The 72089-nt window shown below is 34.9% G+C and overlaps 2 protein-coding genes and 1 non-coding gene across 3 annotated transcripts; 2 read left to right on the top strand and 1 right to left on the bottom strand.

The window, feature by feature from the left end:
* Positions 1–45713: 45713 nt before the first annotated feature.
* LOC131593800 (small nucleolar RNA R71) lies at positions 45714–45820 on the bottom strand. Its single transcript, XR_009281180.1, has one exon. It is a non-coding gene; the product is annotated as a small nucleolar RNA R71 (small nucleolar RNA).
* A 16075-nt stretch (positions 45821–61895) lies between these two features.
* LOC131658584 (uncharacterized) lies at positions 61896–62333 on the top strand. The gene has a single exon (XM_058927863.1). It carries the CDS (start codon positions 61896–61898, stop codon positions 62331–62333), a length of 438 nt encoding a protein of 145 aa, XP_058783846.1.
* Positions 62334–62512: 179 nt separating this feature from the next.
* Positions 62513–64074, top strand: LOC131658583 (uncharacterized). The gene is made up of 4 exons (XM_058927862.1): positions 62513–62799; positions 62883–63138; positions 63190–63463; positions 63599–64074. Exons 1-4 carry the CDS (start codon positions 62513–62515, stop codon positions 64072–64074), a joined length of 1293 nt encoding a protein of 430 aa, XP_058783845.1.
* The last annotated feature ends 8015 nt before the right edge of the window (positions 64075–72089 follow it).

Raw genomic sequence — 72089 nt, 5'->3', positions numbered from 1 at the left:
TTCCATCACGAACCGAAATCATCACATTTTGTTCCGAACTCAAAACTGTCGCTTTTTCTGCACTGCTGCAGCTGCTGTCCCGTGACTTGCAGCTGCTGTCCAGCACCTCTGTCATGCCTTCGCACTCATCGGTAATCATCATTAAGAGTGTGGCTTCATCATCCACCTCTTGCCTAGCAACCTTGGCTTCATCCCCTTTAGTTTCAAGCTGTTTAGCACCACACTTTGCTTGAAAATGCCCAAGTTTCTTGCATTTCCAGCATTGTATTTTGCTCATGTCTCTTTTTTTTCCACCTCTCGCGTTGCTCCGATCACCATAACCGTTTGAGTTGCTGCTCTCACCCTTTTGTCCCTTCGAATGTTTAGGTTCACCATCGCCTTGCTTCCCTTTCGAAGGCCATTTCCCTTTCGAACCTTTACTCTTTTCATTGAAACGAACTTGCAAAGCTAACTCCGCCTTTGCCTTATCGCTTCCTCTCTCGTCCATTCTTTGTTCATGTGCTTCTAGGGAACTTTGAAGCTCATCCTTGCTCAGCGATGTAAGGTCCTTCGACTCTTCAATAGCAACCACAATGTTGTCGAATCTTGACGTCAACGAATGTAAGATTTTTGACACAACATTCTGCTCTAAGATCGTTTCCCCACACGACTTGATTTGATTCACTAAGCGCGTAATGCGCGTCACATAATCATTGATCGTTTCCTTCTCTTCCATTTGCGTTAACTCGAATTGCCTCTTGTGAGTTTGTAACCTCACAATCTTCGCCTTCGCAGCCCCAGCATATGCTTTCTCAAGAATTAACCAAGCTTGCTTCGCGGACTCGCAATCACCGAGACCTTTTCGAAATTATCACCATTGACACAAGAGTGTATCAAGAAGAGAGCTTTGTAATCTTTCTTCTTTTCTTCCCTGAAAGTGGCTTGATGTGCAACTGTAGGTTCAGCCCCAAGAGGTGTGACACCATTGTTGACGATATCGAGAACTTCTTGATATCCAAACAAGACCTTCATTTGTTTAGACCACTTGTCGTAATTCTTCGAATCAAGAATCGGTAAATTGGATGGGATTCGATCATTGGTACTCATTGTTGCAGCGGAATCGGATCAGAACCAGTGCTCTTGATGCCAAATGTTGGAACATACAAATCAAATTAAGGTATCTTTAATGGGGAAAATGATGAATTGAAGAAGATGAAGATTAGAGAATGAAGAGAAATAATAGAGAGAGAGTAATTGAGGGTGAGATAGTGAATTGGCATTAACCACAAAATAGGAGTAGTGAGCTCCTTATATAGTACAAGTTACAAGTGATTGGAATGAATTAAAAACACCCTAAAACAAACAGAAAAACAGTTGGGCTTCAGTGTAACCGGTTACGGCAAACAGCGTAACCGGTTACGCAAACGCAACATCTACAGTGAATCTGTTTCACGGGTTCGTAACCGGTTACGGTAACAGGCGTAACCGGTTACGCCAACTGAAGTGCTAAAAACAGTAGTTTCAACAACTTTGGTGGTTCAAAAAAGAAATGCATTAATTATAGACTCAACTAAAAATAAATCGATTTCCTCAAAAATTTCACAAACTCCTTAGTCCAAACTGAACCGGACATTATCTAAATTGAGAAGGCATAGTTAGTATTTATTTATAAATTAATCAATCAATTTAAAACTTAATCAAGATGCGTAAGTACACTGCATGATTCCTTAACTAATTAAAAATTAGAATTATCATATATTTTCACTAAAAGAAACACTCAAGCAACAGCAAATGCATAAAACATACCATTATTTTTTTAACCGATATATGAACAAAATACTAAATCCAAATAAAGAGTTTTTTTATCACCTGCATTGCTTTCAATGAATTACACTGATATATGTAATAAATTTCTAAGTTGTAAACATTATAAGTCTACTCTTTAATCTTGGTCATCTAATGCTTCAATCCCAACTAATTTAACTTTAAAACACTTTTTAAGTCTACTCTCGATCAAGGAATGACTTAATCTCAACTAATACGACTTACTAAACTCTAAACATCTAAGTCAACTATTGAATCAATCTTAACATATTCAACTTAAAAATTACGTTTTAAAGTTTTCTTTCGGTTAGCTACTAATTCAATCTCAACTAATTTGACTTACTAACACTCCAAAAGTTTAAACTCGATCAATTAATGGTTTAGTTTCAAATAATTCAATCAATGTAAATGTGGCTCTCAATCCTTGAAGTTGCATTTAACTTGATGTTATAATTGAAGTAATTTTCATTATGGCCCATATACCATCACTACCTCAATTGCTCATATTAATTTATTAATAAATTTGTGGTTTTAATATTTGATTTATGATCTGTCAAAAAAAATTATTTGATTGATGTTGAAAGAATATAATTTACACGGTGGACCACTTTAATAGTAGTCCTTAACTAAAAAAAAAAAAGAAAGCAAAAGAAAAGAAACTCCACTTCTTAAAAGTGATATTGTACTCACCTAAGAAAATACTACACATATGAAAACACATTTTATAGACAAAACCATCCAATACACTTAATGTTATAATATTGCTCACAAAATAAAAAACATAACACACATTTCATAGAGAAAAATATGCTTAGGAATGGAGCAAGCAAACATATAATATATTTCACCAAGAAAAGGTATAAAGTAAGTAAGGGTTAAATATACGATCCTTTAGGCGAATTTTAATTTTTTTTCCATTTTTAGAAGCCACTTGATAAGCGAATTTCATTTTTGAACATCAAATCCTCCCATGGCATACCAATTTCACTCCACCATAAACACCACTCCTACCACACCCTCATTTCGATCCTTTCCATGAGAAATTTTTACACCTTATTATTCCAACACTCATGTTTCATCATCATCTCCAAATTTATATGTAAATCATGGATATTCACCACCTACACCTTATAACCCATATCCATCTCATTCACATGTTTCCTCGACCTATTACAACAATTTTTACGAACAAGCACCCATTTCCCCCACAGCAACATCACGCACACACCCTAACTCCACCAACATCAATTTCCATACTTTTCAAAACCAATCAAACGACCCTCACACACCTACCCCTTACCAATATCACATCCACCCTTCGCCCACCCAAATTTCAGTCAATAATCCTTACCAGTATCACACCCATCCTTCACCCACTCCAATTCCGGAACAAAATCAACCATTCACTCAACAACAAACTCAAACTTATCCAAATGATTTTCAAGAGCTTTTCCAAAAGTTGCATCTAGCTGAAGAAAAATATAAAGATGAAAAGAGAGCTATTGATGAGAAATATCAAGCTACTATTCTTTCTATCAAGAAAAAATCTCAAGAAATTTCTGTTAAACAAAAAAAATTGAGAGAAAAATATTCTGTTCAAAGAGCTACAACACATCATTCAGAAAAAGAAGAAATAAAAAAATATTCAGATTTACAAAGTTCATGTCCGGCCACATTTCCGACAACGATTCCGGCATCATTTCCGGCAGCTGCTCCGACAATGAATCCGGCGAAAACTATGGAGTCACTTCTGACATCATCTCAGGTTTCATATCAGCCACCATCACTGGAGTTTGAAATGAAAAAAAATGTGTATGTTCAATCTACGGCAACAATTCTGGCAGAATATACAGCGTCACTTACGGTGATAATTTTGAAGAAGTTTTCGGTGTCAAATTTACCACAAAATCTGCTATTACAACCACCATCTCTAATCAATATTTTTTCTCTGCCATCATCTCCACCAGATACACCACATTCACCACTAAACAAAATTTCAGTTCCATTATCCCCAACACTACCGCTGCCACCTCCGAAACCACCTGATCCAAGTTTATTAATGGTGTCTCAATTTATATTTTACATTTTTCTTTTCAAAAGAAAGAAAAAGCTGGAAGTGAAAGAGGAAAGAGGAAAGAGAAGGAGAAAGAAAAAGAAAAAAAAAAGAAAGAACAAGAAAGAAAGAGAAAAAGAAAGAGAAAGTGACGTGAAAAGAGGGGAAAGTGGTGAGGTGTGTGGGTTAGGTGCATTAATGTGTGTATTGAATTTGTGGTTGGAGTTATATATAAGGTTTTGAATGAAATTTTGAAGATAATTATGGGGAACAAAATGGGGCCTACGAGAAAGATAAGGTCTTTCCAAAAATCTGTTCGGACTAACCAATTTTGCTCAACCACAGGACACCTCAACAACGAACCTTATAAAAAAAATTTTAAGTGTTAATTTTAGAACCTTGAGGACAAGGTTCAAGTGGACCCCGCGGCAATGATAGAGAGTATAATTTAGTATTTAAGTTTATTTAGAATTTACATTAATAATTTTATTTGTATTGTTATTTGGGCCTTTATTAATATTTGGGCTTTGTAGTTTCTTATCCACTAATAACATTATATATTGTAGTCTCATTGAGACATTAGGGTATCAAATAAGAAATGAAAAAGTCTTTATTTTATTAGTTTATTTACTTGTCTCTTTTATTGTTCTTCCCCTTTCCTAGTTTAAACCCTAGTTTAGAACCTTGATAGGAATTGCTTCCTATCACCACTATTCCATGTTATGGAGACAATGGGACACATGGAGACAATGGGACTTGAACACTCGTCCTCCCTATTGTATGCATGATGAGGGCACTACCAACAGGCGAAAATATTTGTGTTATTTAGTTTTGAACTGAAATGTTAATGATATGAAAACGGAATAAATGAAAAACGTTAAAAAAGCAAATGTTAATGATATGAAAATAGAATAAATGAAAAACGTTAAAAAAATCTCCATTAATGTTTGAATCCAAGTAACTTCAAAGATATTTCAAACACCCAACCACTAAGCTAAACTGTTACATGTAATTTATTTCAGAACTAAAATCGCATCATGTATTCCATATTTCATATTTTTATTATATTTATAATTATAATATTAAATAAATAATATTATTAAATATTACATAATATTTATATTTATTAAATAATTTATTAAATATTTATAGTTATATTTAATAAAACATTAATAAATTATTTATTTATGAATTTAGATGCAATTTTTTTAATGTAATTAAAAATTAAAAAGACGGCTTGATGAGTCTACAAAGGGAAAATAAAGGTGGTCCAAGGTCGCGGTCGGCAAGGGGGCAAAGTTTGAAAGTTAACTCAACAGAAAACCTAGGGCCGATAAGGTGAAGGAGGATCGACAAGAAAAGGCGAAGCAGTGTTGAAAGTTTATTTGGAGTACTTTTTAATTATCGTTTCCACAAGAATTGATGAGATATTACTGTCGTTCTATAGTTTATAGTGTCGTGAGCTAGTGTTTACTTTGGGTTTTGTTTTGTCAAAGTTTATTCACAAATTTTTAATAGCAAAGATTAAATTTTAAAAAGTTTTAAGGTTTTAAAAACGTATTAAGACTTAATTTCATCAACCTAATTTGTATGTCTCCCTATAATCATGCATATGAACTCATTACTAATCAATATTATCACGTATTGTTCGTCTATATCGTCCGTGTCCGAAACGGTATAGCAAGTTTTACCGTATTGTTCAACCAACAATTTCTCCACCGATTAAACAACACAAATAACATTTATAAACCGATACAAAGTGAATATCAAACACTAATTCCATGTCTAGACTTAGTCTTTGATAGATGCTAAATTTAGGCCAAGATACAAAATTTGTATTTCACAAACATTTAAACCATAGATATCCAAGAAAAGCAAACATTACCATCTATATTTATTAATAACTTGTTCATACACAATAATCAAAAGGAAAGCATACAAAGGAAAGGAAGATTACATCTTGTCTTGATACAAAAGAGGATTTAGCTACCCATCACCATGATAGCTTGCACAAGAAGTAAGATGCAAAGCTTAATAAGCACTAATCTTCAATGGGTCAAAGATTCAAGCTTGTAAACTTTTTTTTGAGTAATAAATGGATAAAAACTCAGTTTCTCTCAAAAGGGCGGTTTAAGATCCACGGAAATGGATTAGGTCCTCATAAAATATCTAAAAACTGCTTTTATACAAGTTCCTAAAAGTGCAATCTCGCTAAGCAAGCTCGCGAAACTAATAAAATCAACTCAGTGGACTTTGTTAAGCGATATGGGACTCGCTAAGCGAGCTTGCGAAGGTTTCGCTACTTCCAAGGGGTTCAAAAAGAGGTCATAGCCCGCTACAATTTGCGCTTAGCGAGCTTGATAGTGAAAATTTTCATTTTTCTGGTTTTTTGTTGATCCAAAGCCTCTTTTTAGCTTCATCCAAGTTCCTATTAATGCCAAAAGTCAAGAATCCTACAAATTTAAACATAAAATTTAGCTACACACATATTTACATATTACAACACAAACTTACTATATTTGAGCTACTTTTAATGCAAACTTGAATAAATACTAGAGTTTGAGTTGTTAAGAACCACAAAATTATCCATAAATATATACACAATTTGATCCCTTACAACTCTCCCCAACAAACAAAAAGCAATAATAAACTTCAAGGAACAAACAACTTCCAACAATCCACAAGATCAAATAGCCAACTCAAAGAACAAATGGATGTTTCAAATTCCAAAAGTACAAAAAGATCAAAGCTTACCATTACTATAACAATACCATGATCAAGAAGCTAGTCCTATACACATATTTTATGTCAAAATTTCGAAAAGCAAAACCAAGTTAAAAAAATGAATCACAACTTACACACTTGAGGAACCTAACACTCACACAACAATGACGCTAACATCCATAATTAATTATGCAATCATATAAGCACTTGAATTAAAAACATAAAGGAATGAATCACATAGGACTTTTAGGGTTGTAGCTTGGCTTGGTTAACAATGAAGTGTCATTTCTCAAGGCCATTGAAACTAATGTGTCAAAACCTAAGAGAGCATTCAATTCTTTTCAAAATTACTACACCACAACCTCACCAACCAATTTCAATCTTTTCTTGCTCAAGAGGTTAACCTTTTTCGAATTTAAGGCAAGCTTGTTATTGTTATTCACAAAGCTCCTTGCTTTAGTTCCTTTTTCTTCTTTTTCTTTTTTTATTTTATCTTCTTCTTTAACCACTTGAGCAACCTACTTATTATTATTTCTCTTTATTATTTTTTTCTTTTCTACCCAACTTGAATGTTGCCATCATATAATTAGAATGCTCCCTAAACTAAGGCAAAAGTAAATCAATCCCAACCATATTTCATGGTAAACGGTTCAAGGTTGAAAGAAAATCATCAAGATCCACTCAAAAATCGGTAATAAATTACAAAGCACAAACAAGAAATTTTTCAGCCCATGTGAATCTTGGTAAAATGGATTTAAGTAGTTAGAAAATACTCACACACTCACCCGGTAGGTCACTTTTGGTCGAGAAGTTATACTCAAAATGCGGAACAAAATGCCTTGTTTGTATAATTTTCACATTACATCATCACCTCCCCATTTGTTCGTGATTTTTCTCTATACCAAAGAAATATTGACATCTAATTAGTACAATTAAGAGCATCAAAATCATGGTATCTTAAAGAAAACGGTAAACATGTACCTTATTTGTACAATTTTCACATTATATCATCACCTCCCCATTTGTTTGTGACTTTTCTCTATTTTTTTCAACAATGAAGCTTAATCATATGTTCCTTCAAGTTAATCACTTAGATAAACTTGATTTAAATACTTATGTACAAAAATTTAAACAAACTTATAAATAAAAAGTTACTTTAAACATGCATTAATTAAACAAACACCAAAATGGTGCTAACATATTCAAACGACAAATATGCCTTAACAAGTACACAAAACCTCATCCTAAAATGGATGGAACAAACAAAATCCAAAACATAATACTAAACATCAATAAAATAAGAAATACATAAACCCATCATCATCAAACTCTAAAGATTCTATCATCACCGTCAACATCCTCTTCATGCTAATCCTAATCTTCATTAGCAAAAACAACCTCCTCCTCCTCCTCCTCCTGAAAAAATGGTTTGTCCCCAGACTAGTTAGTATAATCAATGAACTCCTCATGAGAGGGAAGGTAGGCACATGCAAAGGATCACACTGATGAAGATATAATCTCTGCATAGAATCATGAAGGAACATGGAGGCCCAATGTTGAGCCTCCATCATATCCCTCGTGTACCTACAAGTAGTCTCCTGATCAAAAGTTACGGGCCCAACCGAAGGAGCAGTTGCCTCAGGCTAGGGAGCTCTAGTACCATCTAAACTCAGAATACAATAATGAGTCATATAATCATCATTGACCACACTCTTTATGGTCTCATGAACAACTGGAGGAATCTCCACTCCAGCCCTCCTACACAAACCCATGATCAACCTTGGAAAGGTAAGAGAAGAGGGAAATTTTCCACCTAACCGATGACCACTCAGGGACACAGAGCGCATCTCTTGAGAGATTACTTCCGCAACATCAACTTCTAAACCCTCAAGGATAAAATAAAAAAGGAAATCAAGGTCAAGAGTGAGATCATAAGTCTGAACCTTAGGCCTTATGTTATAAAGGATCAAGGTTGTGAGCAGCTATGCCTTAGTGTTCATGTCCGCTATCTTCAACTTGGTTGGTTGGTTCGAAGCATTCAATTGAAATCCCTTATTAAGAAGGCACAAAGAAAGACCCATCTCTGTAAAATCCCACTCCCCTTTGGAAACTTTTATTTGGAAAACACACTTTTCACCCGGAGGGAGTTCAAGCAGATTTCCCAAGTACTCTTTAATGTCATCCCTTGAAAAGCAAACAGCTTTACCCTGCACAAAGGTTTTGAAAGTAAAATGCATACCTTCCGAAGGCACGACATTTGCGTAGAACTCTCTCACAACATCATAATTAAGCAAAGTTAGGGGAGGCATTACAATTTCCCATTGGCGGTTATTGAGGTTCTGCGTGATGGCTCGATAGGTGCCTTGAGGATTAAGTGCAAAGATCTTTTCAGCCCAACCTAGCCTTCTGCCCTGGCCCATGAAATCTTACATTTTCGAATTGAACACCACGAGCAGGAGCTTGCCTCAAAACACCATAAGAACTCCCAACATTTCTTACTCTCTTGCTACTACCTACACGAGAACTCATTTGTACACAACAAAAATCAAGCAAAACAGAGGCAATCCACAACAAATTAGCATAAACAATTCCACTAAATTCACCAAAATACCTCTAAAATACCTACGAACAACAAGGCATTAAAACAGAAAGAATATAAAAAAACAAGTTGCGGGCCATCTCGCTAAGCGAGATTCTAGCTCGCTTAGCAAACTCATGAAAACCAGTCTTCCTGTTCTGCGAAAACAGAACCCAAATCTTGCAACTTCCTCTTAAAAACCTAATTTCTACTACTACCTAAATCACAATGGGTCATTGTAGCAGGGAAAATCTGAGATCAGAGCCATAGGATTGACTCGACTCAATATTTCAGTGAAAGTCGCCACCGCGCTTTATTGTTTCCAAAGGAAAAGGGAAAAGAACGAAAAAACCCAAAGTTTGTTTTTTAAAAGAAAAAGAAGAGATCTTAGGTACGGGTGTTGATTATACAAGGGGAAGGTTTTAAGCACCCCTCATATCTGTGGTACTCCACAGGAACCTTTTTGAAAATCTGTGTCGTGTGTGTGCTAAAAAAAAGAGTTTGTTTATTTTTAAAATAAGCTCGGCAAGACATTAAGCCTTGTGCCTACATACCTCCTCGGTGCAATGGAGAAGTCAGAGCTAATGTAGTTCCGCTTAAAGTGAAAAAGTTTTAAAAACGAATAAACACTTTATCGTCGTCGGAGAGAAATACTCAGCCATTGATCTTGAGCATGAGAACAAATGAGTTCTTTGCTTCGCAAATGAAAGAAGGGCTCCAACTCGGATAGAAGTCGACGAGTATGCCACTATCTCTCTCACGCGAAAAAGATCTCATTATATCAATCAATTTCAAAATCGTGGGGTATCGCCACTCGTTTCAACAATTAGTCGTGTCTAAACTTTTTGAAGAAAAAGGCCACTAAGGGCAAAAGATATTTTTTAAAGAAAGGTTTTTGAAAAGGTTGCAAACATAAGAAGGTTTTGGAAAAAGAAAGAAGATTTTGAAAATTAAAGAAGGGGAGGAGATGAAGAGGCTATCCTATTGCGTAAAATAAAAGCTAAGGAAAGAAACGGTCTAACCGAAATAATAAGCCAACACTTGACATTATGAGTCAAGGTAGATTTCCCATCCTTTGGACTTATCAATACCAAACCAATGCATTACCACTTGGGGATCCAGATGAACTTATTATCTTTAGCACCACTTTGCATTAAGCACATTAAAATTCTGACGGAAATCGGGCAGAGTAACGGCTGTTTTCGGGTAAAATCCTTATATCAATGCCTTGGAATTAGCCATCAAGGACTTTCAAGGAAATACCTGCATGCACAAATAGACAACAATCCAATGCCAGACAGACATAATAACAGCAGAGTAATAACGGAATAAGGGTCCAGAGGTACTAAGTCCATAAGTCCAAATCTCCATAATGCTCGGGATAGTAACCAATAGTCCGAAAGAGAGCCTTAAGAGTTTTTTAGATTTTTGTTATTTATTAGTGTTTTAGCATAAGAATAAAGTATGGTCCAAGTGGACAAAAGAAAAATAGCGGAAGCTTAAACATACGTCCAAATGGACAAAGAGAAAATAGCGGAATATAAACGTCCAAATGGACAAAGAGAAAATAGTGGAATGTAAATATGATGAAATGATAAAATAAAGCGATAAGGCGAGAAATATAAAGAGCGGTATAATAAATTGCGGAAATTAAAGTTAGTTGTTAGATGTTAAAGATAACCATCTTGAAATTTGTCAAGTATGTTATCAAAGTTAGTAAGAAAGATCGATGGTGAGTGAAGGATATTCTCGAATTTAAATTCAATGGAAATTTATCAGAAGCTTGATAAAATCATAGCGACTACACGATAAACCTCCATAAGTCTTAAATCAACCGCATACAATTCTCTTCCATGTTTGATCCTTTTTTATTCGGGACACGAAATATTGTGCTATGTTAAGCAGATCGCCAAGTGATTTATGTAGAAATCACCCTACAACGAGGTCGGTCAAAAATTTATGTGCTAATGCATGCGAGAGGAACGATATGTAGATCGCTCTCCGAAAGCAATACCGCACGAAAAGAAAAATAGGGAGCGATCTCGTCTTTACCAAGAATCCATAAGAATTCTCAAGGTGTCAAAGACTTTCATCGATCAAAACAAAAAGAAATAAAAGATGGAACCACATTCAAAAGCTCCTTTCATCTATAATTTCAATCACTTAATATTGCGGATTTGGATTCTCATCCTATCGACGCCCTAAGTCCATTGAAATTAGAGAGAAATTAGACCTCTAACTTGTGATTCAAAGAAAATATCAAAAGAATGGAGTAGAAGATGAGTTAGAACCAAAAACAAGTCAAAAAAGGCAAAAAAACACATTTTGCTCAGATGTAAATCGATTTGCACAGAGTGTAAATCGATTTGCATAACTCTGTTTTCAAATCTGCGCAGTTTTTTAGTTATGTAAATCGATTTGCACCAGATGTAAATCGATTTGCACAACACAGTTTTTCAAAAAAAACAGCTGTCATACCCCAAAATTTGCCCACCCTTTTTGAAAATTCAAAACCATTTCAAAAAATTGGATTTTATAAAAATCTTGGGTTCATTTACATTAACATCCTGAGTTTTATAAATATTCAATTTAAAGTCATTTTTTAAAATATAGTAGTTTACTCTTAAAATTGCTTATATTTTAATAAATAGAAAATGCTGGCCGATGCTTCATACACTTTCAATTGGCTTTTTATTTCAAGAAAAATAACATAGCACAATTGGTTAGGAAGTAAGTCTTGCAGACAATTGCACCTGGACGTATCTGGACACAAGTACGTCCAGATTCTTAATCTTGGGGACCAAGAAGGTCCATGGGCCTTTGGGGTTTGATCTTTTCCTTTTTAGGATTGTTTTGACCTAATTTCCAGTCTATAAAAGGGCATCTCTACACTCTCTTTTTTTCATCAACGATTTCCTGAAACTTTCTTCCTTCAACAATTTTCTAATAGTTTTTTTCAAATTTCACTCACATTTTTTAAGCTTTTTACACAAACACTTTTTAACCTTGTTTTGGCCAATGATGATACCTGAGGCCTCTTTTTTTCAAAATAATTTTCACACTGTTCTTGGCTGATGATTAACATATGAGGCCCCATCTATTCTTTCAATTTCTTTAAATTTTTAAGTTATTTGTTTTTAGGCCACGTGATGATTATCTGATGGTAATATGTATATGAAATTATATGTTCACGCCCATAATTTTTCCCAGGCCATTTTTTCTATTCATCCATAATTTAACTTACATACATACTTTCCAAGTTTCATACGTACAACAACAATTTTCACATTGTCTATCCATTCACAGATACACATGTACAATTGTAAATTGTTTATGTTTGAATAATTTTGTTATCTGCTTTTGGGGTTTGTCTAAATCTTATCTCTAAGTAAAATATTTTTGTTGTCATTATCCCTTTTACAAAATAATTCCCTTTTTCTATCATTCTTCTTCGCGGCGTTAACTCTAGCTTTGACTTTGTTTCTACTAATGTTAACAAAGCTGAAGAAACAAAAACTCAAAACAAAATCAACACATAACCATAACACCATCCATCATCAATCAATTTTACCAGCCATTCTCAAATCTCATTAACATGTTTTTTTACTTAAAGAATCGAAAATCAGGCTCAATAACATCACAATATGTTATCAAAATCTTTATTCACTTGTATGAATCAATAATGTTACAATAATAACAAAAGGCCCATATTAACCATACAACTTGTATAGTCCTATTCTTTTCTTTTGACACTCAAGATACATCAAGATCACTCAAAAAACTATTCTTTTCTCTTGTCCCCGGTCAGGATACATCAAGATCAATCATTCAAATGGCTATCATCCCCAAGCAGAAGTCAAAAATCCCTAGCTGAGCATCCTCGAGCACGAAGCGGCAATTCCTACTAAAAAGGAAGACCTGTACTCTGTATTCTCCACAACAGACAGGGATTTATTTTCCTCACCAGACGCTACTACAATCTACTATCATCATTAATAACATTTTGCATTCATACATCATACGCCTCGTGGCACATACATAACATACATACGCCTCATGGCATAAGCATAACACTCTCATTCATTTCAAAAAATAAACATTACAATACATGCATCACGACATTGCATAAAATTAATGTTGCTTTTTCAGTCTATTCCTACAAATCAAATGAACATTATCTTCTAGATATAGTGCAGAGATAATCAAGTCAACGGTTTAATTCTGACACTCATTCAAGACAGAGATTTAGTTCTGACACTTAATTTTGGATATCTTTCAAAGATAGTTCAGAGATAATCAAGACCACGATTTAGTTCTGATACTTAGTGTGGACCTCCGTTTTTTATCCCGGGTCATACCTCTGTTCTGTAGAGATACGTGAACTGACTCTTTTTTATCGCTTAATGCTTTCGCATTTTTGAAAATTCACAGAGTCGCCACCGACCTTTTATTTTATCCAATTAAGGAAAGGTTTATAAAAGAAACAGAAAAAAGACCTTTAAGAAATTCTGGGTAAGGGGGTAGGTTATACAAAGGGAAGGTGTTAGCACCCTTTGTATCCATGGTTATCCATGGGCTCTTAAGTTTGCTTAGCTCACTTGTTTTTCGATCACTTTTCAATTGCTTTAGAATGCTCATATGTGGTTTCAAATACTTTTGTAAATTGAATTTTGTAATGATCCGTGTGTGGATGTATACAAAATGCTTGTTTATCTTTCGAAAGATGTTTTGAAAAGAACGTTAACTTTGTAATAATCCGTGTTTGGATGTATAAAAAGTATTGTCTTTTTTGAAAGTTTTGTTTTGAAAAACAACAGTGTATGAGAATTTTGTTTGTTTTGATTTGAGCAAGCAAACTAGGAGGTCTACCCTGAGTTGTAAGGTCTTTATCCTATTTCCTTTAAAAATCTATCCTTTCACCGGATATAAACAAAAGGTTCGATTTTGTACTCAAAACAATGGAATTTTGACTTTGATTTTGAAAAGAATGAGAAGGGATTACCTTAAAAGGTGCAAGTGTGATTGTGTTTGGATTCAGATATTTTATCTTTGAAGTTAGTGATCTAACGGTTCAATTTTATCTTTGACATACACGCAGTTTATATTTTGCTGGAAATTAAAATGCGGAAATGTAAAGTGCGGAAAGTAAATCTACGCTATTACATCGATTGTGCAGGAAATGTAAACTAGCCTATTTACATGAATTTGACATCCTATACATTTATCTAGGAATTTAAATTGCAAGGAAAATAAAAAGGCATGTTTTTGAATTTTTTATGATTGTTTTTAATTATAATTAATGCATGATTAATTAAATTAAAATGAAGGAAAAAGATGAAAATAGATTTAAACCTAGAAATTAAGTTTAAAATATGTACAAAATATTTGTCAATTAATTTTAAAACAAAACTAATTTTTTTTGGAATTTTTGGAAATTGATTTGAAATTGATTTAAGCTAATTAAGCATAATTATACAAATAATTATACAAATAATTAAAACTTAAAGAGAAAATTATTCAAAATATGTACAAAATTAGTCTATAATATATAAACAATATTTTATATAAAGAACAATTTTTTTAATGATTTTTTGATTGGTTAGAATAATTAAAAAGCAAATATATAAATATATACTAATTAATTATGCAAAATATTGAAATTATGAAGAAAAATAAAATATTTTTATTTCAGAAAATAAAATATTATTTTAGAAACTTAAAATTATTTTTTGTGTATTTTTTGGATTTTTAAAACTATTTTTAATTAATTTAACAAAGAAATTAAAATAAAAATAGAAAATAAAAGGATACTGATCAGGTGTGGAAATTAAATAAGGTCCATGGGATAGGTCCTCATTCTGATGCGTTGGATGGATAATAAATGAAATCTGATGGCTCAGATTGTGAGGGTCCACCAATTATGACGCGCCTGCAAACACTGAAACCAAGGGTTAAGTTTAAAAAAACGCGCGCTTGCTGTCCAATGAGGTGAGGACACCTCATCATCTTCAACCTCTCGCCAGGACTTTTAATAGCGCTTTCTTATCAAAAGCGCTGTAATAGATGAAGCTTAAACCTGGAAAATAACGAATAGGGGTTAGACATAAAAGAAATTTGGCGCGACCTATCCATTCAACTCGTCTGATCCATACGAACTCAATGGTACCACTTAGAACCTCTAATTTTGCCTATTTCAGAAAGCCCTAAATTTTAGGTTATGAACCCTAAAATGGTAACTTCGTGTGTAAGCGTCTAAAACTTAATTAAAGTTCCAGAAATGATCTACACACCACACCAAGTCCAAATATATGTCTACATCGTGCTAGATATGCTTGTGTTATGAGATACAAGTCAGTTTTAGTTTGGACAAATCGTGACCTCTGTAGCTCGATTCAGTGATGTTTAAGACTTGCAATTGATTGGAATAGTTTCAGTGAAGCTCAGAGATGATGTTTGAATGCTTAGTTTGTATTGAAATTGACTGAAATTAAAAATTCGAATTTGAATTTTCTTTGAAATTTTTTCAAGTGGTTACAAGTGTATTATGAGTAAGGCTTTGTTTCTGAACTTGTCTCTTTTGTTACTGAAGTAAGGTAGCCTATATATAAGCATTGAGTGCTTAGAATTGAAGCTATGAAGCATCTAGTTGCCTTTGTGGAATTCTTGAATTTTTTATATTAAAAAGCTTTGAATTATTGACCAAGTCTTCTTGTCTTCAATGCACTTGCCTTGCTCTTCAATTTTCTGCAGAAAGATGAAGATTCCTTGGGTGAGTCATGCTTGGAAATTAAGCTACCCATTATCCATCCATTTTCCTTTTAATTTTAATCTTAAAATAAGATAAAATTATGCCAAAAAAAATGGATAAAAATGACATGGGCCTTGTCTTGGTCGTGGGAGGCCCATTATATTATGGAAATGATGTTTGAACCATGAAAACTTGGCCCCATTTGGAAAAAATGCATTTTTGAGCAATGTTGGTTTCATGCATTTTCCCAAAATTTAGCCAACTTCAACAAGGTGTAAATCCCTCAATTTTTGTCATATGAAGGAGATCTTGCACTTTTTGGAAACCTCAAAGAGTCCTCTAACCAATGCCTTTGGTCTCATGTCAAAATGATTTTTGATGCTCCTTGTGTGTCCTTTTGAAAAAAGTGTCTTTTTGTTGACTTTGAAAATGACCTGTAATGTCTTTGATCATATTTTTCAAATGGTGAATCCAATGACCATGGGATCAATGGAATTTGAAAGATAATTGAATTTCCTTCAAAATGAGCTTTGGTTTGAATTTTTTGGATGAAGGATGAGAGAGTTATGACCAGTCAAAGTTGAGTTGACTTTTCAGGTAAAAACCCTAATTTTGAATCTTAGGGTTTTGTTGATTTTTGATCTTTCCTTGATGAATTATGATCATCCAATGATCAAATGATGAATCCTTTGACAAAATATGGACTTTGACAAAAAATTTCATTTTTGACTGTCTGTTGACTTTTTTGGTCAAACGGGTCGTCTGTTGACTGTTTGAGCTGCTGACGGTGCGTCTGAGTGAATTGAAGTTTGAAAATTTGTATGATGGTACTTTGAGATATATGGATGTGCATGAAATCCATTTGAGCTCTCAAAAACTTGTTTCTCCTGTAAAAACAAGAAAACCCTAGTCAGGGACTGTTTTTGTAGGAGACAGTTAAGCGTACCTGATTTTTGTGCAGTGTTGAGTCTCTGCTAATCGCGTGATATTCAGAAGACTTCTAGAACAAAAATCTTGGAATTTTGAATTGTGAAAGATTGATTTGATTGATGGTACAAAACACTGAGAATTGTACTGCCAGCAGTTTGGCTGTCAACTGACCGTTCAGGTATTGACGTAGCAGTTAGAGTGAAAAATCAACAGTCAAAGTTAATTTTCTTTTTTGTTGTTTTTTGTTTTTGTTTTATGTGAAAAATGAAAGTTATTTACATGACTTGTTAAAAACACAGACATAATAAATAACTAATATTTACTGTATGCGGGCAAAATTACCGATAATAACCTTGAAAATCATTTAATGCCCAGAAAAATGAATATTTGACTGGCAGAAAACACATAAAATATTATCTGAGTAATTAAGCAATATTATGACAAATAGTACAACATTTAATACTGACAGTACAAATATTACATACTATATTGAACAGTACGACGAATAAACGGTACATTTAAGAAATAAGAAATACGGCAAATTTTAAGAATGACGATTGATAACCCATGCTACAAATAGTAACATGTAGATGATTGGGAGCATAAGCATCCCAGGTCCACAGTGTTCCGGGCTATGTAGACAGAAGAAAGACATGATCACCGTAGCAATGGTGATGACCATAAGAAAACACGTTTCCCACCGCTTCGCCATTTTGTCGGGGAAGAAGAAAGGATGGATTATGAAGTGGAAATTTGAGAGATGAATTAGAATTTGATGTGAGATTTTATGGAAGAAAATGGGAGGTATTTATAGAATGGAAAGGAGGATAGAGACGTTGGGGAATGATGTGATTCCGTACAAAAGGAAAATTTGAGTGGAAGTAAGATTTGAAAGAAAGTGGAGATAGTGTTGGGAAAAAGAGATATTTGATTTTTGAAAAAGAGATTTGAAAAGATTTTTGAAAATAATGGAATATAATACAAAAATTAGTGGGAAACAAAAGATAATAATAATCTACTTGTTACCAGTACAGTCTGAGTTTCCTGATTCTGCGCCTGCAAAAAGATTTAACTCTGTACCAATTGTGTCAGTACTATTTATCTGTAAATAAATAAATAGCATGTGTGAAGTAATAAATAGTATTTGGCGTTTGCGTAAGAATAAATTCAACTGCAAGCCAAATTACTGTATAAGAAAAATTCTAAAAACTAAGTATTTCATATATCAGGATATTTGTTGAAATAAAAATCCATGATTATATGAGACTCTTAATTTCCAGATTGGAGTTTTCTTGAAAAAGATGCGGGCAAATTTTGGGGTATAACACTTAGTTCCGAGTATTCTTCAGAGATAGTTCAGAGATAATCAAGACAATGATTTAATTCTGATACTTAGCTCCGGGTATTCTCCAGAGATAGTTCAGAGATAATTAAGACAGAGATTTAGTTCTAATACTTAGTTCCGGATATTCTCCAGAGATAGTTCAGAGCTAATCATCTTCTTAAGATCTAATTCAGTTACTACGAACGGTGCTGACACGATCAACATTCAAAGATCTAATTCTATCATCACGAATGGTGTAGACACGATCATCCTTCCAAGGTCTAATTCAGTTACTACGAATGGTGCTGACACGATCAACATTCAAAGATCTAATTCTATCATCACAAACGGTGTAGACATGATCATCCTTCCAAGGTCTAATTCAATTACTACAAACGGTGCTGACACGATCAACATTCAAAGATCTAATTCTATCATCACGAACGGTGTAGACACGATCATCTTTCCAAGGTCTAATTCAGTTACTACGAACGGTACTGACACAATCAACATTCAAAGATCTAATTCCATCATCATGAACGGTGTAGACACGATCATCCTTCCAAGGTCTAATTCAGTTACTACGAACGGTGCTGACACAATCAACATTCAAAGATCTGATTCTATCATCACGAATGGTGTAGACACGATCATCCTTCCAAGGTCTAATTCAGTTACTACGAACGGTGCTGACACGATCAACATTCGAAGATCTAATTCTATCATCACAAACGGTGTAGACACGATCATCCTTCCAAGGTCTAATTCAATTACTACGAACGGTGCTGACACGATCAACATTCAAAGATCTAATTCTATCATCACGAACGGTGTAGACACGATCATCTTTCCAAGGTCTAATTCAGTTACTACGAACGGTACTGACACGATCAACATTCAAAGATCTAATTCCATCATCATGAACGGTGTAGACACGATCATCCTTCCAAGGTCTAATTCAGTTACTACGAACGGTGCTGACACAATCAACATTCAAAGATCTGATTCTATCATCACGAACGGTGTAGACACGATCATCCTTCCAAGATCTAATTCAGTTACTACGAACGGTGCTGATACAACCAACATTCAAAAGATCTGATTCTATCACCACGAACGGCATAGACACGATCATCTTTCCAAGATCTAATTCAGTTACTACGAATGATGTTGACACGATCAACCTCCAACAAACACTTCTCAATACATCTGAGCTTAGATACAGCCTAACGTACGGCTCAATCTAGTACTTCTCAATACAAAGGATCCAATCTAACGTACGACTCATCCTAGGATACAACCCGACGTATGGTGTATTCTGAAAACAATCATCACAGGGAACCTGGTCTAACGTACGACCTATCCTACAGCCTCACGTACGACTTTTCCAGACATTTATCAATGCAATTGGATCCAGTCTAACGTACGACCCATCCTTCAGCCTAACGTACGGCTCTCCAGACATCTATCGATGCAATCAGACCCGGTCTAACATACGACCCGTCCTTCAGTCTAATATTCGGCTTATCCAGACATCTATCGATGCAATTGGACCTAGTCTAACGTATGACTCGTCCTAAAGTTCAGCCTAACACACGACTTTCCAGACATTTATCAATGCAATTGGACCCAGTCTAACGTATGACTCGTCCTAAAGTTCAGCCTAACGCACGGCTTTCCAGACATTTATCAATGCAATTGGATCGGGTCTAACGTACGACCCATCCTTCAGCCTAACGTACGGCTCTCCAGACATCTATCGATGCAATCAGACCCGGTCTAATGTACGACCCGTCCTTCAGCCTAATATCCGACTTATCCAGACATCTATCGATGCAATTGGACCTAGTCTAACGTATGACTCGCCCTAAAGTACAGCCTAACGTACGACTTACTTTAACACTTAACAATACAACGGATTCAGTCTAATGTACGACTCGTTCTGACATTCTCCATCAGATATGGTCTAATGTATGATTCGTTCTAACATTCTCCTTCATATATGGTCTAACGAAGGACTCGTTCTGACATCATCCTTCAGATATGGTCTAATGTATGACTCGTTCTGGTATTCTCCTTCAGGTTACTCACTCTTTCAAAGATATCTTCAGACATGGTCTAGTGAATGAGCAATTTTGACATTCTCACTTGGATGAGATCTTTAAGCCCATCTCCGACAATACTTTGCCAACACCTGGATGGCATCTTTAAGCCCACCTCCGACATAAGTTCCTGAATCAGTAAGGGCAAATTTCTGGGTATTCTAGTGTTCAATCCTCTTCCACCTTCAGATCATGATAGGCAGACGTGCCAATCTACTATTCAAGTTTAAGAAGATTGAACAGGGGCAGCTGTCATACCCCAAAATTTGCCCACCCTTTTTGAAAATTCAAAACCATTTCAAAAAATTGGATTTTATAAAAATCTTGGGTTCATTTACATTAACATCCTGAGTTTTATAAATATTCAATTTAAAGTCTATTTTTAAAATATTGTAGTTTACTCTTAAAATTGCTTATATTTTAATAAATAGAAAATGCTGGCCGATGCTTCATACACTTTCAATTGGCTTTTTATTTCAAGAAAATTAACATAGCACAATTGGTTAGGAAGTAAGTCTTGCAGACAATTGCACCGGGACGTATCTGGACACAAGTACGTCCAGATTCTTAATCTTAGGGACCAAGAAGGTCCATGGGCCTTTGGGGTTGGATCTTTTCCTTTTTAGGATTGTATTGACCTAATTTCCAGTCTATAAAAGGGCATCTCTACACTCTCTTTTTTCATCAACGATTTCCTGAAACTTTCTTCCTTCAACAATTTTCTAATAGTTTTTTTCAAATTTCACTCACATTTTTTAAGCTTTTTACACAAACACTTTTTAACCTTGTTTTGGCCAATGATGATACCTGAGGCCTCTTTTTTTCAAAATAATTTTCACACTGTTCTTGGCTGATGATTAACATATGAGGCCCCATCTATTCTTTCAATTTCTTTAAATTTTTAAGTTATTTGTTTTTAGGCCACGTGATGATTATCTGATGGTAATATGTATATGAAATTATATGTTCACGCCCATAATTTTTCCCAGGCCATTTTTTCTATTCATCCATAATTTAACTTACATACATACTTTCCAAGTTTCATACGTACAACAACAATTTTCACATTGTCTATCCATTCACAGATACACATGTACAATTGTAAATTGTTTATGTTTGAATAATTTTGTTATCTGCTTTTGGGGTTTGTCTAAATCTTATCTCTAAGTAAAATATTTTTGTTGTCATTATCCCTTTTACAGAATAATTCCTTTTTCTATCATTCTTCTTCGCGGCGTTAACTCTAGCTTTGACTTTGTTTCTACTAATGTTAACAAAGCTGAAGAAACAAAAACTCAAAACAAAATCAACACATAACCATAACACCATCCATCATCAATCAATTTTACCAGCCATTCTCAAATCTCATTAACATGTTTTTTTACTTAAAGAATCGAAAATCAGACTCAATAACATCACAATATGTTATCAAAATCTTTATTCACTTGTATGAATCAATAATGTTACAATAATAACAAAAGGCCCATATTAACCATACAACTTGTATAGTCCTATTCTTTTCTTTTGACACTCAAGACACATCAAGATCACTCAAAAAACTATTCTTTTCTCTTGTCCCCGGTCAGGATACATCAAGATCAATCATTCAAATGGCTATCATCCCCAAGCAGAAGTCAAAAATCCCCAGCTGAGCATCCTCGAGCATGAAGCGGCAGTTCCTACTAAAAAGGAAGACCTGTACTCTGTATTCCCCACAACAGACAGGGATTTATTTTCCTCACCAGACGCTACTACAATCTACTATCATCATTAATAAAATTTTGCATTCATACACCATACGCCTCGTGGCACATACATAACATACATATGCCTCATGGCATATGCATAACACTCTCATTCATTTCAAAAAATAAACATTACAATACATGCATCACGACATTGCATAAAATTAATGTTGCTTTTTCAGTCCATTCCTACAAATCAAATGAACATTATCTTCTAGATATAGTGCAGAGATAATCAAGTCAACGGTATAATTCTGACACTCATTCAAGACAGAGATTTAGTTCTGACACTTAATTTTGGATATCATCCAAAGATAGTTCAGAGATAATCAAGACCACGATTTAGTTCTGATACTTAGTTCCGAGTATTCTTCAGAGATAGTTCAGAGATAATCAAGACAATGATTTAATTCTGATACTTAGCTCCAGGTATTCTCCAGAGATAGTTCAGAGATAATTAAGACAGAGATTTAGTTCTGATACTTAGTTCCGGATATTCTCCAAAGATAGTTAAGAGATAATCATCTTCTTAAGATCTAATTCAGTTACTACGAACGGTGCTGACACGATCAACATTCAAAGATCTAATTCTATCATCACGAATGGTGTAGACACGATCATCCTTCCAAGGTCTAATTCAGTTACTACGAACGGTGCTGACACGATCAACATTCGAAGATCTAATTCTATCATCACAAACGGTGTAGACACGATCATCCTTCCAAGGTCTAATTCAATTACTACGAACGGTGCTGACACGATCAACATTCAAAGATCTAATTCTATCATCACGAACGGTGTAGACACGATCATCTTTCCAAGGTCTAATTCAGTTACTACGAACGGTACTGACACGATCAACATTCAAAGATCTAATTCCATCATCATGAACGGTGTAGACACGATCATCCTTCCAAGGTCTAATTCAGTTACTACGAACGGTGCTGACACAATCAACATTCAAAGATCTGATTCTATCATCACGAACGGTGTAGACACGATCATCCTTCCAAGATCTAATTCAGTTACTACGAACGGTGCTGATACAACCAACATTCAAAAGATCTGATTCTATCACCACGAACGGCATAGACACGATCATCTTTCCAAGATCTAATTCAGTTACTACGAATGGTGTTGACACGATCAACCTCCAACAAACACTTCTCAATACATCTGAGCTTAGATACAGCCTAACGTACGGCTCAATCTAGTACTTCTCAATACAAAGGATCCAATCTAACGTACGACTCATCCTAGGATACAACCCGACGTATGGTGTATTCTGACAACAATCATCACAGGGAACCTGGTCTAACGTACAACCTATCCTACAGCCTCACGTACGGCTTTTCCAGACATTTATCAATGCAATTGGATCCAGTCTAACGTACGACCCATCCTTCAGCCTAACGTACGGCTCTCCAGACATCTATCGATGCAATCAGACCCGGTCTAACATACGACCCGTCCTTCAGCCTAATATTCGGCTTATCCAGACATCTATCGATGCAATTGGACCTAGTCTAACGTATGACTCGTCCTAAAGTTCAGCCTAATGCACGACTTTCCAGACATTTATCAATGCAATTGGACCCAGTCTAACGTATGACTCGTCCTAAAGTTCAGCCTAACGCACGGCTTTCCAGACATTTATCAATGCAATTGGATCGGGTCTAACGTACGACCCATCCTTCAGCCTAACGTACGGCTCTCCAGACATCTATCGATGCAATCAGACCCGGTCTAACGTACGACCCGTCCTTCAGCCTAATACCGGCTTATCCAGACATCTATCGATGCAATTGGACCTAGTCTAACGTATGACTCGTCCTAAAGTACAACCTAACATACGACTTACTTTAACACTTAACAGTACAACGAATTTAGTCTAATGTACGACTCGTTCTGACATTCTCCATCAGATATGGTCTAATGTATGATTCGTTCTAACATTCTCCTTCAGATATGGTCTAACGAAGGACTCGTTCTGACATCATCCTTTAGATATGGTCTAATGTATGACTCGTTCTGGTATTCTCCTTCAGGTTACTCACTCTTTCAAAGATATCTTCAGACATGGTCTAGTGAATGAGCAATTTTGACATTCTCACCTAGATGACATCTTTAAGCCCATCTCCGACAATATTTTGCCAACACCTGGATGGCATCTTTAAGCCCACCTCCGACATAAGTTCCTGAATCAGTAAGGGCAAATTTCTAGGTATTCTTGTGTTCAATCCTCTTCCACCTTCAGATCATGATAGGCAGACGTGCCAATCTACTATTCAGGTTTAAGAAGATTGAACAGGGGCAGCTGGCATACCCCAAAATTTGCCCACCTGTAATACGGTGAACTGACTTTTTATCGATCGAAATGTCGCGGTTAAGCAAGAGTCGCCACCGACTTTTATTTTATCCAAACAAAATCAGAAAGGCAAAAAGAAACAAAAAAAAACCTTTTAAAGAAAATCTGAGTTCGGGGGGTAATTTATGCAAAGGGAAGGTGTAAGGCACCCTTTGCATCCATGGTTTTCCATGGGCTCTTAATTGCTTTGCTTGCTCGTTTGTTTTTTTAGAAGAAGTAGATGAAAGAAAAAAGTGGACTTTAGCTCGTAAATGAGCGTAGCCAGTTTTCGAAGAATTGTGAGAAAGAATATTAAAGATGAGCATTGCAAGGCAATTAGGGGCAATTACCTTAAACTCAGATAATAGGTCTCTTTTTAGCCTTTCAGAATGAAAGGGTCTATCCTTGCCATAAGAGGGCAGGAAGCCTTTCGTTTGGAGGTTGAAGGGTCATCGAAGCATCCTTTGCCATAAGACTGTCCCATGCCATAGAGGGGCAGGTAGTCTAAGGCAAGGATCAGAATAAGCCATTTCGTAGGCAGCCAGAAGATACCTCAGCCTTTTTCCGTAGGCAACTTCCGAGGGTCGAGGTCATATTTGTGTATCGAAGGCAGCATCATTTAGGGTCGCATGACCTTTAGTTATCGAGGCAGCATGGCTGAGGTATCCTCATATTCGAGGGACACGGCTTATTCTGCAAAAACACAAAGGCAACAGGCAACAGGCAACAAGGCAACAAGGCAACCGAGAGGTTACCCCAAAAGAGTGTGTGTGTGCCACAATCACGTGGTTCAGTTCAATTATTTATCTTGTAAATTTAGTGATTCTATGTTCAATTCAAAGGTTGCACTCCCTAGGATTACTAACCACGCATTTAAACAATATAATCAAAACAGATATGGGGGAGGGAAATTGTAACCAGCGGATCCCTTAATCAGGGTTTGACATAAGTAATAATAAAACAGGAAAACAAGGTTTAGGGTTACCACAAACTTGTAGCTTTGGCAATCGACAAACCCTGAAAAGGAAAAAGACAAGACAGAAAACATATAGTGAGTGCATTATCAAATTCGAGGGCAAACCTCATTAACTACAAAAGAAAATAGGATAATAAATTAAAAATAGAATAGGGGGAAAGTACTTAGCTTGGCATTTGCCTGACAGGGTTGAGGGCAAAGGTTTGCCAGAAGCATCGACTCTGACCATTAGGAATGAGCAAAGAAACAAATAAGGCGTGAGTGTATTATCAGATTCGAGGGCAAAGGGATTAACCCTAAAAATAAAGAATAAATAAATATAAAAATAATAGTTAAAAAAGTGAGGGTACTTAGCTCTAATTTGATCTGATATGGTTGATAGGGTGCCTTTTAAGGTTAACCCTGAAAAGAAACAAGGCAGGAAAGGATGAAGGCGAAACAAACCCTAATTTAAAATATAAATCAAATATAATTTAAATTAAATTAAATTGAGTACTTAACTTCGTATTTTGGGTCAGGCGCGTAGTCGGAAGGCATTAGAAGAGTCGACCTAAAAAACATGAAAGAGAAATTTATCAGTGTAGGGCAGATTCTCGTAAACCCTAATTAGGGTTCGAATTTAAATAAGAAAACACAAACGATTTAATTAATTATTGGTCTCACGACCTAATTAATTAAATCGGTATCAGAAAATTAAATCGAGCGCAGAAATATTTTTTATGAATTTTTATAGCTTAAATATGAATTATTATGAATTAAATATAATTATTATGAATTAAATCTAATTTACATAATTTAAATAAATACATGAGAAAATAAAATAATTATTAATTATATAAACAATTATATAAATAAATAAGAAAAAATTTAATAAAATATAATATAATAAATGTTATGTATTAATATAAGTAAAGAAAATAAGTATTATAAATATTTAAATAAATAAATAAATAAGAAAAAATATAATAAAATAAAAAGATATTTTTATTGAAAAGAAAGAGAGATAAAAAACAAAATCAAATTGATATATATATATAATAAGAAAAATAGAGGTTATGTAATAAAATATATAAAAAAAATTAAAAAATACTTAACTTTCATCCGGTGTGGCTGCGCGCAGGATGCACATGATAGACTGGCATGTTCCCAGACGTCGGATGCAGCAGCTTAGAGATCTAACGGTTTGCATCGTGAGAGAGCATCATACGCCCAGACGTGAGAAACACTGGATCGCTAGTTGGCTGACGCGCGCGAGGATTCGAATGGTCCAATCACACGACGACACGAGGTCGTCTTCTTCCCTGGGCCGTCGTGTTAGCCTAACATTTAGCTACGGTTTTCTGAACCGTCACTAGAGCACCTGCAACTAACCAAAATCGCATACAAGCACAAAAACTAAAATCTAAAGCCATATTCGTGATCACCTCCTTCATACGAACATGCCTGCATTAATACCATCATCTAATTCTCTCTAAATCCAGAATTCCCAAATTCAAAGCATAAACCCTAAAACGGCAATTAGTCTAAAACACGCATGGAAATCCAATTAAACTTCCAGAAACCTTCAACACGTTGCCATGAACAATAATATGCAATTAAATAACACTAATGATGCATGAAAAGAGCAATTCGAATCAATTTGCAGATGAACAAACCGTGGGACATTACCTCGTGTTCTTGAGGTTCTGAATCTTGATTTCGATCGCAAATGCTTCCTTAGAGATCCAGGGACGGTTTGCAATCAACAAATATCCTTGAATTGGCTTGTAACTTCGATTTTGGTTTTGAAATTTTCTTGATTTCTTGAACTCGGGTGAAGCTTTCTCTGGCTGCAGAACGTGAACCCTTGTGCTATGGCCTTGTTCAGAATATATAGAGGAGGATTAGGTTAACAAAATATGATCAAATCCTTATTGAATCTTTGATTGAATGTGGAGAAAATTGGATTGGAAATATGCCATGAAATCTTTCTAATTTTGCCTTAATTGAATCAATCTCTTCCCAATTTTAATATGCACGAAATTATATGGGTTTTGGGATATTATTGACAATTGAATTGACCCAAATTGATTCTATAAACCAAATCTTTGATTTTCTATTGAATTACTTAATTTTAATCATTTTTTAAATGAATAAAAATTAATAATAAATCAAATAGATCACACAATTTCGTGGCCATAGGTTTATGGGCTCTCAATGTCATGAGGAACAAGTTTGGATCTTAACAATATAGGCCCATTAGCAAGAAATTCAAAATTCCTCCACACTTTTCCCTCCAAAATAGTCCAACTTTGACAAGATGTATCTCCCTCAATTTTTGAGGTATGGAGGTGTTCTAGGACTTTTTAGAAACCTCAGAGAGTCCTCTAACCAGTGCCTTTGGTCTCATATCAAAATCATTTTCCATGTTCATTTTATGTTCTTTTGAAAAAAGTGTCTTTTTGTTGACTTTTGAGAAGGACCTATAATGTATGAAGCCATATCTCTTAGATTATTGACCTATGAGCTTTGATTCTTGGACCATTGGATAGAGGAATGAATTCCCTTCAAAATGAGCTTTGGTGGGAATTTTTCTGATGAAGTATGAATATTTGGTGAATTTTCAAAGTTTGGTTGACTTTTTTAGTTCATGCCCAAAATAGTAACTCTTGACTTTTGACTTCTCTGATCTTTCCTTGCATCATCATGATCAACCCTTGCTCAAATGTTGATTTTAGGGTCATGAGGATGTTGTTGACCAAATATCTTGAATTTTGACTGTATATTGACTTGAAATGACTGTTTTGCCCTTGGGAGTCGACTGTTGACCTAATCAGGATTTGAGGGACTAAATTTGCTCTGTTTGACTTGAAACTTTATATGGAGATGCTTTGGGATGTTAGTGACCCTATGGAACCATCTTGAGCCATTGATTCAATGATTTCCCATTGAATTAATCAAACCCTAGTTCAGAGCTTTTGTATAGGAGAGTGTGTTTTGGAGCTTTGTCTTTTGTTTTGATTTTATGTGTGGAAAATAACATGGGCAAATTTTAGGGTATGACAGCTGCCCCTGTTCAATTATCTTAAACCTGAAGATGTAGAGTGGTCTGTATGTCAGTCGGTATCTGAAGGTGGAAGGTGATTGAACACTAGAATACCAAGAAATTTGCCCTATTTGCAGTAGGGACTTTTGTCGGAGATGGGCTTGTAGATGCCATCTGGTAGTTGTTGGAGTATGGATTGTTGCAAAATTTCTGCTTTTGTTGTCTTCTTTTTTTTTGAATGTTGAGGAACCGTCAAAGGTGTCGACTCAAATCTGTGTTGGTTTATTTAAGGAACCGTCAAAGGTATCGACTTAAATTTGAAGCATATTGTTGAGGCACCGTCAAAGGTATCGACTCAGATATGCAGACAGATTGTATAAGGAACCGTCAAAGGTGTCGACTTATATCTGAAATGGGTTGTTAAGGAACCGTCAAAGGTGTCGACTTAACTCTTGATGTGGGTTGTTAAGGAACCGTCAAAGGTATCGACTTAACTCTGAAGCATATCATTGAGGCACCGTCAAAGGTATCGACTCAGATATGTAGATAGATTGTATAAGGAACCGTCAAAGGTGTCGACTTATATCTGAAATGTGTTGTTAAGGAACCGTCAAAGGTGTCGACTTAACTCTTGATATATTAAGGAACCGTCAAAGGTGTCGACTTAATACTTGAGAATAGATTGTTAAGGAACCGTCAAAGGTGTCGACTTAACTCTTGCAGATAGAGATAGTAATATCCTGAAAAATAGAGGTTAGTTTTCTTATGTCATGATGCATGCGTTTATGTGATGAGTATCTCAAAATAAATGAGAAACTTCGTATGTTATGGATTTATTATATAGTGATGTATGCGATGTATGAATATGTTTGTGTCATATGGTATGCAAATATGATTTATGTTGTCTTATTCGAGGGAATAAATCTCCAGGTCTCTGTGATTTTGATGTTTGATTTCGTCTTGAGAGATGCTCAGCTGGGGATTTATAACTTCTGCTTGGGGATGATCAATAACTTGATGTACCCTGATTGGGTAAAGGGAAAGTAGAGGTGTGAACTATGTTGGGGAGCCATGCCTTTGTTGTTGGAAGACATCTTCTTAGTGATTGCTCTGTGGGGATATGATCTTGTGAACCCGACTCTGTAGGGAGACATGATTGTCTTGAAAGTTGCCCCCAGTATTATGGTAACTACCATTCCTGGATTTGATTTAGAATATACCACTGAGTTTTGATCAAGATGTCAAACTGGACTTGCATAGATCTTCCTCCGGTTAGTAGGAACTTTGGAAAGATTCGCCTCGCGAAGACTTTGGGCGACATGCCCCTAGTAATCATAGGTCCAAGACAACGTCCCATGTTGATTGGGGAGTAGCTTTAGATATACTTGGATGTATGCCCCTGATTGTTCGAGCATCCATGAGAGATTCTCGGAATCTTGACTTGATTGCCCCAGATTGATTGGGCAAAACATGTCATGCCCCTTGTATACGTAAGAGACATGGCTTCTTGGAGTGATTTTGTTTGTCGGGATAACTTTCAGTCATTAGCCATACCCCGTGCAAATTTATTCTGATGCTAACATTTGAAATTACGTAGCAGAATATGTTTAATAATGAATTCATGAGATGCAATGCATACGTTTGTCTTGAAAAAAAAACATTAAAACAAGAGATGTAAAAGCGTGATATTTGTAAAACATGCTATTTTTTGTAGAAGCGAAATATCCACTCAGCATTTTAGTAAACCTTAAGGAGTCAGGATACCTTTTTGGTGACAGTATGCTTTCGAACTAGCCATGCTTCAGTTAGGACTTTCAAGGGTTGTAACGTGGCTTGGTTCACGGTTTTAAGAAACAAAAGATAAAGGCTCAAAGTTTATTTATACCCATCCCCTTCTTTGTGATGTTCTTCATTACTAAGCTCAGTTGGTTCGACTTATGCATTCAGGTTCCAAGAGACTTTTGGATTTGCGCCTTTGATAATGTTGATGGTCCGCAAACAAAGAGAACTTTTGAGATGGCAGTCACTTCTTCCTTTTGGTAGTCACAACTTTGAGTTGTTCAAGAATTTATTGACTTCTCTCTTTTTTTTTTCCTCATCTTTTTGATATCCCTAACTTTTGCCTGAACTGTCTATTTTGAGCTTACAGTCAGCGAGATGCCTTGATTTTTTTGCCTAAGTCACCTTTTTGATTTTTGACTTAGCAGGCTTTTCTTTGTATATATGTTTTTTCATTTTTTTTCTTTTTGAAAGATATTGACTGCCTTGTTTGATGATTGATGAACCATCATTGTCTTTTGATTGACGTCTCCAACACTTCTTTGATGTGTATGGTTGAACCTTTGTTGAAAGGTGTACTGAATGATTCTCTTAAAATAGAATGCACAGCCAAATTAACTGAGAACTACCCTGCCCCAGGTTATGATCAAGGGTTTTAATTAGTACAAGAAAGAAAACTTCTACTTCTTAGGCTCAAAGGGGTTAACGAGGGATTAACATCCTTATATCTCCACTGTTTAGGAATTGAAACAATGCCTGTACATCGTCAGCATAGTCTGTTCAAAAGCATACTATATGAGGTTGCGGTATCGTTCTCGTCATCCTCCCTTAAAAGGCTTACAGCTTAGCAGGAGTTGAGTATCACAAAACATATGCAGAGTAACGACATAATTTAAAAAGAGTGATAGCGAAATAATTTATTCAAGACAAACATATGCAATGCACTGATGATGATTATTAAGACAAATAATGTCTATCATAAGTCGAATGTTTAAACAAACAGATTAGAAATTGCAAATGAAAGTAAAGCTAATGATTTAAAAGTTCATCCACTCTGACATTAATCAGTTTTGTCATGACTAGGCGTGGAAACGGTGATCACCACAGGAGTCTTAGGAAGATTGAACTCAACTTCGCCAGCATCGATCATGTCTTGGATCTTGTTCTTCAATGGCCAACAATCATTCGTATCATGCCCAGGGCTATTGGAGTGATATGCGCACCTTGCATTGGGCTTGTAGCTAGGAGCGGAAGTGTTGGGCTTTATAGGAGGATTCCTCAAAGTAATTAGCCCTTTCTTCAGCAATTGTTGTAATGCTTCGGCCAGAGTCATGTTGATCTTTGTGAATTGGCGCTTAGGTGTATCTGACTTGCGTCTTTGTTGTGGGAATGGTGTAGAGATCATAATTGTCCCCACGGGTTTGGTCGTGTTCATTGCGGCCTTTCTGATTGTGCACAGCATTGTTCGTGATGAGCGGAACGGGTCATACATTTGGACCATATGTGATAGAGGGCGTCAGAGCAAATAGACCATATATATTGAGGGACATCAGAACTAGTCGTACATTTAGACCTTGTCTATTGAAGGATGTCAGAACGAGTTATTCATTAGACCATATCTGCAGAGGAATGTCAGAACGAGTCATACATTGGACCATATCTGAGGAGGAATATCAGAAGGAGCCATACATTAGACCATATCTGAAGAGGAATAGCAGAACGAGTCGTAGATTAGACCATATCTGTTGAGGGATAGCAGAACGAGTCATACATTAGACCATATCTGTTGGAATGTCAGAACGAGTCATACATTGGACCATATCTGAGGAGGAATATCAGAACGAGCCATACATTAGACCATATCTGAAGGAGAATACCAGAACGAGTCATACATTAAACCATATCTGATGAATAATGCCAGAACGAGTCATACATTAGACCATATCTGACTGAAAATACCGGAACGGGTCATACATTAGACCATATCTGATAGAGAACATCGGAACGGGTCATACATTAGACCATATCTGATTGAGAATGCTTGCTTGTTAGAGTCGATGAGTTATTTGACAAAGTTGTGGAATGTAAAAAGGCTTGTCAGAATGAATCTCCAGCTCGATTATATCTGAGAGGAATGATTGTCGAGGCGGAACCTGAAAACAAAGTTAGAAATATGCAATGTCATGAATGCAAATGAAATGTTTTCAAGGATCTTTAAGGAATTTAGTTAGCAACATTGGAAAGTGATTTGGTCGCATATTTGTTTGAAGAATTCTGACTCTTGTCTTTGAACATTCTTTTTTGAGAATCAAGCTCACCATATCGAGTGGGTCATCGCCTCTGATTCGGGATACTTCTGAATTTGAAGGTACGTGGCAAGAGAAAAATAAATCCTCTTGCCCCTTGATAGGTATTGAGTCTCTGAATTGAAAGGTATGTGGCTAAAGGAAAATAAATCCTCTTGCCCCTTGGTTAGAAAATCAGTCCTTGATAGGAGTCCCTGAAATTGTGCGCCCTAAATCCCTAAGATCCTTGAAAGGGTTAGTTTAATTATGTTATGCTTATGATGTCATGATGTCATGAAGTTATACAAATGCAGTTCATTAGGCATAGTGTGGGGTAGTAAGGACAAACAAGTCCTTTTAACAAAACCTGCAAGGAAACGAAAGTTAGTAGCAAACACAAACAAGTCACGCAAGTCACACAAGCCACACAATTTTGCCTTATGGTTAGGCTTGCACGTGGTCAAAAGGTATGTACCCTCCTCCTGAAGTTTAGTTGGTTCAAACCTGTCCTATATAAAGACCGGGTTCTAGGGAGCTCATATCATTGACCTTTCTCGAAGGCGCTTATCTCAGTTCGGCAATCGAATCGCCAACCGAAAAGGTCCTGAAAGTCCAGTCCATATGAGTGTAGCTTCGAGTATCAACCAACTTCAGTCGGAACCAAAGCCAGCCATCTCGCTACTTTCTAATAGGCTAAAGTCAAGTTCGACTAAGGTTCTAAGGGCAAATTAGTGCTTAATGACACCACGTGGCAGCCAAGCATTTCCTCAGGTCGGATCCCAAGGAACACCAGGACAAACCAATGTGTCACACTAACGATGGCCATCAGATCAACCACATCAGTATACGCTGTGCAGTCTCCTTGATCTCATGCCATATACCTAAGGTACTCAGATCCGGGTTAGGATCTTTCACACAGCAAAATACCCAAAACAGCCCTGCAAAATTAAAGCAAACAAAGCAAACAATAGAAAACATTTAAGGTGAATCCTAAACTTTTAAGGTAACCCCTCTTTTATCGAAATTTATCCCCAGCAGAGTCGCCAGTTCTGTAATACGGTGAACTGACTTTTTATCGATCGAAATGTCGCGGTTAAGCAAGAGTCGCCACCGACTTTTATTTTATCCAAACAAATTCAGAAAGGCAAAAAGAAACAAAAAAAAACCTTTTAAAGAAAATCTGAGTTCGGGGGGTAATTTATGCAAAGGGAAGGTGTAAGGCACCCTTTGCATCCATGGTTTTCCATGGGCTCTTAATTGCTTTGCTTGCTCGTTTGTTTTTTTAGAAGAAGTAGATGAAAGAAAAAAGTGGACTTTAGCTCGTAAATGAGCGTAGCCAGTTTTCGAAGAATTGTGAGAAAGAATATTAAAGATGAGCATTGCAAGGCAATTAGGGGCAATTACCTTAAACTCAGATAATAGGTCTCTTTTTAGCCTTTCAGAATGAAAGGGTCTATCCTTGCCATAAGAGGGCAGGAAGCCTTTCGTTTGGAGGTTGAAGGGTCATCGAAGCATCCTTTGCCATAAGACTGTCCCATGCCATAGAGGGGCAGGTAGTCTAAGGCAAGGATCAGAATAAGCCATTTCGTAGGCAGCCAGAAGATACCTCAGCCTTTTTCCGTAGGCAACTTCCGAGGGTCGAGGTCATATTTGTGTATCGAAGGCAGCATCATTTAGGGTCGCATGACCTTTAGTTATCGAGGCAGCATGGCTGAGGTATCCTCATATTCGAGGGACACGGCTTATTCTGCAAAAACACAAAGGCAACAGGCAACAGGCAACAAGGCAACAAGGCAACCGAGAGGTTACCCCAAAAGAGTGTGTGTGTGCCACAATCACGTGGTTCAGTTCAATTATTTATCTTGTAAATTTAGTGATTCTATGTTCAATTCAAAGGTTGCACTCCCTAGGATTACTAACCACGCATTTAAACAATATAATCAAAACAGATATGGGGGAGGGAAATTGTAACCAGCGGATCCCTTAATCAGGGTTTGACATAAGTAATAATAAAACAGGAAAACAAGGTTTAGGGTTACCACAAACTTGTAGCTTTGGCAATCGACAAACCCTGAAAAGGAAAAAGACAAGACAGAAAACATATAGTGAGTGCATTATCAAATTCGAGGGCAAACCTCATTAACTACAAAAGAAAATAGGATAATAAATTAAAAATAGAATAGGGGGAAAGTACTTAGCTTGGCATTTGCCTGACAGGGTTGAGGGCAAAGGTTTGCCAGAAGCATCGACTCTGACCATTAGGAATGAGCAAAGAAACAAATAAGGCGTGAGTGTATTATCAGATTCGAGGGCAAAGGGATTAACCCTAAAAATAAAGAATAAATAAATATAAAAATAATAGTTAAAAAAGTGAGGGTACTTAGCTCTAATTTGATCTGATATGGTTGATAGGGTGCCTTTTAAGGTTAACCCTGAAAAGAAACAAGGCAGGAAAGGATGAAGGCGAAACAAACCCTAATTTAAAATATAAATCAAATATAATTTAAATTAAATTAAATAGAGTACTTAACTTCGTATTTTGGGTCAGGCGCGTAGTCGGAAGGCATTCGAAGAGTCGACCTAAAAAACATGAAAGAGAAATTTATCAGTGTAGGGCAGATTCTCGTAAACCCTAATTAGGGTTCGAATTTAAATAAGAAAACACAAATGATTTAATTAATTATTGGTCTCACGACCTAATTAATTAAATCGGTATCAGAAAATTAAATCGAGCGCAGAAATATTTTTTATGAATTTTTATAGCTTAAATATGAATTATTATGAATTAAATATAATTATTATGAATTAAATCTAATTTACATAATTTAAATAAATAGATGAGAAAATAAAATAATTATTAATTATATAAACAATTATATAAATAAATAAATAAATAAGAAAAAATTTAATAAAATATAATATAATAAATGTTATGTATTAATATAAGTAAAGAAAATAAGTATTATAAATATTTAAATAAATAAATAAATAAGAAAAAATATAATAAAATAAAAAGATATTTTTATTGAAAAGAAAGAGAGATAAAAAACAAAATCAAATTGATATATATATATATATATATATATATAATAAGAAAAATAGAGGTTATGTAATAAAATATATAAAAAAAAATTAAAAAATACTTAACTTTCATCCGGTGTGGCTGCGCGCAGGATGCACATGATAGACTGGCATGTTCCCAGACGTCGGATGCAGCAGCTTAGAGATCTAACGGTTTGCATCGTGAGAGAGCATCATACGCCCAGACGTGAGAAACACTGGATCGCTAGTTGGCTGACGCGCGCGAGGATTCGAATGGTCCAATCACACGACGACACGAGGTCGTCTTCTTCCCTGGGCCGTCGTGTTAGCCTAACATTTAGCTACGGTTTTCTGAACCGTCACTAGAGCACCTGCAACTAACCAAAATCGCATACAAGCACAAAAACTAAAATCTAAAGCCATATTCGTGATCACCTCCTTCATACGAACATGCCTGCATTAATACCATCATCTAATTCTCTCTAAATCCAGAATTCCCAAATTCAAAGCATAAACCCTAAAACGGCAATTAGTCTAAAACACGCATGGAAATCCAATTAAACTTCCAGAAACCTTCAACACGTTGCCATGAACAATAATATGCAATTAAATAACACTAATGATGCATGAAAAGAGCAGTTCGAATCAATTTGCAGATGAACAAACCGTGGGACATTACCTCGTGTTCTTGAGGTTCTGAATCTTGATTTCGATCGCAAATGCTTCCTTAGAGATCCAGGGACGGTTTGCAATCAACAAATATCCTTGAATTGGCTTGTAACTTCGATTTTGGTTTTGAAATTTTCTTGATTTCTTGAACTCGGGTGAAGCTTTCTCTGGCTGCAGAACGTGAACCCTTGTGCTATGGCCTTGTTCAGAATATATAGAGGAGGATTAGGTTAACAAAATATGATCAAATCCTTATTGAATCTTTGATTGAATGTGGAGAAAATTGGATTGGAAATATGCCATGAAATCTTTCTAATTTTGCCTTAATTGAATCAATCTCTTCTCAATTTTAATATGCACGAAATTATATGGGTTTTGGGATATTATTGACAATTGAATTGACCCAAATTGATTCTATAAACCAAATCTTTGATTTTCTATTGAATTACTTAATTTTAATCATTTTTTAAATGAATAAAAATTAATAATAAATCAAATAGATCACACAATTTCGTGGCCATAGGTTTATGGGCTCTCAATGTCATGAGGAACAAGTTTGGATCTTAACAATATAGGCCCATTAGCAAGAAATTCAAAATTCCTCCACACTTTTCCCTCCAAAATAGTCCAACTTTGACAAGATGTATCTCCCTCAATTTTTGAGGTATGAAGGTGTTCTAGGACTTTTTAGAAACCTCAGAGAGTCCTCTAACCAGTGTCTTTGGTCTCATATCAAAATCATTTTCCATGTTCATTTTATGTTCTTTTGAAAAAAGTGTCTTTTTGTTGACTTTTGAGAAGGACCTATAATGTATGAAGCCATATCTCTTAGATTATTGACCTATGAGCTTTGATTCTTGGACCATTGGATAGAGGAATGAATTCCCTTCAAAATGAGCTTTGGTGGGAATTTTTCTGATGAAGTATGAATATTTGGTGAATTTTCAAAGTTTGGTTGACTTTTTTAGTTCATGCCCAAAATAGTAACTCTTGACTTTTGACTTCTCTGATCTTTCCTTGCATCATCATGATCAACCCTTGCTCAAATGATGATTTTAGGGTTATGAGGATGTTGTTGACCAAATATCTTGAATTTTGACTGTATATTGACTTGAAATGACTGTTTTGCCCTTGGGAGTCGACTGTTGACCTAATCAGGATTTGAGGGACTAAATTTGCTCTGTTTGACTTGAAACTTTATATGGAGATGCTTTGGGATGTTAGTGACCCTATGGAACCATCTTGAGCCATTGATTCAATGATTTCCCATTGAATTAATCAAACCCTAGTTCAGAGCTTTTGTATAGGAGAGTGTGTTTTGGAGCTTTGTCTTTTGTTTTGATTTTATGTGTGGAAAATAACATGGGCAAATTTTAGGGTATGACACCACCCTTTTTGAAAATTCAAAACCATTTCAAAAAATTGGATTTTATAAAAATCTTGGGTTCATTTACATTAACATCCTGAGTTTTATAAATATTCAATTTAAAGTCTATTTTTAAAATATTGTAGTTTACTTTTAAAATTGCTTATATTTTAATAAATAGAAAATGCTGGCCGATGCTTCATACACTTTCAATTGGCTTTTTATTTCAAGAAAAATAACATAGCACAATTGGTTAGGAAGTAAGTCTTGCAGACAATTGCACCGGGACGTATCTGGACACAAGTACGTCCAGATTCTTAATCTTAGGGACCAAGAAGGTCCATGGGCCTTTGGGGTTGGATCTTTTCCTTTTTAGGATTGTTTTGACCTAATTTCCAGTCTATAAAAGGGCATTTCTACACTCTCTTTTTTTCATCAACGATTTCCTGAAACTTTCTTCCTTCAACAATTTTCTAATAGTTTTTTTTAAATTTCACTCACATTTTTTAAGCTTTTTACACAAACACTTTTTAACCTTTTTTTGGCCAATGATGATACCTGAGGCCTCTTTTTTTCAAAATAATTTTCACACTGTTTTTGGCTGATGATTAACATATGAGAACATATGAGGCCCCATCTATTCTTTCAATTTCTTTAAATTTTTTAGTTATTTATTTTTAGGCCACGTGATGATTATCTGATGGTAATATATATATGAAATTATATGTTCACACCCATAATTTTTCCCAGGCCATTTTTTCTATTCATCCATAGTTTAACTTACATACATACTTTCCAAGTTTCATACGTACAACAACAATTTTGACATTGTCTATCCATTCACAGATACACATGTACAATTGTAAATTGTTTACTAGTCAGAGACCCGTGCTTCTGCACGGGTGATTTTTTTTCTGGTGTAGTATTTTTGTAATGATATGAATAATATAAATAAAAGGAATTATAAGCAATATGCATAATTAAAAGGAATTGTTTTATTTGAATAGAGTTAGAGTTTTATTGATTGCTCTGTTATACTCCCAATTCTTTGAAAACCTAATATCCATAGGAATCGTTTTGAAATTTGAAAATAAATAATTTAGTTTTTAAATAAAAGTCATTATTGTTTAAAATAAAATAGGCATTGTATTGAAATTGGCCCTTAAGATTAAACATTATTATCTTATTCATGTGCTAATTTTGTGTGTAATATAGAACCATATAAAAAAGGACATGTGAGTTGGAGAAAAAATAAAATTTTAACAAATGCAAATGTAAAATTTTAAATATAAATGAAAAATATGAAATAATTTACTTAATTGTAAATTTAACAATAATTATATAGAAAACAATGATCCACAAAAAAATGTTTAAGATAGGTTAAGAACACAATAGCAAAATTGGGTCAGGTAATTTAATAATTGACGGTCCAACAACAATTAAAAGAAAATGATATAGATCACTATGGTTTAATTATAAATGAAAAATGATCATATAAATTCAATTATATTAAATAATCATAGAAAAAATACTATAAGATGGAGATAATAAAAATGAAATATTAACATTTAAAAATAAAAATTATCTCTCAATTAATAGTAATTGTTGATTAAAATAAAATAGCTACTATGTTGATAATGACCCGTGAAATAAAAAAATAATTTGATGCGATATAAAATATATTTAAAAACAAATGTAAAATAAACAATAATCATGGAAATTTAATTGTATTAAATAATGATAAAAAATTGTGAGATGGAGAAAAAAATAAAAATAAAGATATTATCTCTCAAATAAAGACAATGATTGATTAAAATAAAATAGACATTATGTTGATAGTGACCCGTGAGATAATAAATAAATAAATAGAGAAAAAAATTAAAATGAAAGTAAGAAAGTGTGAAAAAATGTGAGAGAAATTTGAAATTTTAATTAAGATAGAGAAAATGTGTAATGATCGATTAAAAAAAATTAAATATTGAGTTGATAGTGGCCCGTGAAATAATTAAATATTTTTGGGAATAATAATTAAATGATCGATTATTAATATTTTTTGCGATAATAGATAAATGTTGAAAAATTAAAATGAAAGTATGGAAAAATAAAATGCGAAAGAAATTTGAAATTTTTAGTAAGATTAAAATTTAAAAATAGATTATTAATATTTTTTGTGATAATAAATAAATTAAGAAAAATTAAAATGAAAGTAAGAAAGTGTGGGAAAATGAAATGTAAAAGAAATTTAAATATGACTTCCATCATCCATGACTTACATGTGATGTCATCATTCATGCAATAAAGTTGTAAGGAAAATATTATTTAATTTGGACCAATGAAAAGCTAACACTTGGGGCATCCATTCAATAAAGTTGAAAGAGTGAATACTTAATTTGTTAGTTACAAAAATGACCTTTTATTAGTGCAAATAAATTTTGGTGAAAGGGTAATTTAGGCAATTTGGTCAATCTATTATTAACGAATAGATAGTAGAAGTAGATGTTTGAATAATTTTGTTATCTACTTTTGGGGTTTGTCTAAATCTTATCTCTAAGTAAAATATTTTTGTTGTCATTATCCCTTTTACAGAATAATTCCCTTTAACATGTTTTTTTACTTAAAGAATCAAAAATCAGACTCAATAACATCACAATATGTTATCAAAATCTTTTTTGCAGCTTCCGATTTTTACACAGGTTCAAATCGATTCAAGTTGACAACAAAGCTTCCTCACGGTCAGATCCGCGTACACACATTTGAGGAACTCAGCCGCAAACCATCGAAACAGCACAACGATTGACCCCGCCATCGATCTGATTTCCGACGAAGACCGGAAAAGGCTCCAACACCACTCCGTCACCAACGCAACAACCCTCTGTTCGCCTCGGATCTCACTGCCAACACTTCCCTTTAGCGCAGCACCGCTGAAACCGGCTTCAACCGAACCGCTCCACCCTCACCGGACACAAGCTCTTGCCGCTGTTGATTCAAGCTCACAGTTCATCTTCCGATTCGTGTCGCTTTTCGGCTTTCGGTTTGCTTCTTTCCTTTTTCTTCCTACTCTTTGTTTGTGAGTTTGAAATCAATGTGGATGTATGGATGAACGTGATAAATTTTAGAGTAATTTCAATTTTGGCTCTTTGTTGTTTGATACCTAGGGATGATTTGGTTTTTCACTTGTGTAGAAGAAGAAAGTACTGAGAGTGAGAAAGAACCAACCGAGTGATGAGGGGAGGCGGATCCCTCCTTAGATTTCAGGGCTTTGTGTTGTCTTGAATTATCACTTGGGCTTAAGGCTTAAAACCCACTCTGATTGCTTCTTTAACACCCCTGGTTGTTTGTTTCAAAGTTGTTGGGTCTGCTTAAGCCCAACGCCTCTTTACTGCTCACACTCCCATTTTACTGTTTTAACCCCTATTTGTTTATATGTTTCTATTTCTTATCTATTTATAATTGTTTTAACTTTCATATTGAAAAATACAAAAAATATAGTTTATTTAGTATTTATTTTTCCTTAAATATTAAAAAAACACAAAAAATATTTTTTACTTTTTTATATGTTTTTTTTATGTGTTAATTACTAAATTAATTTGAATTAATATTTGTCCTTATTTTGCTCATTTTATTTTACACATACGTACTAACACTTTCTTGACTTTTTGTGAGGAACTACCGCCTTGAGCATGGGACTATTTCATGGACATTTGCAAGCTCTTTCTTTAATTTTTGTATATATATTTTAGCTTTAATTTCCTCGCATTTTTCACTATTTTTGTAACTGCTCATGGGATGTAATAGCTTAGGTAAATTTACTTTTTCGTACCTCCTATTATGTAACTTCCCCAAAGCCCTGTAATAGCGTAGGATGTTTACTTTCCGCACTTTACTTTTTGTACATATTTAACTGTTAGTAATTAGGTGTGTATGGCAAGATTAATTAATCACCGTTAGATCACTAACTTCAAAACTAAATATCTGAATTAACACACTCTTGTTCACACACTCACCCCTAGGGTACGCCCCTCTTGGTTGCCTTACGAATAAAATTGGTCGTGTCCCTCGAATATAGAGGTACCCATTAGCAAAAGTCTCGACGATTAAAAATCATCGCAAAGATCATAAGTCCCTCGATGACCCTCGATGTTGCCTACGAATATATGATCTAGTCCCTCGAATGGTTGCCTACGAAACGATGATTGTTCCTTCGAATTTGCTAAAGGTACCTCTACTTGTTGCCTTCAACGACCTCTGATGACCCTTCGATTGTCCCGAACGTCCAATAAAAGGACTACCTACCCTTTATGGTATGGTTAGCCCTAGGAACGTAAAAAGCATAGAAAAAGACATACATTGGGGAATTGCTCCTGGTTCACTTATTCAAAAATAAAAATTGTTTTTTCACACTCTTCTTTTTCAAAGAAAACAAAGGCTACGCATTTACGCTAAAGTCCTTTTTCTTCAAAAATCTTTTCAAAACAAACAAACTGGATCTAAGCGAACTAAGAGCCCATGGATAACCATGGATGAAAAGGGTGCTTACACCTTCCCTTTTCATAATCTATCCCCGAACCCGTTTTTCTTTAAAAGGGTCTTTTTCTGTTCTTTTTGCCCTTCCTAACATTGGACAAAATAAAAGTCGGTGGCGACTCTTGCTCACCGCAACATTGCTTGCCAAATAATAAAGTCAGTTCTCCCACCGAGTTACAACAGCAAATAATGAGAAGAAAACTTGTTTAAACATAAAACCAAACACCTTGTGATCTTGGATCAATTTGTGCACGAAAATGTATCAAGTAAGCAAGCAAAACTCATCAATGTAGCACCAAAGGTGCATCAAACATAAACAACAATGGATCACATCTTGAATTATGGAAAGGATCTAGAATTTTACCAAATCTTCCACAAACTTTGAATCTTCTTCAAGAACACACAACCACAAGCCTTGGTCTCTCACAATTGATGAAGAAAGTAGTGTTTAGGTTGAGGTTTAGCTCTAAATTAGTGAGGTTCAAGATGTGACTCACTAATTTTTGTGGAAGAAACAAGAGCTTTGAGTGAGGGGTTTGGAAGAGGTGAGGAGAGAAAGAGTAAGAGTTTTCTTGGCTATCAAAGCTTGAAAAATGAAGAGGGGAATGGCTCAATTTATAGCACTTAGGCTTGGGAAATTTTGTGGTTTGGAGTTAGGATTGGAAAATAGAATTAGGCTTGGGAAAAGGATTTGGAGCCAAAAAAGAGATCCAATGGTCTTGATGCAATCACATGAGGGTTTATGATCAAATGATGTAGGCAATCAAATACAAGAGCTAAGTCATGCTTCCTATGCTTGCAAATGATGTCAACACTTCCAAAAGTTGAAATTTGCCTTCATTTTTCCAAATTCGCACTGGTGCAATCGATTTACACTTTATGCAAATCTATTTACATTGCTGAAAAAGGCAAAATCTGGGGCAAAAATAGTTATGTAAATCGATTTGCACCTTATGCAAATCAATTTGCACAGTGGAATTGTTGAAAAATGCCCTTTTTGATGGATACTTTGACTTGGTACCTACAAAACACAAACATACAAAAGCACAAGGCCATATTTTTGGTATTTTGGTTAGTAAAACAACATATACCAGAAAAACATTAGTGTTTGATGATTCCTTTGTAGATGAATTGTACACAACATCACAAGTAGAGTTCTAAGTTGAAAACTTCTTGATTGATGATTGATATGCAAATGATGTATGATCTTAGGGTCAAAAATTAGGGTATGACAGTCATTTACAATGGTTCAAAAACACTTAAAAATTGAAACTTTTCAACATGCAGAAACTAAATTCCAAGTATCTACCTTAAAACTCATCCTAAACAAGAAATATAATTATCAGCAACATAAAACCCTAATTAATCTATCCCTACATCTAAAAATTTAAAAGAGGATAGGAAATAAGTTAACAAACCTTGATGGATGTTGGGTATAAACAAATTCTCAATGGAAAGTGGGTAAAAGAAAGCTCCAAACTCAACAATGGAATTTAGGATTTGAGAATGGAGAGGAGGGAGCAACAAAGTTTGAAAATGATGGAAATAGGGGAGAGACAAGTCTGTGGCAGACTTAACAGGTAATTGGGCCATTGGGACTGGGTTTAGACCCACTAGGTCCAATAATTTTTTTCTGATATTTGGTGAGTTCGCTAAGCGAGATTCAGAATTCACTTAGCGACCGCAGAAAAATATACTACTCACCTGTTGCACCAGTTCTGCCCCAACTAAACCAAAGTCCCGATTAAATGCAAATAGTCAACACACTTCAAATGATATATACTTTCAATGTTGGGGTGCCTCCCAAAAAGCGCTTTAATTAATGTCGTTTGAGCTTGACGGTCCAAGGTGACATTAAGGATCACCGAGAGAAATTATAGTCGTTTCTCGATTAAATTATCCTCCCAAATAAAGCTTCAACCTTTGACATTAACAGTCCAAATTTGGCTTGTTTGTGGATCTTCGATCATAATCGCTCCGTAATCTCTAACTTCCTTCATAACAAATGGTTCAGACCAGTTCAATTTAAGTTTTCCTGGAAATAGTTTTAATCTTGAGTTAAACACAAGAACCAACTGTCCTACTTTGAAATCCTTGGAAAGGATCTTCTTTTCATGATAGCTTTTAACCCTTTCTTTGTACAACTTGTTGGATTCATAAGCTAGAAACCTCATTTCTTCCAACTCATGCAATTGCATCATTCTTTTATCACCAGAAAGCTTAGAGTCAAAGTTTAAAAACTTCAAAGCCCAAAATGCTTTGTGCTCGAGCTCAACCGGAACATAGAAACTCTTACCATAAACCATTTGAAATAGGGTCAAGCCAATTGGAGATTTGTAAGCGGTACGATACGCCCAAAAAGCATCACCAAGCTTAATAGACCAATCTCTTCTTGAATTTGAAACCGTTTTTCTAAGATTTTCTTGACCTCTCTATTAGATACTTCAGCTTGACCATTCACTTGAGGATGTAGGATAGAGATATTCACTTGACCTAGTTTACTTAGACATAAGAAACTGCAACCATTAAGGAATATCAAATCATTTAATAGACGTGTATTGGGGTTACAAGTGGAACTTATAGATTTGCTTTCCTTGCCCTTTTATGCAGGCTTATGAATGATGTAGAAATACACTTCCAGATCCTTCTAACCATGCATGTCACAACACCACACCTCATTAACACATAAACACACAAAAGATATTAATGGATCGTAAGCTCAAATATATTTCTCTTGATACTTCTACACCATGGTTTTCTCTTTAGTTTACTTTCTTTTACATAAAAGTTGGATTCAAAACATCACCTATTATTATTTCTCTACTTGTGCTTAAAGCGAAAGAATAAATTTAATAAAAAAGTCATATCTAAGTAGTAACACTCCCCGCGGGTACGATACTCTTTCTTTTATCACTTGCTATGATAAAAAACATGTATACTTGCATGTGACACCTTTGAGAATTACGAAAAAGTTTTTGGTACCATTGTCGGGGAGTGATTTTTACTACATTTTTTATTTTGTATTTGTTTCTATTTACTTTTCATTTTAAGCATTTTTGTTTTTGACATCCTGTTGTAGTCTGGTGTTAGGACGGGTGTTGAGCTATTGCATGCATAAATCATTGCGCCTTATTCACAATGGGTATCCGGAACCTGAAAGAACACTCAGAGTGTTGAGAAGAAATAAATGTGCTAGACGTATCCCATAAGTTCCTATATTAGCTAATCTGGCTGATTTTGAACCATAATACTAGAGGATTCATACGAGGAAGAGAAGATCCATATCATGGCAAAGAACGACATTATTGGTATTGCCAATGATAGGGCGCGAAACATTAGAGACTATGCTGTCTTTGACCCTACCTCCATGAGCATTGGCATTGTCTTGCCAGAAATCACTGCAGCTCAATATGAATTCAAGCCTATGATGTTCCAAATGCTGCAGACTACTGGTCAATATTCTGGATCTCCAAATGAAGACCCTCATTTGCACTTAAGGAAGTTTCTAGATGTGGCTATCAACTTCAAAATTCCAGGCGTGACTAATGATGCCTTCAGGTTGAGTTGTTTCCTTATTCTCTAAGGGATAGAGTGAAGAGTTGGTTAAATTCCTCAGAGCCTAATTCCATTGCTACATGGAATGACTTGGCTGAGAAGTTCTTAGCTAAGTACTTTCCTCCTACCGAGAATGCAGAGATGAGAAATGAAATCACCTCATTTAGACAAGGAGATGAAGAATCACTATTTTAATCTTGGGAAAGATTCAAAGAGCTACTTAAGCAATTCCCTCACCATGGCATCCCTATTTGTATCCAACTTGGGACATTTTAAAATTGGCTAGTTCCTTCTTCAAGGAATATGCTTGATCTTGTCGCTACCGCGAAAAATAATAGAGTCGCCACTAATATATTTATCTCAAAAAGAGAAATAAATATCAACAAATCTCAAATACAAAGCACAAAGGTCTCACAAACAGAGAAAAGGGTAAGGAAGTCGGTTATGCGAGAGGAAGGGATTAGCACCCCTCATGTCCATGTACTCAATGAGATATGCTTTTGTTTGTTTCTAATCAAAAGGTGTGTCTACTATACTACTCACTTGCTAAAGGGGAATGCAATGCATGAATAAACTAGAGTGTTTTAATAATTATTGTGCTTGCTAGAGTTTCCTGAACTCTATGCCTACGTACCTCCATAGTGTAGTGGAGAAGTCAGAGCGCCGTAGTTCTGCTAACTACTTTCAATGTTTTTTATGTTTTGTTATGTTATTTTTAGTGGACAACCGTCCTTAGGAAACTTGCCATTGGTTTGTGTTTTAGTTGGGAAAATACGCTCAAGTGACTCCCTTAAACAAGCGAGACTTGAGCTTCTCCTCCCTCTTTATGAAGTTTCAACCTTTATTAAGTGTTTTATTAAGGATTTGAGATTTTAGTCTTTATATGCATATGGGGGACATACAAACTAAGGGGGGGAGGTCTCTTTCCTAGTGTTATCATACAACGGTGGCCCTAAGGTCAAGGATAAAGGGAGATTCTACTTAATTTTGGCATGCATGGATTTCAACCTAAGGTCTATATGACTCATCTTAATCAAGATAGAATCACAATCCTAAGGGAAAATGGCAATCATAAAGCAAAAGATAAGCAACAAAAGATGATCACCTCACTTGAGTACTTAAACAAGTATCAAGAAACAATGTCAAACTTAAACAAGTAAGACTTACACAATAAAACCCATGGTTGATGACTTGATCAAGCCTCTAACCAAGTCTACTCTTAATAAAGAGAGACTACACAAATGAACCCCAAAAATCAATCAACACAATCACATTGAAATTGATACAAAACTATACAAGAAATAATTCAAAATTAGGTGCAAAAATTGATCAAAAAAGGATTAATTTTTTTAATGTATTTTTATGTCAAAAATCAAACTAAATCCTAACATCTAATAAAAGAAATTAATATTTTTTATGGCGTTTTATTAGGTTTTAGGTCCTACAAATCTAACAAAATTAAATGTGATTAATCTAAAATCTAATAAAGTTTTATCATAATTTTAATATGAGTTTTTATCAAAAAGAAATGGGAAAAATTAGTCAAGTCTAATCTAGTTTTTTTAATGTAAGCCAGGGGGTGTAAGTGGAATTAAGGAGTGTGACTGGTAATTCTGCCAGGGCCCAGGGGATCGAGGCTCAAAGTTGTTTTTGTTACACATCTTCAGCCACCAAAAATGGTTGTACGCTGGGCTTAAAGGGGGTACACATGGCAAATCAGGCCTGACGGATTATTGCCTTTGTCCAATTGCAATCTCATCTTTATTTTGAATTACTGATTAATTATAAAATAAATTAAAAATAAACTATCACTCCCAGAATTTTCATCCAAGTACAAAAGCGAAAGTGGCGCATGAAATAGAGTTGTCATCCGTGTCTATTTATTCCAAGAGAGGGAAAGGAAACACATAATAAACCTGGAGGAAGGATAAGCATGGTCGAAGCGAACCAAAGAAACAAATAAGGGACTCGGTTATGCGAGGGGAAGGTGTTAGCACCCCTCATGTCCATCGTACTCGATGGGATGCATGCTTGTTGTCTTATTTATGGGTGTGAAAAAGAATTTATGTCTAGCTAAGAGCTAAAATGCATGAAAATGTAGGGAAAAGAAAGAATTGTACTCGCACGGGCCCTACCCCACTGCCTATGTAACCTTTTTGAGGAATCAGAGGTACCTTAGCTTGGCTAACTAATTTCTATTTGTTTTGTATTTATTAGGTGAATAGTTACATTCGCATCCTACAAACAGCTCGACCTTTGGAGACTTATGCATGGGAGATAGGAAGGAAATAACGTGTTCTTAAGCGCCGTTGAGGCAACAGAAAAGAAAGAGTTTGGTTTGTGTTTTAAATATGCATGAAAGAGACATTAAGGCAAAGGGAAATCTCTACCTAAGTTGGCATGCAAAAGACTTCTCTCTTTTCGTTTGAATAGTGCACTGGCACATCAAGAACCAGATTTAATTGAAGCATGATAAAAGAAGCTTAATCAAAGTTAACATTTTCTTGATTATGCCAACCAAAATCAGAATCAAAAGAAGATTTTGATGAAGCCTTCTTCCCAACTTTTTGATTCAAAGAAATCCTCAATAGACCATGAGAATCTTCAGACATTTTGATTGTGCATAAGACTCCATCTATCTTGACGTTAAAAGACTCATTCAAAACCGAGCTACATGTTGTTCTATCAATAATTCTCGCGATGTCCATATTAACCGAGTTCAAAGTATTCTCATCACTACAAACATACTTTCCTACCATATTAGCAAGAATTTCGAAAAACGAGAAGTTCCAAGCATAGCATGGAATGCCATAAACCCTCAACCAAGTAACTATTTCATTGTATACGTCCCCTTCTCTCCATTCCCGGATTACAGAAAACCATTAGCTCCACCATCTTCTCCATTCCTTAATAAGGTCTTTGATGGATCTTTCTTGACACTTTTCCAACAAGCACAAGTTCACCCCCAGAGGAGTAACCTTAACAGAGAAATAACCCTTAATCTCAAAGCTCGATTGAATGTTATGCGCCGTACTTGGGTTCAAGACAACTCCAAAAAAAGATTTCCTCAATATAGACAGATCTTCCTTGTTAGATTCATAACTCAAGTAGCAAGAAGAAAGCCCTTGTGAACATGGGTTCTCATCTTTCTTGTTTAACACCGCATCCGCAAAAGATTTATTATCCTTCTTAAACTCCAACCCATATTTTCTAGTGACGTTGGCGCCATAGTTCTCCTTAGGAACAACCCTTGGACTAACCCCTCTTACCTCCTCTCTCCCCGGGACTTCAAAACTCTGATCGAACCAATGGTAGTTTGCATGTATTTTCTTCCCATCAATCATCAACATTATCCAATTTGACCGTAAACATCATCTCATCTCCTATATCTTTAAACCTTGAAACCAAAATTTTCCCCAAATTTATTCTTCTTCAGAGGGATGACAACCTCAACTACATTCCCAATGCAACCATGGAATTCGAAAATATCCAAAGCTTTGATGCGATCAGGGATTTCTGAAGAGAAAAAAAAGAAATCATCAATCCCTCCTCGTCCTTCAACCTACTCCCCTTCGGAAATACACCCCACTTGACTTGATGGTGATTGTTTTAAATTTTTAATTTTTTTATAAGAGGTTACTAACTAAAATATGAATCAAATTTCAAAAAATATATCATTTTTGATATTCAGCGCATTGTGAGTTTGATTCATGAATTTAAATTGGTGATTGAATGTGTTAGAAGTGTTTTTCTCTCCATTCTCGTTCAGTGGGTCTATTTCTCTGGAACTAACGTGTTTAGTGAGTTAGTACAAATAAAACCGTTCGATGTATTTAATCGTAGCCATGTAATTTTTGCGATCCACGTGAGAGCCATATCTTCCAATCAAATAGCTCCATTTATTACATGAAATGTTAATAAAAATGGTTAGCATTAACGAGTTTCTGCTTTGCAAATTTTCACTCTCTATCTCTTTCTCACTCGCTCTCTCTTTCCGCCATTGAATGGCGCCTGATTCAAAATGAAATCTTAGTTTATCGAAATAGGATTTAACGATGTGGAAGACTTGCTCCAGAAACCTAAAAAATCTTCTCTAATATCCTGGAAGAGCAATTGACTCAGGCTTCTTTTCATGATCCTCATTTATTCCATGACTTTCCCATTTAGCCAACATATCCGCACACCGATTATTTAGTTGTAACAACTATACAAACTAATGCTTAAAAAAGAATACAAATAAGATATATACTTATAACACATTTTACATGATACTTTTAGTAACTAACTAAAACTAATGCTTAAAAAAGAATACAAATAAGATATATACTTATAACACATTTTACATGATACTTCTAGTAACTAACTAAGTAATATCTCTCATGTTTATTTTATGTAATTTTTTAAAAATCATTTACGCGTGAGTATGATTATTATCTTCTTTCTTCCACAAACATTTTATAAGCTATATGTTAATGATTTTGGTATCCCATAACATCTTGATACACTTTTTCTTTTATTTGATTTTCTTCGTCTACTAAGTTGTTTGTACTTTCAAATATATTTCAATCAAAACCAATTCACCAACATAAATCTTGTGAATTTGACCCAATAAATGGTAGTTTGTTAATGCTAAATCACTTAACTTTCTACATATGTAAATGTTAATTAATTTTTTTAAAATCAAATATTAATTTAATTAAAATAATTTAAAAAATTAAATTATAATTATTAAATTGGCTTAAATGCACTTTGGATTCCTGTAAGTTAGTGAGTTTTTTATTTTCGTTCCGGTAAATTTTTTTTGGGTCTGAGTTCCTATATTTCACTTTCGCGTTTGTTTTGGTCCCTAAAATTAAAATCCGCAGGAAAATTCGTAGAAAAATCCGTAGGAAACCTGCAGATTTTGGCTTTAGGGACTAAACCTCAAGCAAAAATAAGATATGTGGACTTAAATCCAAAAAAAAACTTACAGGGACGAAAATCAAAAACTCGCTAACTTTCAGGGACCAAAAATGTATTTAAGCTTATTAAATTTATATTTATTATTATAATAATCATCACATTAATTTTGAATTAGGACTAAGCAATTATCTTAAGAAATAAAAGAACAAACAATAAATAATTTTTAATAATAGTTTATATTAAATTTTATGAATTTTGTTTCTATTAGGAGGGGTATTTTTTTCTCTTCATAATATTATAAATTTCTTTTTATTTAATATACCTCATTTTTCAAAAGTCAATAGCAATAATAATAATAATAATAATAATAATAAATTAATTAAATAAAGTAGAATTATATTATTTTTTTCCAATTTTAAAAATTAAAGTTTTTTAATAATTTTTTAAAAGTGAGTACATTTAAACCTGTACATTGTTACACATAAACATGCTGAATAACTATCTTTGCATATATATATATATATATATATATATATATATATATATATATATATATATATATATATATATATATATATATATATATATATATATATATATATATATATAATAATTATTTGTTCTAAAAGTTATAGACTAATTCAAGTTTACTCTTGCCAATTTTAATTTCAATAGCTTCCCATTCAACAATAATATTGAATGTCCAATTTTATAAATGTCAAATATGTATATAAAAACTATAAATTTAAATTTAAATTTAAATTAGTTATGAAAGAAAATCCATTACTACTGAATGTAAATAAGCATGTTAAAAAGAAATTTATACATTGAAAAATAACTCTAGGCATTCCAAATCAATCCTAAAGAAAACATCATTTACAAACCACCAAACTAAGTATCTCAAAAACAATTTTTATTAAAAACTATTTTTAGGTGTTCCAAATATAAAAAATAAATATAATTTTTTTAAGCAAGAAACTTCATTGATACGTAAGTTCTCTAAAAAAAATTACACTAAACCAAACGAAAGCTCAAATAAGAAAAGTTACATAAACTTTATTTGAAATAAAAGGAGTATAATATTAAATTCTATTATTTTTATAAAAAAAATATTTTTTTTTTTTATATTTTTACTAAAAAAATAGATTATTATAAATTTTAAAAATCTAAAAGAATTTACTTTGTGTAATAATAATAAATATGATTTGGATGTAATTATAATTTGGAGGAGTAGTCATAATAAAGAATATGGCTTGAAGGTAATTATAATTTGTAGGTGTAAATTCAACTGTATATTTTTTCCCGGAAGGCTATTTTAGTATACAGAAAAATCAAAGGAATTATCGGTTTGAAGATTCGTGAAATTCTTTGCACGATTAGGTCAAATTCTTGATGTGGAAGGCGAGCAAATGTTTGCGGAAATTACTCTGAAGTGTTTACAGCAAAACAAGTTCTCGGAGGATTTCACGTCCAGGATTTTGCATTTGTATCTTCTTTAACAACCCAAGAGTTGGAAAATTACATATTTGTGTGACAAGGGTAAGAAAAGTGTTACTATTTTTTTTGTAAAGACGGAAGTTTTCCATTGTGTTATTAATAATTAAAAAATTGGTTTTTTTTCCAATTGAATCGACTATTTAGTGGACAATATTTATTTTTAGTTGTGTTAATGTTTTTAAATTCAATATTGTTTAGTTGTATTAATGTTAAATAAATTAGTTAATGTTAAATAAATTAGTTATTGTTAAACCGAATTAAATAAAAAGAATTCATTAAGCAGAAATAGATTCATTCTCAAAGGAAATTATACTTATATGGAAATTTTTTTGCAATATGGTGGTAGTACATAATCTAAAAATATGCACAATAAATTAAAATGCATTAATTATCAATTCAAAAGCTGCTTAGAATATGTATCATGATCTAATTTTGTTTGAAAGTGGTCTTTTTGTCTTGTATGGTGTTGGTGATCTGGTTTATATACTATATTAGAGAATTATAACCTTTTAAAAGACCCGAGTCTATCGAGTAATTTCGATTGAATGATTTGTGGATTTGAAATGTTTGCCTCTGATTTGGCGATTTTGTGAAATACGGGAAAATGCCTGAGAGATAATATATTCACTTTGGTGTTTCAAAAAAGAAATGTATTAATTACAAACTGAACTTAAAATAAATTGATTTCCTCAAGAGTTTCTCAAACTCCTTTAGTCCAACTTGAACTGGACATTATCCAAACTGGGAAGGCAGAGTTAGTAATTGTTAATAAATTAATCAATCAATTTAACACCTGTTAGAACAAGATTGAGAATCTATGTTCAGAATCTGGTTTTGATGATAACGAACATATATTTTGTGAGTAACAATTTTATTACTAATGGTTTCATTTAGTGTGCAGAAATTATATTTATACAGGTTGCATCAAAATCAGACATGAATGAAGATTGACTAAAGCCGAGACATCAGATGTTCTGAATCAATAATTTGTCAAGCAAGCATAAGACCACAGATTAGAAGCAAGAGAAGCAATAATAAGGAACAAGACCATTTAGAAGGACATGCAATATCAAGGTCTACATACAATAGTCTCAATCAAAAATTACATCAGAAGCTGTAAGAAAAATGAACAAGAAAGATCAACTACAAAAAGCTTTGCAAACATCAGAAGATCACACAAGTATGAAGATCAGAAGTTCTGAAGCTACAAGTTCTGAAGACTACGATATAGTAACATGTAACATACAAACAATCAGCAGAAGTCACGTACAAGCTAATAAAGAAACTACAACTCAGCATACAAGATTAAATTAAATACAAAGAGCTTAGAATCTAAGGGAGAGCCGTTAGAAACATCATCACATGCAAAACAGTTGCAACATTTAAAAGGGAACAAATCCCAAGGCTGAAAGAAGAAGCAACCCACATGCAACGCATTGGAAATACAAGCCTATTCAAAGAAGCACGCCATCAACTATAGTCATCATGTTGAGGATAAGACTCTGCCAAGAACAACACTTACCATTAAAGGATCATACGAGGCAGAGCTTTCAAAGCGACATTCAAACAAGTCTCAACGGCTAGATTCCAACGGCAACATACCAAGCTCTATAAATAGATCAAAGTTTCAGACTTGAAGGTATGTGTTCTACTATGTATCTGAGTATGCATCTAAAATGAGCATCAAAATATGTATCTAGGATACATCTACAGAGTAAAGATCAAGAAGTAATTCAGAAGAAAATCTGTAGTGAGAAACTGATCATGAAAATATAAAAGAAGAAATCCTGAAGACATGTATCAAAAGTTACGCAAAAGGCAACATACATGAAGTGTATGATGGCACAAAATCGTTATTATCATCTGCCTCCCAGAAGATGAGTTCTAGAGAAGACAGACAGCTCCTGCTAAATGAGCAGTATGCGTCCCAAGAAAGCTAAGTTGTACACTTACTAAAGATGAATCAAAAGTTGATGATGAAGACAGAATCAAAGGTTATAAGAGTTGCTGCTCCTTATGTGATTCTGAGAAAGAAGAAGAAGTTATTTTTGAAGAAGCAATCAATTCCTCGTGAAAATGTTCAACATATGCTTAATCAGAATTAAAGGAGATGGTATTACAAGAAGGAGTGATTGCTCAAAAACTTCAACCTCCATATTCAAGGAAAGAATTAAAGAAGCATATTTACATAAGAGTTGTTGCTTTTAAACTGCTTAAAGAAGAACGAAGATGAAGATCAGATTGAAGAAGCAATCATCAAAAAGGAGCAAATCTTTTAATTCTGCTTATCAATCAGTAAAGCAAATATATCATCTAGAAGCTGAAGACTAGACGACTGTAAGACGCACGTATCTTGTATTCATAATGTAAAACACATAGAGTTGTTGCTCGTAGTGTGTTATATATTAAAGTATGCACTTAGAATAGGAGACAATTTGCTTAACTAAGAAGCACACATGTAATCTCTAGAAGATAGATGAACGTTATATCCTGCTAGGATCCTTGAACAATTCATTATCAGAAGTTAGTCACAGTGGTTTGCTGTGCAGGGTTAGTCACAGTGGTTTGCTGTGCAGGGTGCCTGAGTCAATGGACGTTATATCTCGCGGAGATCACTGAGCGGGTCATTGTCCAGATGGTTAGTCACAGCAGTTGTCTGTGTAGGTTTTTAGTCACGATGGAGGATCGTGCAAGTGTAATCATGATTTGGTTATAGTGGATTAAGACCTCTGTTGAGAGGCAAATCACCTGAAGAAGGTGGACTAGAGGTAGCCTTAGTTAGAAGGTGAACCAGGATAAAAATGAATGTGTCTTTTACTGTCTGCACATGTCATTTTAACTTAGAACTTCCGAGCCTTAATCTGCAGAACTGTAGTGAACAAGTCAGAAGTTCTGATATCCTTTAGAAGTTAAAATGAACATCTTATTGGTTATGTATTCATCATGCTTCCGCAACATCAAAGCAGAATCCAATAGATAAGTAAACAAGAGAAATAAAAGACGTTAAAGAAAAAGAAAGGGATTTTAAATTGATAAAGAACACAAACCTTTTGATTATTCCTTCAATCCGTTCAACTCTGACACTAACATCCCGTGCAGTACCAACAAACAAGTCTAGTTCTAAGAACAAGCGTAACCGCAACTTCACCTCTTTCCAACATCATCCTGTCACAATTAAATATGTTACAGCTGCTGAAATCATTTTTATAACAAAGTTCATCTTGTCAGCTTTCCGACGATTCAAACGGAACTCAAATTGGATGTCCAGAACTCCAGTTATGAATTTTTGAAGTTTCATAACGATTCAGCAATTTCCCCGCGTTTTGCTTACGGAAATTCCGCTCCAAAACTCATCCTATTCAAATCAATCACATTCTAAACAACCCCTTATCATATCTCTTCGCTTCCAAACTTCTTATAACTTGAGCAACACATTCCATCGCCGAAGTTCAATTTCTAAAACATCGTGACAACAATCCTCTTTGCAAACTTGTAACTGAACCTCTTCCGAGAAGCAAGACTTCTCCCCCACTTCGCTCAAACTAACTCCTGCAACAAAACAAACAAGTACAAACAGTGATTCACTCACATGTCGCATACCCAGGAATAATACGCCGACAGTATTCAATTGTTGCACAACTCAACTGACTCGACAATTGGCCGGACGGACCGACCTGCTCTGATACCACTATTGTAACAACCTTCTAAACCCCGCAGAACAATCAATTAAAGTTCAGAGTAAAACATAAAAAGGGTATTACAACTCCGAAATATTTAAAACATTAACCATGTCATGCTTTAGGGGAAACATCAAAACATATTATTCAGTAAATATGTTAACACAGCGAAAAAATACTTCAATAAATGAATAACATAAACAATCGGGAATCCACATAATATTCACCGTTTTAAAACCACCAAACATCGTTCTAACACAAGAAATACTCCATCAAACGATTCTAAAATAAACGTCCCTCAGTGTTACAAGACCAGAGCATGACACCGACACGACCGAACTAAACGAAGTAACTCTACGAGTTATCCTCACCAAGCACAAGCCGGTACTCCTTAATCTGAAAAATATCAACAATAAGGGTGAGTCTCATGCACAATTAATTAATGTTATAAATCCACCAATAACAAGATATCATGCATATTATTCACCTAATCAAATATATTCAGGCATTCCATAATTAATACATCAAACACAACAATTAAATCAATCACACCACGTTATAACATTGGACAGCTTCCATTCATGTTATAATCATACATATAACCTTATGCAATGCAACTACATACATGTGGTACCAATCCATGGGATTAACCCATCTCACTGATCCACCATCGTCAAGGATACAAATACATCAACTCACTAATTCCACACGATGGGAATTAGCTACCGCTGATCCAACACCAGGATATAGCCACAATTATGATTATGTATGCATGCATCACCTATCGCATGCTAATCATCAACACCAATTAATATGAAAAATCATTATCATATTTCAACTCGCCGAAGTAACACCAAGATAATGCATTTATATTTCAGCACCATTCAGAATTCCATTATGCATAATCAACATCCAAATACAACATCCACAAAACAATTACATTGCCACAATTCCACCTTATTGTTACACTTAACAGTTAAACATGTAACATACAACTCACCACCATAAGACAACATATACATTTGATAAATTTAAGCATCATGTATACACACAATTACCAAAACATATGCAAATAAGAATTATCCATATAATCTTAACATATCAGCATATCACCATAATACAACATATTGAATTATCCACCACTTGTACAACATACATTCATCATGTAAAAATCACAACAATACATAAAATTAGCATTCATCAATTCCATGTATCACAACTAGCACATAGTACACAATACCCATACATGTTATTTTAAATAACATTAATCCATGACATACACATATACAATTACATGTCATTTCCATAACCACATAATAATTAAATCATCTAGTGCTAATCAATTTATTTTCTTCACCAAGAGCATTTTGTTAGCTTTCTAACACTTTGAACGGGGACCTAGACGGAGTTACGGTTCAGAAGTTATGAATTATTTAAGAAATTAAATTTTGAAAGTTGTCAGGTGTAACGGGTTACAGCCGGGCTATTACCCGGTTACACATCACCGTCACTACATTCGCTATCTATTACATTCAGCTGTAACCGGTTACAGCAGGGCTGCTACCCGGTTACAGCGTAACCAGAACAAAAAATCACAGTTTGACAGCATTTCAATTTCTCTACTCATTACCCATTCATTCCAATACAAATCCACACCAAAACAGAGCCAATTTTCAATTACCAAACACCATCATAACACACTACAATTCACATCTAACAACATCCATCATTCACAGTAACCAATTGCATCATTAATCATGAATTGAACCTAAAGTTTCAATACTACAAACCTAACCTATATCCCAATTGAATCAAACAATATACAATTCAATCCTATTACTTATGAATCGATCAAAGAGAGTAATCGTAAGAGTCCCCCCTTACCTTAGCCAAGAATCTGGACTTTCCCCTTCTTCTCCAACAAACCCGTAAGTCCTCTTTCTTCAAATTCAGCAAGAATCTCCAATCTTCAGACTCAGTTATCTCCCTCATTAAGAACTTCTCTAACACGAATTAATATATCAAATCGAAGGAAGTTTCGTGTAGAATCCGAATCTTCAAGAATTTCCTGATTTGGAGCTATGAGCAGAAAGTTATGACTCATTTTGTGAGGGCTGCACCATGATTACGAAAATGAGTTTTGTCCATGAGTTCTTCTTCTCTCCCTCTTAGGTTTTCCTCCTCTATTTCTCAATTTCCTCTTATTTCCTTATTTTATGAAAACATAACATAATTTAGTAATGGGCTCAACAACTTAACACCTCCTCATTACTAAATACCACACTTGGCCCAAAGACCAATATTCCATAATTCCTCCAATTAGTTCAACGAAAATACTAAATAATTTAAAATAATAATTTAATTTCCGATTAAATTAAAATTTGAAAATATGGGGCGTTACAAGAGCCATCCAGAATGGGTGGTCTATTTCTAAACACTAACAATTCCTTCTCCATAGTACCAGAATTTTGTTGTCCCTAGATCTCACGCAAATATAAACAGGCAGGGTGCCTACTCTGATGCCAATTGAAAATTCTAGTAACTCACATGTGATGTCGTACTGGATTTTATGACATCCACAATCACACAGAATAATATTTTAAAACAGAAGTGCATAAAAACAGTAAAGAACACATCAAATTGTTCACCCAGTTCGGTATACAACAATACCTACTCTAGGGGCTACCAATCCAGGGAGGGAATTCAATATAAGCAGAATTTAATTCAGAGTTAAACTCCCTCGTTTACAACTCCTCACTTAAGACCTACCCAATGTAATTCCAATCTAATCCTAGACCTGAGTATCTCCACTCACTCCCCTCAATCACAGCAGTGATTACAAACAGACATTAATCAAATAAGAGAGAAGACACACTTCAAAAACACACATTGATCTGCTTAAAAGCTTCAATCAAGAGACACACACTCGTGCTTAAAAGCTTATAGTGACAAATTACAAACACAACCTATTCCAATACAATCATCAAAAGACAATTGCTTAGAGTACAAGAGACAAAAACACACAGACACAAAACTACGATTCTTCATAATTAACAAATCTCTCTGTGTTCCAAATTAGCAGTCTTCTTATATGCAGCTCTTGGGCCTCGGGCTTTCCAAGAACCAAATTAGGTTTAACCAAGTTAACCTAATTTACACGTCATCAGGTTGTTACAGAATGTGCTGTTAACGAAATCTTCTAAGAGAAATATCCAGCACACAATAAAATGTTTCCTAAATTGTAGATTGAGAGAAATAAAGAAACATAATAGTAAAACATAACAGCTCCTGCTGTCAGACACGGATGTCATGACATCGGTCATGACATTCACTGATAAAACTTGTATTAGCTTAAACAAATGCAGTCTGCATAACACCATATAAAACATGTCATGACATTAGTCAAGACATTAAACACCCATGTATGTTTTACCACAAATGCAGCCAACATAAAAACACTAACAACCTCAAATTCTCATATTAATTTACTAATAAATTTGTAGTTTTAATATTTGATTGATGTTGAAAGAATATAATTTACACGGTGGACCACTTTAATGTTAGTCCTTAACTAAAAAAAGAAAGTAGAAGAAAAGAAACTCCTCTTCTTGAAAGTGATATTGTACTCACCTAAGCAAATACTACACATGTCAAAACACACTTTGTAGAGACAAAACCATCAAGTGTACTTAATGTTGTAATATTGCTCACAAAATAAAAAAAAAAAACATAACACACATTTCATAGAGAAAAAAAATGCTTAAATGCAACAAGAAAACATATAATATATTCTACCAAGAAAAGATATAATAGTAATTAGGGGTTAAATATATATCCCCTATCATTAGGGCGGATTTTTATTTTCCTCTTAAGTATTTTTTTTGTGATCCCACTTTTATAAAATACAGATTTTGTTTTCAGAAGCTCCTATTCCATGTTTGGCTGACTGGAGGTGGAGAATCTTGCAAGGTGGCATCCATGTGGCTTTTAAAATATTTTTTTTATTTAAATGAAATTTTAAATGCCATGTTAGCATTTTATTTATTATTATTTTAAATTTGGAAAATTAAAAATTTGGAAAACAAGGAATACGGGCTTGTGAAAACAAAATCTTTGTTTTATAAGGGTGGAATCACAAAAAAAATATTTTAGGGGGAAATCAAAACTCGCCCTAATGGCAGGGGATCGTATATTTAACCCTAGTAAGTACTATTCCAAACTTCACAACCATGGAAGCCTTCTTCAAAACAAAGTTTCTATAAAATAAAAACATAATATAAATTGAGTAGTATTCCATACTTCAGAGTTATTTCAATGCTTTCAATGAGTTACTGCAATGCTTTCAATTTTTCTAAGTTAAAACTAAGATATAACTTTGCACTATATTAGAACTTTATAGATCTTTTTGGTATTGAATATGAAAGGATAGAAAGTCCACTCAAACTGTCCTCGATAGACACCTCCTAATCTAAAGATACTAAGATTATAAATGAGACTACTTGAACTGACCTCGATAGACACATTTTGGTTATCCACATAAATGAAGGCGGAATTGGACGTCACAATAACAAATGCGTGAGCAACATGACAATATGCCACATCATTTCCACAGATATTATACAACCAAGCAACTTGTATTAGGTTACATTAAATAAAATGAAAAGGTTAGAAGTGGTGTCTCGTGTACTATTAAGGTGTTTATAAGTTAGGATTTGTATTGTAGGACTATTAAGTTATGATTTGTATGATAGGACTATAATAGCTAGGCATGGAAACTTAAATGAGATAAGTAACTGATAAAAACAAAAACAAAAGAAAGAAATTCAAACATGATCCCTAGTACACAACTAGTAACACATTTGATTGAAGTTATGTTTGTCATCAGTGAATAGTTCTTTTTACGATCAGTGTGTTAATGTTTATTTTCTCAATAACTAAATGTTGTAATATGCTTCTATTTTTTAATCCAGATTTGCTGGGATGGAGATGACACTATAGTAGATGCCAACCCCTGGGATGTAGTGGTCTTCTATAGGGGTGGGACCTTAGAGAATAATAGTATGTTGTTTGGTGGTGGTGTATATAATACTTGTATATGAGACTTATGTGTGTGCTGTATGAATGTAGTAGTCTTCTATGAAAGGACTGATGGAACATTAGTATCTTAGTATACTATTTGTTTTTTTGTTGATGTCAGACTTTGGCCCCCTTTTTTGAAGCATCTTTTATGCAAATATTCTATGGTATTGTAGGGTACTAGTGTGCTCACTGGAGGATCTAGGGCCCGGCCAGGCTGGGCACTTGCCCAGGCTCTGGCCCAAACTTTTTTTTTATTAAAGATAAAAATAGGTAAACATTAAATAAAAAAGGGAAAAAAATATTAAAAAAAGAGTGGAAGAAGAAAAACAGTAACACAAAGGAAGAAAGAAAAGGAGTGAGAATGCGAAACGGAAAAAGAATAAACGGCGCCCAGTCCCACCACCTCCATACGTGAATCTCCACTCGACAACCTCCGACTAAACTTCGGTATTCTTCTCTTGCTTTTCCTTTTCTTGTTTCTGGACTATCCTTGTTCTTCTATTCTTCTTTTGGGTTTGTTGTTTGTTGAAAAATGGAAATATTTTTTGATTGTTAATTGTTAATTTGAAGAAGAAGAAAAACTATGGAGCTTGAGCCTTGAGTAAAGTTATTTTGCAGAGAGAAAGAGAGATTTGAGATGGAGATTGGATCCTATTGTTTGTGGTGGGTTTGTGGCTTTATGGAGATATGTGACACCGACAAATAGTACTAATAATATTTTATAGAAAACTTGTTTTATTTTTTGTAACATTTACTCTTTTTTTTGTGACTTTGTGGTTTGCAGAGAGAGATATGTGAGTTGTGGCCAGTGGCAGTGAACATATTTTAACTTTTATTGTAAACATTTATATCTTTTTGCTTGATAGTGTAACTTTGTAAGCTTTATGTACTTGAAATTTACACCTTTTAATAATCTATACTGATTTAGTGGTACTACTAATTTTTAAGTGATATTTGTTGTGTTAAAATTATACTACAATGAAACTCAATATAAATTTGTAGTTTAAAATTATACAATATGATTTTTAAGAATAAATGTGTTTCAGCATTACTTGTATTTTTAAGTGATCATTGTTGTGTTAAAATTATATAATGAGATTGAATATAAATTTTTAATTTATTGTTTTTGATTGTTTGATTTGTCTCATTTAATTTAATTTCAGATATGAGGAGATTTTCGGTTGATAGAGCAAGTATTGAGAATGTGAACATTGTGCAACAGGAAACCGAATTAGAAGCACCGCCTAATGTAATTAATGAGTTTAACCCAAATGAAATTGTGCGTGATCCAGGTTGTAGGAAACAAATTAATGAGTATGCTCCGGATATTCAAGACCAAGTGAGGAGGGCATATATATTGAAAGGTCCAATGCAACCAGATTTGTCAAGCTTTCCTCGTACTCAATTTGGAAGTATTAAAAGAGCATTTAGTAAATCATGGTATAAGAATTATACATGGTTAGAATACAGTGAGATCAAGGATGCAGCTTATTGTTTTTATTGCTTTCTCTTTAAGAAACCCGGAAGGGCCGAGCACTTTGGTTTTGAAGTCTTCACTAAAAGCGGATATAAAGATTGGAAGCATGCATCTCAAGTCTTGTAAGATCACGTTGGTAGTCATAATAGTTTGCACAACTCATGTGTCAAGCACTATGATGATTATAATAATCAAAGACAAAGTGTGGCAAGTAACTTTGCTAAAGCAACCAAGAATCAGAAGAATTGTATAAGATTCGTTTGACTTGTTCTATGGATTGTTCAAGGTATCTCATTGCATAAGGCATGGCTTTCCGTGGCCATGATGAATCCTCTATTTCTCTAAATAAGGGCAATTTTAGAGAGATGGTAGATTGGGTAAAATCTAAAAATGAACAAGTGAGAGATGCTTTCGACCGTGGTGGAAAAAATTGCACAATGACTTCCGCTGACATTCAAAAGGAGCTTGCTATGAGTTGTGCACATGAAGTTACCAAGGTGATTATGGAAGAGCTTGGTGATAGAAAGTTCTCACTTCTTACTGATGAGTCACGTGATATATTCGTTAAAGATAAAATGGCGGTGATGTTGAGGTTAGTAGTTGTATTTTCCAATTTCTAATTTTCATTACCTATTCTTCTCTATGCCGCCATGTAAACTTGTTGAATTTTTTTAGGTTTTTGAACGACAAAGGGAATGTTGTGGAACGATTTATTTCTCTACATCATGTCAAAGTTACAACATCTGAGTCATTAAAGGATGTTTTTTATGGTATTCTTGATAAGTACACATTATCTATTTCAAGGATACGCGGGCAAGGATATGATGGAGCTTCGAATATGAGAGGTGAATTTAATGGTTTGCAAAGAAAGATTCTAGATGAAAACCCTTATGCTTTCTATGTCCATTGCTATGCTTACCGTTTACAATTGGTTGTTGTGTTTGTTGCTAGTAGTTGCTCATCTATTCATGATTTCTTTTAGTACATCTCCTTGATTGTGACCATAACAAGTGCATCTTGTAAGAGGAAGGATGCTTTGACAGAGGCACAACATCAAGAAATTTTGAATAAACTTGAGAGTGGTGAGATATCTAGAGGAAGGGGCTTGCACCAATCATCTAGTCTCACTAGACCTGGGGATACTAGATGGGGTTCACGTCATACTACATTACTTCGTTTGGATCAAATGCGGTCCTCCGTGATAAATATGCTTAGTATGGTTGATGAAGATGGACGTGGACCATCGCAAGCAGCAGGTTTGATAGAAAAAATGGAGAGCTTTAAATTTGCTTATTTTTTGAAGTTAATGTTAAAGTTGTTTGGTATCACAAACGAGCTTTCAAATGTCTTGCAAAGAAAAGATCTTAATATTATGATTGCCATGGAATTAGTTGATGTTGTCAAAGCTCGGTTGGCCACAATGAGAGATAGTGGTTGGGATAATTTATTTTCCAATGTCCAAGAATTTTGTGTTGCTAAACGTATTCCCGTGCCAAATATGGATGACGAAATACCGGTTCGAGGTCGTTCAAGGGTAGAAGGGAGGACTATCACTAATCTTCATCATTACCGTGCAGAGATATTTTATGTCTCTATTGACAAAATATGTATGGAGATGGATCATCGCTTTAGTGAAGGAAGTAAAATTATCCTTGATTGCTTCTCATGTCTTGATCCTAAAAACTCTTTCTCCAAGTTTGATGTTGATAAGCTTGCTCGTCTTGCTGATATTTATGATGCAGACTTTTCTGATGATGATCGTGGAACATTAAGGGATCAACTAGAAACTTATGTTCTTCAAGTAAAAAGAAATGTTTCGTTTTCCACTTGTGAAGATGTTCAAAGTTTGGCCATGAAGATGGTTTAAACTGAGAAACATTTAGCATTTCCATTGGTTTACAAACTTATTGAGTTATCTTTGATATTGTCGGTATCGACAGCATCCGTAGAAAGAGCATTTTCAGCAATGAATATTATCAAGTCTAAATTGCGCAATAAGATCAACGATGTGTGGTTCAATAACTTGATGTATGTGTCATACCCCAAAATTTTCCCAACATATTTATTCATATTTCAGTCCATCTGACTTTCAAATGCTCAAAGATATACAAGAAGAAAGCATGCAGTCTCTCTCCTAAACAACTGCCTCTAAATTAGGGTTTCTGATTTAATCAAGGAATTTGAACTTCTGATATCCCAAGTGGATTCCATGATCTCTCATATGATTCAAAGTGCCCTCATGCTAAGTTTCAAGCCCTGATTCAAAAAAGTGCTCACTCAATGGCCCAAACGATCAATAATCGACTGGTTGGCCTAAAAATTAAACTATGGTCAAAACTTCTAATTTTATGTCAAATTCACCATTTGATCAAGGATTGATCATGGTTCATCAAGAAAAGCTCCAAAATCATCAAAAACCTTAGTTTCTAAATTAGTTTTTTTAAGGAGAAAGTCAACCCAACTTTGACCAGTCATAACTTTCACATGGAACATCAGAAATTTTCCATCCAAAGCTCAGCTTGAAGGAAATTGAATTCTCTACAACTTTGTGTCTCACATGCCAAGGCTAAACATGCACCATTTAAGAGATATGGATCAAGACATTATAGGTCTTTCTAAAAGTCAACAAAAAGTCATCTTTTTAAAATGGAGCATACATGAACATGGAAGACTCAATTGATATGAAACCAAAAGGGTCATTTATAGGACATTCTAAGATTTCTAAAAAGATAAAAACACCTTCATAGGGTTAAAATTGAGAGAGATACGCATCGTTGAAGTTGAGCAATTTTTAGAAAATGCATGAAGCCAATATGGGGCTATTTTGGATTTCTTTTCAAATGCGCCTTAATGTTTAAGCTATCCACGAGATTTCAAATCTATAAGGAGCCCATTAATCATATAAAATTTATTTTATGATTATATTTCATTTATATTTGATTTTATTTATTTAAATTCAAATTAAATCAAGTAAAATCAAGTTTTATTGAAATAAAATTTTATGAATCATTCTCCAAATAATTGATCCAATCAAACCTATCCAATGGCCATGATTAAGTGGAAAATATGCAAGAAATAAATTGGGTACAAGAATAGAAAGAATTGCATGCAAATTGAATTAAATCTTCAATCAAAGATTCAATCTCTCAATCATAGATTTTTTCTCCAATCTTTTAACCTAATTCCAACCTATATATAACCTGAATTTCTTCAGCATTAGGGGTCACGAATTGCAGCCTCATAGTACTCTCCAAGTTGCAAAAACTTTAAAAAAACTAGGGCAAGCATCAATCTCTCGTCCAGCCACATTCAAGGTAAAAGGTACGTCCCAATTTATCCTTAAGGTGATGTAGAACAAGGATAACCTCTTATTCCAGTCTCATAATGCCTGTATCCATGGTATTATGCTCATCATATTCATTCACCTTCTTGAATTTCATATGTCATGACTTAATGTGTTTTAATGTAAACTAACCATATGTTTGTGATTGTTATAAGGTTTAGAGTCTATTAGAGTCGTTGTTTTGAAGGTTTGGCACAGGTATGATGATATGCCATAGTTAGGGCAAGAAAGAGAGAGCTTTCGTTTTCATTGATCCATGGCGTTTCAGTCCAAACAAACACCACCATCATGCTCGCAGCCCCTCAATTATGAAATCGGGGCACTCACATTATTTGTATAACACCGTTTCGTAAGGTTTTGAAGTTGCAGGAAATTCGAAGGTGAAATTCGTAGGTAATTTCGTGGAAGATTCTGCAACAAAATCCGCAGGTACATCAAGGAAGAAGATGAATAGGATCTTGGATTTCTTGACCATTGCGTGGCCTCATTCCATTCGCTAGTCAACCAGAATTCCCTCTCTCCTCGCGTGTGTTCCACCGTTATTGGCCAGTCGCACACCTAAGGGACCCACTTTTGACTTTTTGTTTGAATTTCAATATAATTTTGTTTTTCATATTTATTTAATGATGGTGATTTGTTTAACACCAATCAATTGTGATACAGATGGCCAGCGTATCCATTAGCAACCATAAGGTCCTGGGTTCGAGCTCCGCTCCGCACGTTTTATTTTAATAAATTCTGTGTTATAATTGGTTTGCAGATCCAGCGCGCATCTTCTCATGCATGCCCATGGTGCGCTCGCCCCCAATCACCGTCAGATCATTCCAACGATGAATCTAACGTTCATCAATGAGCAGTTCCACCATGTACCATCACAAATCATTCATACCAGATCAGAGCTAAGTTCCTCTAATTTTTTTTATTTTTATTATTACATAATTCCTTTTATTTTATTTGTTTGTTTATTTCTTTTTATTAAATGTTTATTATAAAAATCTTGTTTCTTATATATAATTAAAAAAAATGTTTTTATAATTATTTAATCAAAAACCCGATGTTTCTAATAACATTAAAATAATTGTTTTTTTTAGTTTTTTTAAGCTAATAATTATTTTAGGGTAATAACTTAATTTTGGGCTAATTAAATTTATTTTATGCCTTAAACCCTGTTTCTATCATGATCACTAATCACTGTTATTGGTAGGTGTTTTCCATTAACCCTAGTCTAGGTTTTTACCTGATTTTTCTAATAAATATAAATTAAATTCTGTCCCTTTTGGGGTTTGCCTTTTACCTTGCCTTTTATTTGTTTGACTAAATTATTACCATTTTAATTTTTTATCTGTCACGCTATAATTGTAGATCAGTCAATGCACTAACATTTTTCTTCTTCGCGCCTAATTTTCAGGGTTAATCAAAGATCTTTCAGCCACGCGCCTCACCCGATAAAAAGCTAAGTTTTCTAATATCTTTGTTTGATAATATTTTTTATTTTTATTTTTTCCTTTGATTAAAATAGGGTTTTGTTCAATAGTGATGAATTGCTCCTACACTCACCCCTATTATTGTTCGTTTAATTCTCAGATGTTTAGAGTCAATCGAAGGTTCGAGGAAGATCAAGGCATTCAAGAATTTTATGCTAATTATTGTGCCCTATTATTTTCTGCCTTTTAATTTCTCCCATCTCCGCAGGTGTTTATTGTAATAGCGTGGAAAATTTTATTTCTGCTTTTATTTTATTATTGCTTGGTTAGTAATTTAGGGAGTGATAACCATGAATTGAACGTAGATCACCTAATTACAAGATAAATGTCATCGAAGTTAACCACATGATTGTGCACTCACACACCTTTAGGGTAACCCTTCTTGTTGCCTTGTTGCCTTTGTTGCCTGTTGCCTCTAATTGTACTAAATAGTCAAGTCCCTTGATTCCGAGGATACCTCAAGCAAGTTGCCTTAAAGAATAAAAATCATCTAGTCACTCGATGCTGCCTCGGAAACACGATGATTGTCCCAATTGCTAAGGTATCGTCGCATGATGCCTAAAAAGATTAATGACTATTATATCCTTCCCTTAGACTACCTGCCCTCTTTATGGCAAGGGACAGTCTTATGGCGAACGATAATTCTCGATGACCCTTCAATATCCAATTGAAAGACTTCTTGCCCTCTTATGGTATGGATAGACCCTTTCGCCCTGAAAAGCTAAAAGAACGAATTTTAAAACTTAGAGTAGTTGCTATTAATTGCTTGCTCTTTTTCAAATTCAAATTTAAAATATTTTTCCCACTCCTTTTCAAAATCAAATTCAAAAAGACTACGCTTATTTATAAGCTAAAGTTCTTTTTCGAAAATCTTTTCAAACAATTCAAACAAACAAGTGAGCTAAGCAATTAAGAGCCCATGGAAAACCATGGATGCAAAGGGTGCCTTACACCTTCCCTTTGTATAACTTACCCCCCGAACTCAAAATCTTTTTAAAAGGTCTTTTCCTATTCTTTTAGCCTTTCCAATTGGATTAAATAAAAGTCGGTGGCGACTCTTGCTCACCGCGACATTTCTTTAAAGTCAGTTCACCGTATTACAGAACTGGCGACTCTGCCGGGGATTTTTCGAATAAAAGAGGGGTTACCTTAAAAGTTTAGGATTCACTTAAATGTTTTCTATTGTTTGCTTTGTTTGCTTTATTTTTCAGGGCTGTTTCGGGAATTAACTGAAGGACGAATCCTACACCCGGATTCAAGTACACTTAAGATAGGAGTGGCATAGTCATGGCGACCTCTTTCGCATATGTGGGAGATGAGTCAATATGAAGTTCACACTTGAGTTAGGACTCCATAGCCATATGCACACCTTTCTCAAATGAGGGAGGTCTATGTATGTGCCCGTGGGTGCGCCGGAGCTCAAGGACCTTTAGTCACCTTTAACCCATCCTGCCTTTAGGAACGTAGTGGGGGGACTACTCTTGACAAATGTTGAGAACTAGTCGCTACCCGATGCTACAATTCAGATAGGTTCTCTCTCAAAGTATCATTGCATGGTGCAAATGCATCATGTCCGAGGGTGCTTTAGAAGGGCTGACAATTCTGGATAACTTATAGAACCTGTTGCTGAAATCTCCTTATCCATAGAAGTACCTTTGGGGAAGGATATCTCACATGATCTAAACTCCATGCAAGACAAGCCTAAGGAAACTGTGTGACTTGTTTGTGTTTGCTACTAACCTTCGTTCCCTTGCAGGTTTTGTTAAAAGGACTTGTTTGTCCTTACTATCTCACATTATGCCTAATGAAATGCATTCGCATAACATCATGACATCATGACATCATAAGCATAACATGATTTAACTAACCCTTTCAAGGATCTTAGGGATTTAGGGCACACAATTTCAGGTACCTCTATCAAAGGTTGATTTCCTAATCAAGGGGCAAGAGGATTTACTTTCCCCTAGCCACATACCTTCCAATTCAAAGGCTTAGCACCTAACAAGGGGCAAGAGGATTTATTTTCCTCTAGCCATGTATCCTCAAATTCAGAAGTATCCCGAATCATAGGCTATGACCCACTGGATATGGTGAGCTTGATTCCCAAAGAAGAATATCCCAGAATCAGAATTCTTCAGACAAAGACACGACCAAATCATTTTCTAATGTTGCTAACTAAAATCCTACAGATCCTTGAAAGCATTGCATGTGCATTCATAACATCGCACCACAGGTTTCTATCGCAGGTTTCCCACCTCCTCGCTGTTTATTTTAGCACCATGAATCTCGAGCAATCAGTCAAAGACCTTCAAGCTCAGAATGCCCAGTTTCAAGATTTGATCCTGAACTTGTCCAAGGGGCAAGATGAACTGAAAGCACTCCTGACAAAGAAAGAGAAAAGGCCTAGAAGATCTGTGGGTGTCCTTAACATGGGAAGAAGATTCTGAGGTCCATTCAAGAGGGCTGAAGAAGTCAAGGTTTCTAAAGAGGACGACAATGAACAAGACGATGGTGCTAGTGTCAAAACTGATGCGAAAAGTAACCACGATTCCGCCAAGCCCTCTGAGGAAGAAGAAGACTACTACCATGAGGATGAACATCCCGATGATAAATACAAGTGGTTGGAAGAACGTATGAAAGCTATGGAAATTCAGAAAGTACCTGGGTTGGATTTTGAAGAGCTAGGACTCATCTCAGGGGTTGTCATTCCTCCGAAATTCAAGACTCCGACCTTTGCTAAATATGATGGAGTCTCCTGTCCTAAACTGCACCTGAAATCCTATGTGAGGAAGGTTCAGCCTCATACTGCTGACAAGATGTATTGGATCCACTTTTTCCAAGAGAGCTTATCTGGAACCCAACTCGAATGGTACTATCAATTGGATGGTGCCAACATTCATACATGGGAAGATTTGGCAACTGCTTTCTATAAGCAATACCAATACAATGCTGATCTCGCGCCAACCCGCATGCAACTACAAAGCATGTCCATGGGACCTAATGAAAGCTTCAAAGAATATGCTCAGAAATGGAGAGACTTGGCTGGCAGAGTCCAACTTCCCTTGGCTGACCGAGAGTTAGTTGACATGTTCATGAATACACTGACGGGTCCTTTCTACAGCCATTTACTTGGAGGCTCCTCGTCTGGTTTCACCGACCTCATACTGACTGGAGAACATGTTGAAAGTGGTATCCGAAGCGGAAAAATTCAGGTGGCTACTTCTTCTGGTGCTGTAAAAAAGCCATACAATGGGAAGAATGAATCCAACACTGTTGGGGCAGTCCTGGTCTCTAGTCAGGCTCCAACACAACAACAACAGAAAGATCAACATAAGCAACAAGGTGGCCAACGTATTTGGAAATCCAAACCCAAAAGGTCATTTGCCCCACTACACATGCCTTTGGCTCAAGCTTTGCAACACTTGCTCGATCAGAGTCTGATAACTCTACTGCCTCCATACTCAGCTCCTGCTAATCCCGCCCCTGGGTACAAGCATCATGCGAGATGTGCTTACCATTCAAATAGTCCTGGTCACGATACAGAAGATTGTGGGCCATTGAAACAAAAAATTCAAGACTTGATTGAAGAAGGGATCATTGAATTTGGCCGACCAGAGGAGCCACACAAAGTCTAAAGGATGGCTATTTAGATCATTAATTTACTCGCATTCGCAATTTCTTTCCTATTTGTTTAAACATCCGTCTTATTTCAGACTCTATTTATTTTATCATAATCATTAATGCATTGCATACGTTTGTCTTGATTAATTTCCCCTCCTATTGCTATATTAAACTTTGTTTTTACTTGGTTTTCTTTATGATATTCAACTCTCGCTAAAGTTGTGAACCTTTTAAGGGAGGATGACGAAATTGATACTGCAACCTCGTACAATATGCTTTCGAACAAACTATGCTGACGATGTACAGACATTGTTTCAATTCCTAAACAGTGGAGATATAAGGATGTTAATCCATCGTTAACCCCTTTGAGCCTAAGAAGTAGAAGTTTTCTTTCTCATACAGATTAAAACCCTTAATTACAACCTGGGGCAGGGTAGTTACTCAATTAACTCAATTATGTCAGGTGCTTTACACAAGTGATGGATTCCCGTAATTCTCAAATTAGGCAGTCAATATCCATAAAAGAAAAAAGAACAAAAAGTGTTAAGTCAAAACCTATGAAGGAGACTTATCGAAAACCGAAATATCCCGCTGAATGTAATCTCAAAATAAACAGTTCAGGCAAAAGATAGGGACGACAAAGTCAAAAAGAGGTCGCTACAAATCCGCGACAAAAGAAAAATAATCACAAAAAGGATGACTGCCTTTTCAAATAAACTTTCGGTGCTTCAACCATCATCAAATGTCAATGTTGCGACTTCAAGACCTGCTAGAACTTAAATGCAAAGTTAACTGAGCGTAAGGTCAAAGAACATCACGAAGATGGGGATGGGTACAAATAAACTTTGAGCCTTTATCCTTTGTTTCTTAAACCATGAACCAAGCCACGTTACAACCCTTGAAATTCCTAACTGGAGCATGGTTAGTTCGAAAGCATACTGTCACAAAAAAGGGTATCCTGACTCCTTAAAGTTTACCAAAAATCCTGAGTTGGTATCATGTTTTTACAAATATCACTTTCTTACATCTTTTATTTTACTAAAAATGTTTTTAAACTCCAAGACAGACATATGCATTGCATTTTTATGAGTGTCGTTATAAAACAATTTTGTCTACGTAATTTCAAATGTTTGACATCAGGAAGAATCTGCATGGGGCATAATTACTGACTAAAAGTCCTCCCGACAAATAAATTTGCAGAGACGTCTTGTATACATGACTTGGTCAGCTAAAAGCTTGTTTATACAAGGGGCATAACATATTCATAGAATCTCTCAGAGGCACTGAACAACCAGAGAAGTTAGTCCATTACTGAGGGCATGTCACATCAGTCACAAATTTTAACAAATGCTATTTAGCTACTGGCATCAGATGGTGTCAGTATCTGTCTCTCCTTCGAAGTTCGAATTCCAGTAATCTAAAACATCAAGCATA

Source organism: Vicia villosa, linkage group LG3 (assembly GCF_029867415.1).
Source record: "Vicia villosa cultivar HV-30 ecotype Madison, WI linkage group LG3, Vvil1.0, whole genome shotgun sequence".
In the NCBI taxonomy this organism is placed as follows: Eukaryota; Viridiplantae; Streptophyta; class Magnoliopsida; order Fabales; family Fabaceae; genus Vicia; species Vicia villosa.
This window is presented reverse-complemented; position numbering and strand designations above follow the sequence as displayed.

What these genes read in the sequence shown, in the direction of transcription:
- LOC131658584 (XM_058927863.1), top strand. Translation starts at nt 61,896, where the DNA reads ATGAGGAGATTTTCGGTTGATAGAGCAAGTATTGAGAATGTGAACATT.
- LOC131658583 (XM_058927862.1), top strand. Translation starts at nt 62,513, where the DNA reads ATGGCTTTCCGTGGCCATGATGAATCCTCTATTTCTCTAAATAAGGGC. An exon ending in AAAATGGCGGTGATGTTGAG is followed by an intron (nt 62,800 to 62,882) that starts GTTAGTAGTTGT and finishes GAATTTTTTTAG; the next exon opens with GTTTTTGAACGACAAAGGGA. An exon ending in ATGCTTACCGTTTACAATTG is followed by an intron (nt 63,139 to 63,189) that starts GTTGTTGTGTTT and finishes GATTTCTTTTAG; the next exon opens with TACATCTCCTTGATTGTGAC.